Genomic DNA, 72,089 nt, shown 5'->3' on the forward strand with positions numbered 1-72,089 from the left:
TAGCACCATACAAATAATGGTGTCATTTTTTCAAGGTGTAGATAATTGCATAGAGTTCACTTTCATAAGCTGAATAATTCTGCTCAATCTTATCTAGTTTTTGCTTTCAAAAACCACAATTTTGTGTGGATCCACTATAGCTAGGATTGGAGCAGTACCAATAGCTACTTTAAGTTTATCAAAATTGTATTGTTATTCCTCACTCCAAGAGAAAGTGCAACTTGAGCTTTCAACATATTTGTCATAGAACAACAGTCTTAGTATAATATTTGATAAACTTATGATAGAATCCTGCTAAACCAAGGAATGATTTGTGACTCCTCTAGTTTGTAGGATGAGGTCATTGTAAGATAGTTTGACATTTTTTGGATCCATTCTAATATCTTTTTCAGATATGATATGGCCAAGGTAGTAAACTTTTGTCTTAAAAAATTCACATTTAATTTCCTTATTATAAAGTTTATGTTACCTAAGCAACTAAAAGACTAAGTGAAGATGTTCTTTTTATATATTTTTTCAAAACAACTGTAAATGAGAATATCACCAAGGAAAACAATAATAATTGTTTCAAGATATGGATGTAAGAAACTATCCATAAGTATGATGAATGTGGTAGGAGAGTTAGTTAGGCCAAAGGGCATAACCAAAACCTCATAATGGCCAAAACACATTCAAAAGGCAAATTTAGATACATCCTCTAAGTTTATTCATGGTTGATGGTAGCCTAATCTTAAGTCAATCTTTGTAAAGTATCATACTCCTTCAAGTTGATTAAATAACTCATTCACACAAGGAAACATATACTTATTTTTTAAATGTGGTTGTCTTTTGACCATGATAATCTATGTAGATATGCATGAACCCATTCTTTTTCTTCACCAACAATATTGGAAAAGCCCATGGAGAAAAACTAGGTTGAATAAATTCTTGGAGATAATAAATCAGTTGCTCCTCCACTTTGCTAGCTTCATTAGCACTAATTTGATAAGGTGGTTTACTAATGGTTTATTTTCCTAGTGAAACATCAATACTATGCATTATATTACATTCAGAGGTGAAATCTACAGGTAAATAAGGAGGAAATATGCCATTGTATTTGTTAAAGTAGTTGGCACATCTTATTATGTACATATGGTAGAGAATGAGAAGAAAAGTTTATAATAGAATGCTATGCTGATAGTTTTGAGAGAGAGAGAGAGAGAGAGAGAGAGAGAGAGAGAGAGAGAGAGAGAGAGAGAGAGAGAGAGAGAGAGAGAGAGAGAGAGAGAGAGAGAGAGAGAGAGAGAGAGAGAGAGAGAGAGAGAGAGAGAGAGAGAGAGAGAGAGAGAGAGAGAGAGAGAGAGCATGTACTTAATTATCATTAGATTTTAGTAAATAAATATCCACATCATTAATAGAAGACAAAGACTTGTGCAAAGAAATAAAGAAAGACAATACATAATGAAACTAAATAGCTTCTATTTCATTATGTTTGGCCAAATAATGAAGTTCAACTATACATATAAGAGGGGATATAAGAACATTCTCCTCACTTCCAATACAACATCAAGGACTTTGAAAATGATGCAAGTGGATAGGTAGACTCTCTTTATCCTACACATACTAGACAGTTGGGAAATATCGAGGCACCATCAATACTAATATTCGTATTTAAGCTTGATTTATCTAAATTTCCTAGGGAGTTAGGTCTTGAAACAAATCCTTTTTCAGTTACACAGACTTCAAGGATTGGAAATGAGGTTTGTGGGTCCACATCTAAGTCCTCCAGATGCTCTAGCATAGTAATACAATTCTTTTTTTCTTTGAGCTCTTCTTGTTGCTCACTAATATATTAGTAAGGGCCATAGACATTGATATCTTTTCTCATTTTCCTATTGTTATAATGTTTACAAGATCTTTTCTTTGTCTTTGATCATTTCTACTCGAAATTAACTCAATGGAGCATCAAATAATGAAGTTCAGCTATACATATAAGAGGGGATGAAGTTCATTTGTACATTATGTTTGGCCAAATAATGAAGTTTAGCTGTACATATAAGAGGGGATATCATAACATGAAAATTTATTTTCATAGTATGCCCTTGCAATTCCAATGCAACATCAAGGACTTTGACATCCCACATATCCTTGTTATCCCCATTTATGAGAGAGATGACATAAGCATGAGTACTAGGTAGTTGGGGCAAATGTAGCTTCTTAACCAACGTATAGTTAATGAAGTTGTGAGTCAACACATCATCCACGAGAGTACAAACTTGTTGTCCATTGACCATACCATATATTTGAACCAAGTTGTGGGGGCCAAATGTGGGTTGCCATGGTGCAACAATCAAGTAACACTCATTCTCATTAGTTTGATGGCTAACTTGTACAATTGAATACTTAGTAAAAGCTTCCAAAGGAAGCATATGCACCATGTGCACTCCTTTTTCTTTGTTCTTTCTCTTATCAAGCTTGCTACCTTTGAGTTTTGGAAAATCCTTTTTTTTATGAATGCCTAAGCAATTGAAGCACAACTTCTCCTTAAGCACTCTTGCAATCTCTTAGCTTGAGAGTGGCCCTCTAGTCCCTTTGGGCTTAGTATTCTCCTCCTTGGATGTAGCATCAAACTTTCTCTTCCCTACTAATATTGATGCAATTTTTGAATGTGCAGATACATATGTAGGTGTTTTCCTATCTAACATATCATAAAAAATATGTGCACTCTTGACGGCTTCTAGTGTTTTAGGATATTGAGTTTTTACCTTGGCCTTGTACTCGTTATCCAAGCCTCGAATGAATCCTCTAATATTTTGAAAATAATCTAAGACATCAAGTTTGAGAATGATTTCTCTATGTTTAGAGATGTACTAGGTTAATATCAGACCCTCCATTTAACACTTATTCTAGGTAGTCCAATTGCGATCCTTTTCATTCTCAGAAAGAAATTGTTTTCGAAACATTTCTTAAACTTGGCCTATGTTATAGGATGGGTAGTAGCATCAAGACTCATCCACCACCTGTAAGCCTTGCCCTCAAGTGTGAGGCTTGCTTCAAGTGCTCTAATACAATTTGGTGTACAACGTAACTGATGCAAGTCACTCTAATTTTGTAAAAAAGTGTTGACTGCATCCTTGTTACGATCTTGTTCCTCTCCTTGAAACACACGCGGCTTCATGTTCCTTAACATATTATTAATCTCATGTGTAGCGAGAGAGCGAAAGGTCTTGGTGCCTTAAGGTACCCTTGTTGTAATAGAGTAGTGCCAAGAACAACCCCATCTTCAAGAGGCATACTTGAGATACCCGAAGCTTGTTTTTGTACCAATTTCTTTAAAATCTCTCAGATTTGTGTAACATTTTTATTAAGAGCAGTTTTTTTTTGTCTCATGCCACTATGTGAGCCACTAAAGCACCAAATTTTCCCTTATCCATTATTTTAAATGCATCTAAATTATCTAAATAATTCATGGTTTTCTCCTGATACTACATGTTTATAGACTCATCATGATGTGAATGCAATGGTGAGGACATGTTGTAATGCTTGAAACAAAGAGAGAAAAACTACCGCTTACCCTTAATGTCTTCACAATGAAACAATTCACAAAATTACAACATCAATATGGTAGAACTCTAGAGGTGTATGCTAAGAGGTAGTTGAAAGGTCCTTGAAAATATATTTATCTCCTCCCAATCAAGCTTTTGAAAACTCTCTTTGGTATTTGGAGCAACTCCAAGGCTTAACTTGATGGTTAGTTACCTTGTAATTAAGCAAGCTTAGGTGTAGACAATATTGGGATGGGTGACCTCTTGGGAAGTTTTGTCTTCAAGTGAACATTTCCACTTCACACATAGCCAACAAAGCCAACAAAGCCTCGTTGCCAAGTATACCAACATCTATGCCTTAGTCGTAAGTTGCATGATAGTTGTGTGGTTATGGGGTTAGCGTGGCCTACTATTGAATGGTGTCGCACATTGCTTGGTCTTTTGTTGTAGCCTCACACTGATACCAATGTGATGCATGTGTTGGTACATTGCCTTTAGCAAACATAGAAGGTAGAAAAAGATTAGCAAACATAAAAGGTAGGAAAAGCTCAGTTAACCTCCTAAGCACTCAAGTTAATAGCCTCTTTTAGCACTACACTAGTATCTTTAGGTAGATCCATGCACTATTTTTAGATCAAATTTTCTTAAGCCCATTCACATTGATTGCCTATCCTTTGACCCTTTGGTCCATATACCATTGTGCCCTAATGTAGACTATCTCTTGACCCCTTAATCCCATCAATGCCTTAGCATAGTGGTATATTACTTGCTATTAGTGCTACCCTCAAACTATCCTATGGAATGTATCTGCTCAAGACCCTTGTCTTGATACCCTCCATTGGGGAGCTTGTTCCTTTGATATAGTTGTGTGTCCTCTTCAATATGGAGTTAGATATCAAAAGTCTTTTGAATGAGATCTTTGATAGATGAACCAACTTGTAGACCACAAGGAATCAACTTACGATTGTGTTTCAATGTGGGGATATGGGTGCCTCTAGCCTAATTGTTTAGGCCTTTGGAATGGTGCGAAATGGGGAGCATGATGATTTTTAATGGAGGGCACCTTGGAAATACAGATATTGGAATACTCCAAGCTACATTGGAATTGGGATAGAAATTAGACGAGGTGTCACATGGACATATGTAATATCATTACCAAACATAGAATTTTTGGCTCATTTGTGACATGAAGTGATACTCCTCCATGGGGTTGCTATGTTGTGAGTCCATTGATAGAATGATGGGAGTTGACATTAAAATGATCCTAGATTGTGTGCAATACACAATATAAATGTTTATAATTAATACAACAAATATATTTGATAGAGGATTATATATTGTAGGATATTTGATTATGTGCAAGAAATTGTTGATATAGAGCATGAAAGGAGCTTACAAAAGATTTAACATTAATATGTTGCCCATTCCATGAAGGATGATTAGCAAATATCATTACATGTAAGAAGTCATTGATATGAACCATGAAAGAGAGGCCATTAAAGTAGCATAAAAGAATGCTTCCAATTAGTTGCTCATTATTCAGTTTAGATTGATATGAAGGATGATTAATAGCATACCATAATTATCCTTGAGGAAGCCTTTCTTGGAGACTTTGCCAATTGTTGGTTTCCCCATTGTTTCTTGTAGTGCTAATCAACTTGATCCTCGGGGTTCACACCTCCAATGTAAGTATACTACATGCAACCAATAGAAGGGTTATTTTATTTAAATATTTTTGGATAAATTCGCATGACTATAATTATAGGGGATTTTTAATTGCAATTTTGGAAAAAATATTCAAGTTTCTTTAGAAAATAGGTATCATTTTATTACATTATAGCATGTAAGAGCATGTTATTTTTAAATATTCTTTGTACATACGTGATATTGATTGATTCCTCCTATAGGTCCATCCATTGACAGTTGATCTATATCAAGATCCCTACGCTAAGTGATGACCTAGGTACTTGAAAATTATACATGGGCCCATCAACTTGCCCTATGCAATTTGCTATGGAGGGTTATCTAGCCCTAGGTGGTAGACAATCTTTATCTTTTGTGTGCTTATTAGGGAATCCAAGCCCTTGGTAAATTTCCCATAGACAAGTAGTAGTTTCTAGGCTGATAGCTCATTGTAGCAACTATATTTGAATTATCGCCATTAAACATTGTGAAACAAACTAAGTCTATTTCAAAAGTTGAAAATCCTTTTGTTGTACTCTATGAACTCAACATTGGGATCATTGGACACACCCTTATTCTTTCAAGGGTTCAACAAACAAAGCCATATTTATTTCTCACCTAGCCTACACACACTTCTCTAATGTTGCAATAACTTTATTAGGAGTTTGAGGTAATATGATTGAATTATGACACTAGGTCTACAAGTTAAAATATATAGGTTTTCCTTATATTCAAAATCCTAGGAAAATTATACTTACCATGTTTTCTTTCTTTATACGTTTTGCCATGTCTTTGTGGACATGGGCAATAAAGTGGATCCACCTCTCATTTTCACGTGAGTAGTAAAAAGCTTTCCATGACTTTTTGTTGTTTTCTAGGACGGGATACTTGGTTTTTGATATTGCCCCAAATTCCCTGTGCATGACAAGACCTACAATAGGCTATGAGATCTAACAAGTCAAGCCACTTACTTGCTATACTCTCAACTACCCATATGAGCAACCATACTATATGTATGAGTAATGATATTTTGAACTTGCCTTCCTCACTCACCTTGAAGTCATAGACTACTTAGGTACCCAATCTATGTGTTTCTTGGTAACATTGCATAGTTTTTTTTTGGATTTTCCTCTTCTTCTTATGGTAGAAACTCAAGGAAAAGAGCATATTAGATCACCTTTTGAGATTGTGCTCTCAGTGTCTACACCATGGTGGCATATACCTCTTTCTACTCTTGACCCTCTTCTCCTATTGTTTTCTCTTCAGATTCACTTACATCAAACTCTAGTGGTTTTGGTAGATCAGTGGAGGGCATCATAATTTTTGGTGGCTCTATGGCAATGGGAGATTCTAGGTGCAATGTTTCTATTTGCAATAGACCAATGCCTTTAGTTCTTGATTCTCATAACCCTTCCTTAGATGTTGGTTTGAGACCCATATATAGGGTTCTTCTATTTCTCTGTACAAGAGTTTTTTTTGGCTTACACAACTAAGAAGAGGAAAATTGTTTTCAACCTCCACCTTTTTAGCCCTTGGTTGCCTTGTTTTTTTGATTCGAGGCCATTTCGGGGCCCGTTTTGGAGGCGGAAGTTCTTCGCACGCACTCAGGAAAAGGCCCTGTTTTTTGCTGTGCGACCACTATTCTACAGTTCGGTGAAAAGTCACCGTAGAAATTGCATCGTATGCTTGTGCTAGAGACGTTGGGAGTTACAGAATCATCCTTATTTCCTGTTGATGCAAAATTGTCACTAGAAAGTGACTGTGTGGTCAAATACCACTTTTATCAGTTTTGCAGATTTGCCCTTGTGAGGTTGAAGCTGTGTTTTTTGCAGTGACAGAATTTTTTGCAGTGTTTTGTAATGGTGTCTGATTCTCTTTCACAGATTGTCACTGAAAAGCTTGACAAGAACAACTTCCAAGCATGGAAGTTTAGAATGATGAATTTCCTTATGGGAAAAGGATATTGGGAATTCGTTGCAGGAAATGAAGAAGAACTAGTTTTTCCTGATGTTCCCAATCAACAACAAATGCAGGCATTTAAAGGATGGCATGAGAGAGGCAGAAACGTTATGTACTGGCTGTCTATCAGTATTTCAGACTCTATGATTGTGCATATTCAGGATGCAAGTACACCAAAGGAGGCATGGGATACTTTGTCAAAAATGTATAGCACAAATACGCAAGCTAGGAAAATGCAGCTCAAGCAAGAGTTGCACAATGTGCAAAGAGAAAGTATGAGCATCAATCACTACCACATGAAGGTGAAGAAGATTGCAGATGCACTTGCTTCCATTGGGTCGCTAGTGGAAGATGATGATTTAGTTTCTCTGACCTTGAATGGTCTAGGAAAGGATTATGCACAGTTCTGAACATCCATTTCCATCCATGAAAGATTTCCTGATTTTGAGGAGTTGATTGCTCTTCTAATTTTTGAGGAGCAAAGAAATGGTGGTGCATCTTCTTCCGGAGGAACTTCAAAAGAAGCTGTCTTCTACTCAAATGCTGGAAGAGGTAGAGGCAGAGGCAGAGGAGGCCGATCTGGAGGCCGTGGTAGAAATCAGAATATGCAACAAACTCAAGAAAACCAGTTCTATGGAGGAGGACGTGGTAACTCTAGAGGCATGGGGAGCCAAAGAGGTCGTGGTGGATGGCAAAGAGGCCAACATGCAAACAGCAATGTTGGCTCATATGGCTAAAGACTGCTATAAAAAGTAGAATGACATCATGAATGGAAAACTACAACAAGGGAATTATGCATCTTCTAGTAGACAGGGTGATGACAAAAATGAGCATTTGTTTATGGTGCAGCACATGACCAATTCTGTGACAAGTGCAGAAGAAAGCAACTACGTGTGGTATGTTGACTCAGGTGCATCAAACCACATGAAAGGTCATGCAGAATGGATGCAGGATGCAAGGAAAATGGAAAAACCAGGATTTGTGGAGACTGGTGATGATACTGCACATCGTATTGTGTAGATTGAAAAAATTCCTTTGTCTATGCAGGATGGAAAAAAGAAATACATGTCGGATGTATTCCATGTCTCGAATATCACCAAGAACCTCGTTTCTGTTGGTCAAATGGTTGAGCAGGGCTTGTAGGTCAGATTTAATTCTCATGGATGCTTTGTTAAGGATATGAAAAATAAAGGTTGCCTGATAGCAAAAGGAAAGAAGAAGGGCAGAATGTTTACGTTGGATGCAGACATGCCTGAATTGAGGGCAACAATGTTTGCACATGGGACCGGTGTAGTTGCAGATATTGATATCTGGCATAAACGCATTGGTCATGTTAATGTACAGCGACTTAAATCAATGCAAGCCCAAAATATTGTTGTAGGATTGCCTAAATTCAAGGTTGCAGAAATGCGTAAGGTATGTGAAGCCTGTCAATTTGGAAAATAGGAAAGCAAACCATTTCCTAGACATGTTCAAGAGAGTAAGAAGCCATTGGAATTAATCCACTCTGATGTGTGGACTACTAAAGCTGCATCTATTGGAGACTGTCATTATTTTGTCACTTTTATTGATGATTATAGCAGAAAAGTTTGGGTGTATTTTATGAAAAAGAAAAGTAAAGTGTTTGGGCATTTCAAAACTCTTAAAGCTATGGTTGAAAAAGAAACAGGCCTGTAAATAAAATGCCTAAGGTCATATGGAGGGGGAGAGTACCTCTCAAATGAGTCCAATTCTGAAGTCCGAGTGTCTGATTTTGAGACTGGGTCCGATTCTTGCAATGGTCCGATTTTGGGAATCGGATCAGACAGGGTGGTCCGATTCTAGCAGTCGGACAGTCCGACCCCAAAATGGACTGGTTCGACGGCGCGGACGATGGCCCGCGGGTTGCGCGCGATGCCTCAAGGTCAACGCCTACTCCACGGAATCATCCAGGCCTTCCAGATAGGTACAAAACACTACAAGGAAATGCCAGACTTACCTGGAATCACAGTGGCGCTCGAATCGATCGGCACTTCAGAGGTCTCCTCGCCGCTCTCTCTCTCTCTCTCTCGCGCTCTCTCTCTGGCTCTCAAGCTCACTGTGGTCTTTCCTGGTTCCTTGGGCCTCTTATTGCCCCATCCCAACCTACTCTAACCTCAGAAATTAATGCCTCATACTCTTCCAGCCAAAAATCTGAATCTGTGCCCCTATTTCCCTGTTTCAGCCTCTTATACAGCAACAAAAACCCTATTGTTTGCTCCAATGTTTTGCTCCTATCCTTCCTAAATGCAAGAAAAAATTATAAGAAAAATACATACACTACTCCATCATGCTTTCCCAAGTACAAAACAACAAAAACCTACTTGCTAAGGAGATCGAATACCTCTTCAAACTCCCTCGCTTCCTACCTATCTACCTCAAGCACCGGTTCGGGGAAAACCCTACTTCAATGCTCAATTCGAAGCGCGCAAGTGCTCAAGGCTTGAATCCATTGGTCCCGACAACGGAACCAAAATGTGGGAGCTTCGCTCAACCACCAAGACCCACGGACCGCTTATTGTTTCAAGCGTTCCAAGCCGAGCACTAATGGCTACCTCTCACATAGCCGATGCACCATCCATATCTACGGGTGTAGTGACCTTACCTCCATGCCGATCAAGTTACCTCCTCTCCCGCCCACTCCGGTAGCTCCAAAATTCAAGTGCAAGCTTCAAGCAAGCTCCATCCTCAAGCTCCACGCTCCAAGCTCCATCACCGCGAGTAAGACAAGAGAAGAGAAGGGAAGAGAAGAGAAGAGAAGAAGAGAGGAGAAGATGGAGAGCTTCTCCTCCCCGGTCCCTCACCCTCACACACTCACTCCCTCACACTCTCACACTCCCTCTCTCAAGCACAAGCTCAAGCAAGCAAGAAGAAGAAGAAGAAGAAGAAGAAGAGGAGAGCCACTTTTGGCCACACACAAGAATGAGCTTCTCATTCACTTTTCAACTTTATATACAAAACCCTAAATCCCTTTTGGGCGGTCATCCCCTTATCCCCTTTTTTTACATGGCCGGCCATGGTCTAGGCCCTTTTTTCCATTGTCCTTCTATCTTCCTAGCTTCCTTTCCACTGCCCGTTTACATTTACAAATTACACGGGTGAGAGCTTGGCACTCTTAAAATAAATCATGGTGCCCTTGCGCTTTTTTACAAAAGTATTGACTTGCGCCTTTTCTCATGCGCCTTTTTCCTTTATTTAGGACTTTTCTGCACTTCTTGCATTTCCATATTTTTTCTTGGCGCACCTTCGTCTTCTGTTTTACTTTTGCCTTGGCCTTATCTTCTGCTTCAGCTTTTTCGGATTTTCCACCTTTGTTCGTTTGAGGGTTAATAACTCTAAATCCTCATAACCTGCTGGCTGCTCCATATACACTTCTTCTTGCAATTCACCATGAAAGAAGGCATTCTTAACATCCATTTGTTGCAAACTCCAACCTTTGGTTCCTTTCAAGGCAATTACACATCTAACATTTGCCATCCTAACAACTAGACAGAATGTCTCTTCATAATCTATGCCATATGTTTGAGCATAGCCTTTTGCAACCAGCCTAGATTTATACCTGCTAATTGAACCATTTTCATTATGCTTGACTTTGTAAACCCACTTATAGCCAATAGCTTTCTTACCCTTAGGTAAGGATACCAAATCCCAAGTCCTATTGGATTCTAATGCAGTCATCTCCTCATCCATTGCTGCATCCCAATGAGCATGACCAATAACATCCTCAAGACAAGTGGTCTCAACATCCTCAACTAGTTTCACCATATAAGCATAATGGTGAGCTGCATAACCTTCAAAACCAAATCTTTTAACATGTTATCTGACCCTGCTAGATCTGCGTACCACCAGATCACTCAATGGAGCCTTTACATTACTATGGGCTCTCTGTACACCTGGTGTCTTGGCTGAAGGAATACCAAACTCATCATTCAAACTCTTTGAACCACTAGAATCTTCATCAAATCCCAAATGACTGGTAGATGTATCATTACCATCCAGCACTTTTTTCTTTCCTTTGTCCTTCCCTGCAACACTTATAGATCCACCTAAAGATGTAGGGCTACTCAGTCTCCTAGACCAAGGGCCCACTGTAGGTATAGTACTAGATGATGTTTTTGGTCCACTAAGACTCCGTGATTCTTGTTTTTCTTTATGCACATAACTGTCCTGATCATTATCATCATCTAATACATCACCAGCACAGCTGCCCATCTCATTGAAGATAACATCCCTGCTCATTCTGAACTCACCTGCGATAGGGTTGTAACATTGATATCCTTTCTACTCTAAATAGTACCCAATAAAAATACATTCTTTAGCATTTGGATCAAGCTCCTTCTATAGCTCATCTGGCACATGAACATATGTAACACATCCAAATACCTTCCAGTGCGATACATCGGGCTTCTTGTAGCAAAGCACTCTTCAGGAGTCATCCCATGAACTGCAACTGTGGTAGTTATATTCATAATGTAGACAGTAGTATGGACAACCTGAGACCAAAGATGTTTGGGCATATTCTTTTCAGCCATTAATGCCCGTGAAACTTCTGCAATATGTCTATTTTTTCTTTATACAATCCCATTTTGCTGTGGGGTATACCTATAAGCAAATTGCCTCTTTATCCCATGAGTCCTCAAGAAGCCAGTAAACTCATTAGAGAGGTACTCTCCCCCTCTATCTGATCTCAAGCACTTCACTTTTAAGCCTATTTCTATTTCAATAGTTGCCTTAAAAGATTTGAAGTACTCAAATACATCACTCTTAATCTTCATGAAGTATACCCATAACTTCCTTGAACAGTCATTAATAAATGTGATAAAGTATTTGCTGCCATCAAGAGATACATTCTATGCAGGCCCCCAAACATTTATATGCACTACACCAAGTATTTTTCTACTCACTTCTCTGTCATGCGAGAAGGGCTGTCTTGCTTGCTTACCAAACTGGCATGCTTCACAGACTTTATGCAATTCTGCAACTCTAAAAGAAGGCAACCCTGAAACCAATCCTCTAGACTGCATTAATTCTAGTCTTTGCACATTTGTATGCCCAATACATTTATGACATATTTCAATATCTGTAACTACTCCTTTTCCTTTAGCATACATAGCATCATCCATTGTAGGAATTCCAACATCTAAAGTGAACATTCGGCCAACTCTACTTCATTTTGCGACCAACTTGCACTTATCATTAAAGTCTTCTATAAAACAACCTTTTGCATTGAATCGGACCTACAACCCCTGCTCTACCATTTGGCCAATAGACACTAGATTCTTTGTAATTGATGGCACATGTAATACATCTGTCAGACTCTTTGTCTGGCCATCATACAAGGACAAGGGAACCTTTCCAATGTGTGATATTGGGTGGCATGAATCATCACCTGTCTGTACATAACCTGGATTTTGTAAGTCATGCATCTCTCCAAACCATTTAACATGACTAGTCATATGATTAGATGCACCTGAATCGACATACCATACATCATCATGTGCCCCCTTTCCTGTAACTGCATTTATCATATGCTACATAACAAAAAGACACTCATTTTTGTCTTCATTCTGTCGTGAAGACGATGCATAGTTTCCTTGCTGCAATTTACCACTGTGAACATTATCCTTCTTTGCATAGCAATGGGTTGCAATATGGTCTATTTTATCACAATAATGGCAAAAAATAGCAGAATTTCCATAACCTCTATTCTGCCATCGATCTCTTCCTCTAGAGCTCCCCCTGTCTCTAAAGTTTCCTCAGCCTCCTGAAACATGCATTTCACCAAATTGCTGATTGAACCTGTTTTATTGGTTATCGCTAGCATGTCTCATACCACGGCCTCTCGAAGAGGATCTACCACGTCCCCTTCTTGAGCTTGAGTAAAATGCTTGAACATGTTCACCAATTTTTTTAGATGACTCACCCTGCATATTGATCTCTTCGGTAATCATGAGAGAGATCAACTCATCAATATCAGGAAATGGCTTCTGTACATATACTAAAGTAACAAATGATTTCCATGCCTTCTCATTATTAAGACCACTCAAAGTGGATGAAACCAAATCATCATCATCAGGTATTGCATCAATCGCTGCTAAAGCATCTTCAATGCTCCTCACCTTCAACACATATTCATTGACAGACATTTCCCCTTTCTTCAAGGCATTCTTGAGTTGAATCTTTTGTGCCCTTGTATTTACTAAAAATATGTTCTCAAAAATTATCCAAGCTGCATGTGAAGTTTCTGCATTCTTGATATGTCCCAACATCGTATTATCAATGACTGCAAATAACCAGTACATCACCTTGTTGTCTTTCGCATTCCATTCTTTCCATGCTTTTAATTCATTTGTAGTTGGAGGGATACCCAGCTCTGGCTCCTTTTCTTCACCTGAAACAAACTTATAAAGGCCCTTTCCAATGAAGAAGTTTGTCACATGGAACTTCCATGAAGGGTAGTTGTTCTTATCGAGCTTCTCAATAATGGGATTTCCACATATACTATTGAACAGTCAGTGAAAAAGGTTGCTTGGTGTAGTACTGTGCACATGTTGTGAAAGAGTACAGAAGACTAGCTTGCTGTCTTGTATCCTTGTTTGTGATTATGACAGTCAAGAATTGCATGGTGGGGGGACTTGCTTGAGGTGCTGCTCCAAACACACACACTATATACACAAGAGGAAGCTCACTCAAGAACACAAGAAGAGAGATGGAGGCCAAAACATTTTCTTGCTGATTTTTCTTCTTCTTTCACACACTATACAATGTACACAAAGTATAGAGAAGATACCACGTAAAGGAAAGTGGCCTTCTAAGTCAAACAGTGCATAACCGACTACACTAATCGATTGGTGTTATACCTTTGCCAGCTGTAGGTAGGTATAACAAACTAAATATAATAAGTGATAAGTCAGTGGCCATGTGAGTATCATAATGACCACCAACGTGCTAAGTGTAGATGTGCAGACTCATCTAGCTAGGCGGTCCATCATCAATGTCCACACGTGTTGAACTTGCCATCTCAACATAGCCAAGGAAAACACATTTGACACTTTTATGATCCAGCTTACTATGCTTGTCCTTGGGCACATGGTAGAATGCCTCACATCCAAAGACACGTAAATGTGCATAAGACAGAGGTTTCTTAGTCCATACCTCCTCAGCAACTTGGAATTCCAAACTACTAGAAGGTGATCTATTTATGATATGCATAGCTGTACTAACGCCTCAGCCCAAAAACTTTGTGGTAGGCTTGCATGGCTAAGCATACTATGTACACGATCCTAGATGGTTCTATTTATTTGCTTAGCCAAACCATTCTAGGTCGGGGTATAGGGAGCGGTCAACTAATGGTTAATACCCCTCTCATCACATAATTGCTCAAAGGAACGTGACATGTATTCTCCTCCATTATCAGTCCTAAGGCATTTAAGCCTATGCCTAGTCTGGTTCTCAACAAATGCAAGCCATCTCTGAAACATAGCCAAGTCATCTGACTTAAGGTTAATGGGATAAGCCCAGACTTTATGCAAAAATCGTCAATAAATGTCACAAAATACTTTGCACCACCCATAGACTAGCAGGGCATGGGTCCACAGACATCTAAATGTATCAATGCCAAGGGCTCACTCATGCGTGTCCTACCAGATTTCTTATGAGTATTCCTAGTCTGTCTACCATAAAGACAACGCTCACATGAATCAAAATATGCATAGTCAAGGCGCGATAAGTACTGCAAGCCAGAAAGCATTTTCATTCCCTTCAAGGACATATGGCCCAAATGGGCATGCCAAAGAGATACATATGGGATGGAACCCACAGAAAAAACATGATCAACAGAGGATCCATCAACTACAAGAGGATAGAGGCTGCCAGCCTTGGCACCTCTAGCGAGCACAAGCCTACCACATGTGATCTTCCAGGTAGAATCCCCAAAAGAGACATGAAACTCAACATCATCAAGCTGCCTCGCAGACATAAGATTGCGTGTAAGCATAGGTACATGACATACATCCTGTAATAGAAAAGTACTGCCAGTAGAGAATTGTAGCCGTACATCCCCAATACCAACAATAGCAAGTGACCGGTCATCAACCAAGTTAATTGAACCAAAGATAGTGCAGTAGGAGTGAAATCACTCACAACATGGTATAACATGAAATGAAGCACAAGAATCCAAAAGCCAACATTGCGTATACATAGAGTGAACCTTGGTCAATGGCGTAGCATCACAGGAACTAGCTGCTAGTATGTACTTTCCATTGGAGTCATCAGTTTGCATGACATTTATTTCCTTGATTTTTACATTGGATTTCGGAGGTACCATGCTGCGATCAGAGGACTTTTCTTATACTTTGTCTTTTCCCTTCTCTTTGCGCTTCTCATTGCACAACTCATGGCACTGTGGGAGTATATGACACTTCTTGCCGCAATGATGACATGTCACATTAGCATTTCTCCCAGGAGACTTGCTACACGACTTAGATCTAGACTTTTGTGAGTCTCTACCATGTCCATTGCCACAGTCATTCTTTCCATTACCATCTCTGCCTCTAACAATCAAAGTATGCAACACACGAGAGGCATCCAAGTTCTTACGGTTGATCTCTATTTGCAGAAGAGCACTCTCTTTATCAAGCAAGTTCAAAATAGTAGCAAGAGCACATAAGGCAGTGCGGAATACATCCCATGACTCACTCAGAGTCCCAAGAAAAAACAATGGAGTAACCTCATCATTGAAGGTAATGCATTGCAAAGTCAAGTTCTTGAGAATAGCATGGAATTGGCTCAAATGAGCATATATCGTCATATTCTCCTTCATGCGTAGGTCCATAAGTTGCTTCAACCAATACGTCTAACTTGCTAGACTTTTCTTGTCATAGAGGTTCTTGATCTTATTCCAAAGTTGCCAAGCACTTTGTGCTTCCTCAACCACATTGTAATGAATCTGTTCAGTGAGAGACAAGATGAGGGTAAACTTGTATAACTCATCATGCTCCATCCATTCGTCATCAATCATAGTTTCAGGCTGCTCTCCATGCAACCTTAATGGTTTTGTTTGTGATTTTTGCACCAATACCTGCCAAACTTGGCTCTTCCAATAGGTATAATTCATACCATCAAGCTTAGTGATGTTGAAGATAGCATTATCAGTGGAAGAAGGTACCATACTGCAGTCCAAAATGATGCAGACAACTCAAAACTGCTTGCTATTTTCTATTGTAAACATCCAAAATACAACCAAAACCAAGGCAGAATGACCACAAACTGATAGCGAATGATGCTACCCACCAAGCACCATAAAAAATACATAAAATTAAGATGATTCAACATGAAAAATACATCACAGTCTATGCATAATTGCTTGCTGTAATAAATTACAACCAAGTAAAATGAGAGCAAACTATAGGCAAAATGAATGCACCAAGTCAACCACTAACTGTCAAAGCATAACCAACATCAAGTGGGCATAAATAAGCAAGTGACAGTCATACGGACATCGAGCAAACACCCAAGCATGTCAAATGAATCCGTCAATAAGCCAACACACCCTCTGTGTAATAAGGCAAAGTGTACACAACACTAGCAAGATTTGACACAAATAGGTGTGTGCTTAGGGAGTGCAGGGGTGACAAGTGTCCTAGTTCAAGAATTAATGAGACATCCCGAGCATATAGGCTCCGTAGCATCCACACATCAAGTACATCCAAACTATAACTGTGGAAAGCCAAGAAATAGCCAAAGTAAGCTCCAGGAAATCAAATGTCAAGCCCAAGTAAGCAGCAGTAGCAATCGGCTCCAAGACAATGCAACTAGCATGTATAAGTGGCATAAGCTAAGCATGTCAAGACCGGTCAAACATAAGCAAACTATATACCATAAGTACATCAAAGATAGAGATCCAAATGCTATGCAAAGTGAGCTCAAGCTTAACCAATGATTCGAGAGCAAATCCAAGCTCTATGTTGATCCTCGAGAGTCACTACATCAATGTATACATCCAAGACATAGCTTGAATCCAATAGGCATATCTAAACATAAGAAATTGAGCTTCAACCCTGAATATTCCAGCAACAAATAAATGTCCAAAACTGACCAAACAATGGCTCAATCCAAGCTCAAAATCAAAGGCAAACCATAGGCATACTTTCCCATATGTATAGGCATCAACTGGGGCATCAATGACCATGTAGCATAAGCACAAAATGTAATGACAAGGGGCTGCCCTATTTTGGGCTGCCTATGGACTATGTAAAGTAGTCAATGACTGAGCAAATTCATCCCCAAAAGCATCTCACATCATAGGCATACATTCCCCTAGCACTCGGGGAGCATTCGGGACGACCAATTGGGCAACCAATGTTAATGCCAAAATGGTACATACATAAAATGCTAATGTAGCACTACTGTGGACCGCTTGTAAATTGTGTATAATAGTCCCACACCTAAAGTAAATCACATCAATGCTCAATGCTAAGGCTAGGGATCAAATGTGAAGCATAAACCAAGTGTATAGTGCCCAAATGAGACTGCCAATGATTGGGACGAGCTGTCCAAGGGCTGCCATAAATTGGCACAAATTCGTGCTGATTGTCTAGGGTTATTGCTCATGTTTTTTTGGTGGTCAGGGTGGTGGGAAGATCAAGGGGTGCCAAAGAAGGCACACAATAAGCGTAAGGTGCCCCACAAAGGCCTATGCTAAGATATGGAGCCAACAAGATACAATGGTGTTGCCCCCTTCTTCTTCTCAGACCTATCGACCTATGACCAACATAAAACCCTCAAGAAAATGGAGAAATACCTCTGATGAAATGCCTGAGGGTGCCCAAAGGGGCTGGGTAGGTGCTCGGGAAGGCGGGGAGTGACGGGAGCTCAAGAGAGTCGACTATGGCTGATGGGAAGGAGACCCAATGAGTGTAGATAATCAATAGGAAGCTAAAGAGGTCACAAACTAAGCTTGAGTAGTCATAAATCCATGCTCTAATACTAATTGAAAGGTGAGAAGGATTGAAGCTTGCTTGGAAGAGCTATGACGGGAGAGCAAGAGCAAGAAAGAGAGAGACACAAAATGGGAACTCCAACAGTCACAATGTGTGATCGGGCCTTCCTTTATTCAAATAGTCACTAAAAGAATAAATAATAAAATGATGGTGATGAGTGCCTTCCATCTACAGTGTACAGTGGCGGGTAGTGTTAGTGTAGTAATACATGGGTGGCTAGGTGGAGGTGCCTTTACCCCCAACAAATACAACTCAAATTTTTGGATTCTTTTGGTTCCCTTGGCTATATCATTGGTGCAAATGATGGACATTACGATTTTCTTTTTTGTATCGGGTGCTTGTGCTTTCTAAATTTTCAGTCTTAGTTGTCTCCTCTTGATTCTTCTTCTCTCATACTTTGGCTCCACTTTGCCTCTAGCTTTGGTTCCATTCTTGGTCTCCTTCATTTTCCTTGTCTCTTAGAAGTTCATTACATGAGTCATCCTTACATGGTCCTTGGGCATGGATTTTATGCATTAAGAATATGGAGAGGTCTTATTGGTGATTGGCGTAGCTCTTCACTTTGCCTCTAGCTTTGGTTCCATTCTTGCTCTCCTTCATTTTCCTTGTCTCCTAGGAGTTCATTACACGAGTCATCCTTATATGGTCCTTGGGCATGGATTTTATGCATTAAAAATATGGAGAGGTCTTAATGGTGACTCATGTAGCAGTGACTATCTCCCTACAATAAGTGCTTAAATACATATTTTAGAAAATTGTATTTTTGTTGGCATGAAGAAGTACTCAAAAGTTTGCATAGAAACAACCTTTATGTGCTTTTAAAATAATAAATTCTAGCTCTATCCAAGTGTAAATATAGCCTTTTTGATAGGTGGATTTTACATGTTGTAGTCTGAAATAAATTTTTACAATCGAGCTCCATAGTAACTAGTAGCCTTAAAAAGAAGATGTGGGAGCTTTCACTCAACTGCCAAGACCCATGGACCGCTTATTGTTTCAAGCATTCCAAGCGAGCTCTAATGGCTATCTCTCACCTAGCCGATGCACCGTCGATCCTACAAGTGTAGTGAGCTTACCTTAGTGCCGATATGAGTTGCCTCCTCTCTTCCACACACCGGTAGCTCCATGATCCTAGATGCTAGCTCAAGCATCCTCAAGCCTCCTCCACCTCCAAGCTCCATCCTCCATAGCCGCGCACGCAAGAAGAGAGAAGGGAAGAGAAGAAGAAGAAGAGGAGATGGTGAAGAGCTTCACCCTCTTGATCCCTCACTCTCACACACACTCACTCCCTCACACTCTCACACTCCCTCTCTCAAGAGCACACACAAGCAAGAAGGTGAGAAGGAGAGAAGAAGAAGAAGACGACTCCTTTTGCCACACACCAAAGAATGATCTCTTATTCACTTTTTGAACTTTATATATACAAACCCTAAAATCCCATGGGCACCCATCCCTTTTTTACATGACCGGCCATTGTGGCAAGGTTCTTTTTCCGTTTTCCTCTTTTAGCCCCGTGCCTCTAGCCTACACCCATCTAATATTTTACAATGGGCACAGGAGGGAGCCTGGCGCTCTTTTACAAGGATTTTTCGAGTTTTTTGAGGCGCCTTTTCTTTTAAGGTTGCGCTTTTTACCCTGGTTCATTTTTAGAGGCCGCTTGCGTGTCTTTTGTCTTTCTCCATCTTCCTTTGCTTTCCCTCCATTTTTTGCCATCTTGACTTGGGGTTAACATTACCCCCCTCCTAAATGGGTGCCAATCCCATGGCACGTTGGCGTGGGTGTAAGGGTGAGGGCCACATGTAGACTCAGGTGCTTGTGGAAGCTCAAGAACGAGGTTTGTCGGGGCAACTCAGTGGATTGCATGGGTAGACGAGGGCCTCTGAAGTTGGTGGTGTTGAGATATCGAGCTCCACTCGTGATACGCCAGGGTGACCGTTGTGTATTTATGTCATCGACTTGTTAGTTGCAAACGCAGTTGATACACCGCCCATGAATAATAGCTACATGATAGCTATCCTTATCTACTCTAGTTCGTGGCTCAGTTAGTATGCCACCTTAGTTACTTGAGTTTGGTTTGAGACCCATATATAGGGTTCTTCTATTTCTTTGTATGAGAGTTCTTTTGGCTTACACAACTAAGAAGAGGAAAACTGTTTTCAGCCTCCACCCTTGTGTGTCTTCCCCCATTGTGTAAGCAAGAAAGCTACAAGTGAGACTCCTTCCTTCTCTCCCACAATCTTGACAGGTGGTTGGGCGTTTGTGGTGTACCTGAAGAAGAAGGTGCAGTGCTCTACCTAGGGGGGGTGCTATCCTCAGCATGTTGGTGCAATGTGGTCGTGCTAGTGAAATGGGAAAGTGGGTCTAGAACTCGGGTGATGTCCCACACTTGAGGACCCCATTTGTGCCAAGGGGGTGTGGTGCCAGTGGCTTAGGGTGACAGGTCAAACCATAGGTGAGTGTTACCTCCCTAGGTGTGTCCTACTGTTGATGTGCCCTAAGCGTGATGTGGGGGATAAAAAAGGGCTAGGGGGTTAGGAGCGGAGTCAGTCGACCAAGGTCACTGGACACGCCTAACTTAAGGACCCCTAGGTGCAGTGATCGTGCCTCTTTTTTTTTGTGAATACATTTCGGGATAGTATTACATGAGGAGCAGGACAGCCAAGTCTAGTTCTCGTTGTCAGAATGAGGGGAGGAGGGCGGGCGGATGGATTTGCCTAAAAATTGGTGGCTCTGCATGTACCCTTTCAGGTTCATGCGGACATGGAGAGAGGTGGTGGATAGGAAGGGGTGATTGCACCTAGTGAATTGGCTGTCGCTCATATCCTCTAGGAGCGCTAGGCAAAATGAAGGTAGTAGGCGAGTCCTCATCATTAAGCGGGTCATAGCGCAACTATCAATAGCGTTAGGATCAAAAAAGAGGGGAGGCAAGCCATTTTCTTGCGGTGTCGGATCTTGCTTAAGTAGGAGTTTAAGGAGCCTAAGGTAATTACAGGTGGTTATGAATGCGGGATCTGGGCAGGAGGATAACTCAGCGAGGAAGCGCGTCATGGAGGCGGGTAGGCTTCCTAGATAAAAAAGTAGAGCGTCCTCAAAGGAAGTGGCATTGGCATTGTAGATGACGGGAAAGTCATGCCTCCCATGGAGGGTGGTGACAAAATCCACGCCTACCCTACGAGGATACGCCATAAACATGGGGTCGTTCCGCTTGTAGAGTAGGGTGTTACAAAATGCCATCCAGGTGAGCATGTTGGTATTACATATTCACCTCCTCCAGAGGGGTTGGCAGTCATAGCCCCTTACCGTGTGTGGCACTTCATATATTTTGTCTTGCCAAAATTCGGCCTCCTCCATGCCCCACAAGGTGGGGGTCTTTGCCCTGTCCTCCAACCATCTTTGGCCTAGTCAGCTGCCTGCTAGCCGCGATCACCTTCTCTATCGCTTTGATTGGCAGGACCCTTCTCAGGCTATCAGGCATAATGAAACTGAAGGAGAAAGGGTCCTTTTCCATTTCTTGCTGTTCCCAAACCACTAGTTCTGCGTGGAATTGCATTGGGAGGTATTCGGGGCATGGTGGGAGGGGAGCGGATGGCTGCATGACTGGCTTGGCCTGCAGCCTTTTTCTAGCCTCTTCCACCATCTTTTTCCACCGCTCCTTGAGGATGGCCTGTTTGTCCAGGGGCGGGTCGGGTTGTTGCTAGATCTTGTTCGTGCGGCGAGGGGGGCTGCGAGATTACATCTTCTCTGAATCTGTTCATGTCGATTTGGAATTCGACTTCCTCTCCCTGCCGGTTTTCTTGTAGTGCTCTTTCTTCAAAGCCGAGGGCATCTGCCTCGTGGGGGGTTAGGCCGGCTAGTAGTAGTAACCTTACCTTTGCAGGTTGGGGTGGCATTTGTAGCCCCGCATGCAGGGCTCTGCGTGCGATGCTTAATTTCTTCTTCACCACTTCCAACGGCTCCGTTCCCTCTGGTTGAGTTGTCTCCAGCAGCGTATTGAGGAAGGCTTGTTGTTGGGCAGTGAAGGCTGTCTGGGCGGTGTCCGCTTTGCTTGTTGCCAAGAAATTTTCCTTCTCCACCAAGGCGAGGCGCCGTGCTAGTGCCTTGACCCATGCCTCGTTCTTCGTAGCCCATTCCTCGGCCCTTTTTCTCATTCCTTCCATGCTCTCCCCCTGCTTTTGAGCTAGGGTTATGAGCTTCCGCTCTTGGGCCCTGAGCTCTTTGCTCATGTTGTCTTGTTCTTTCTTCCCGAGACATAGCTGATCGGTCATAGACTCGATCTCCTTTCATTGTTGCTCCCTCTCTTGGCTCCTCTCCTCTTCCTTGGCGTTCAGCTCCTCCATCATTTGCTCAATGGTGGTGGTCTTTGACTCCAGTTCCTTATACTTTGACTCCAGTTCCTTATATTGCATCAGGAGGAGCTTGTACTCCCGCTGCATTTGCACGAGTTCTTGATTCTCATCCTCCAGCCTGCTGCTTGTAACTTTCTTCCCTGTCCTCTTTGGCTTTCAACTCTTTCTTGAGTTCAAATATTTGGCGTTGTTGCATGGCGATGATGCGGGTTTTTCCAATTGGAAAGCCGCCAATGACTCTTTTTCTGTCATCAACTTATCCCCACAGCCATCCTTTTTTCCTCCTTTGCTCTCTCCAGTTGGGAGAGCAGCTCAGCGACGTATTCATCATAACTGGCTGGTGGCATCATTGTTGTGTGGGTGGGGGTAGTTGAGGCCTCCATGTGCGGACGCTTTTGATCCTACCTTGATTCAGCATCTGCAGAGCTGGCCTTTTTGGTCCCGTGGTCATAGCTTCTGTGCTTTTCCCTTGGGCCATTTCCTTGCTGATGAAGTATTGCATCCATGCCACCAGGTTGGACACTTTCAAGCTAGTGGGGATGCTAGGGGTGGGCGTAGTGGGTTCAGTGGGGGGTGCCATGAGGGTGGGGATGGGATGCAGGGGTGCTTTGCCTTTTCCTTCTGGAACTGCGGGGGGCGCGGGTTCTGGGGCCTGCATGCTAAAGCAAGGCCTCTCTTCCTTGGGCTGATTCCAGGCTTCTGGGTCATCTGCCCTGCACTACTGCTCGATGGACTGGCGTGTAGCTTCAGCCAAGTCCTCCTTCTCTTTTCTTCTTAACTCCTCGTCCTCCTCCGTGACTCTTCTTTTTCTTTCCTCCTCGGCCTTTTTGCATTCTTCCTCTAGTTTTTCTTTTTCCTCCTGCTCTTCTTTCCTTCTCCTTTCAACCTCTTGCTTGGATGCCTTTTTAGCCTGCCTGACTTGCTCCGTTGTCTCTTCTTCTTCCTGCTTCCTCTTCCTTTCTCTCTCCTATGCCTCCCTGAGGGATTGTCGTTTCGCTTTCTCCAAGTCCTCCCTCTCCTTTCTACGGCCTTCGTCCTGTTTCTTTTTCTTATCGTTGCTTTTTTCTTAGTCTCCTTAACCTGCTTTTTGCTCTTCTGCTGTTCCCCTTCTTCCTCCATTTCCGTCCTATCGCTAGACCTCTCCTGGTGTTGATGGGGAGGTGATCGGTGGGGTGTTTTTCCCTTCCCCTCTTTGCTTTCTTCATGGCCTCCTGGATAAGTGCCGTTAAGATGCCCCCATATGTGATGAATGAGGCTTTGGAGGAGGCCCTTTTTCTTTCTGCGGTCTTTGACATCGGGGATTCTCCGCCTGCTGGCATGCTTCCTAAGGCTAATGCTCAGGCTGCCTGGTCTATAGTCTTGCACACGTAGCCGTTCCAGTCGGCTTCGTGCAGGGTATGGGCCTCTACGTTTTCCAGTATTGGTACGCTGATCCGGTGCATCAACGCATTGTAGCGCTGGCCGGAAAAGAGCGCATGTATGAGCTTCGCCTATAGCCTGGTCTCTGCATTGGGGATGTCCTCCTTTCTCATCGCCTATAGCCATCGTTTGTTAGCACGTCCTCCTTTCTCATCCCCAGCATGGCGTATACATCCCTCTTTTGCTCTTCGGTTCCAGTCCCAGTGCCTTCTCCACCAAGGCCGGGGTTAGACGAACCAATATCTGCTTAGCATTTTGTCCTCTTCCCACTGTGGCAATGCCGGATTTGCTGTCGGGATTATAGAACCTGAGAAATTCCACACAGCTCGTGTGCTCAGGTTCTCGTGCAAAACTTTCCAGGTACTTCTTGAGGTTGCAGCTTTCCACGATGCTCCTGGCCGCCTCTTCCTTGGCCACTAATTCTTCCAAATTGTGAATAGTTTGGAATTTCAACTGATTATAGGCGCGTCTCTCCAGGTTGATGCTGTACTGCGTTCTCTCTTCCTCCATGAAGGGGAGTCGGTGGGCTTGGTCTTGCTGCGACATTTTTTGTTCCTGTCATAACTGTAATTTTCATTAGTGCTTACGACATAATAATCATTGAAAAAGAAAAAACTCTATGCTTTTGAATGAATTCATTAAGGTCTAGTGTAGATTCCCTTTTCAGACTTTGACTTTTTGCATTTTAATTCAAAGTTTTTGTGCCCTTTTCCTACCCCATTTGTTTTTCACAATGTATGTCTACGTACTTCACTAACTTTGATTTGATTTATTGCTTCTGATCTAATTCACCTTACCCCTCCCCTTCCAGTTTGAGAAGAATCCTTTCTAGGATGAGGGTTAGAAGGTGAAGGGCTTTCGGCATGGAGGTGTAGGGGCTACTTGTGAAGGAGCCAAATATAGAAATCAGGGTTGTATTCCAAATGGGCTTCGTGGACCAGGTTGGAGGGTTTAATCCCCACTTGGGTGATGTATGTGAGAACGTCAATTAGAAAGTTGCCCGAATGTGTTCTTCTATAGGACGGCCCCGCAGCGTGGTTAATACTCGATATGATGTTGGCATGACGTATGTGGGGTCGTACTCTGTCGTTTTGATAGTGTGTCGCTGCTCAGCGTTGGTCATTACTCAGCATCCTTCAACTTTCCATTGTAGTCTAAGAGCGTACCAATGCCTTAAGAACTGGGATTTCGTCTCAGCAAGTTTTGATAGTTCTGCCACTTCTTGGTCAGTGATGGCAGAGGTGGTTCGCTGATCATATGACGTGATGAGGCATTGTTTGATTGCTTGCTCTTTTGAGATCTCATCGCTGAGCAACTTAGCAGCAGAGGTAGTGGCTTTTGCAAATGCAAATTCAAACGTTTCCCAAGAACAAGGCATTGTTTGAACTTCAGCTGCGTAGGATTCATCCAATAGGCCTAAGTCGAGGTGATCGTAGCTCAGCAATGCTAGCAACACAAAAGTGGCGTCGAGTTGCTTAATGAAATCCACCACATCATCCCCTATTTCCTTAGCTAAATCAGCTGCTAGTGAGAGAAAGTATTTCCTCTCGTAAGAGGGCCTGAGGCTTGCGGGTGGTTGCGGTTTGATAAGACTTGAGCCTTTGATGACGGAGAGTTGCTGTGGTAGGACTTCAGGAGCTTGTGATTGGGTCACTGGGACGGAGGCTAGGTTAGCAGCGGCCTCGAGTGATGGCTTATTGCTTTCAGGATGGATTTGGAAAGTCGGATTGTTTCCTGCTTGTGATGATGCTCGAGCTGGTGGGTGTTGATTGGTCTGACATGCTTGGGCGATTCGCGTAGGTGTGCGCGTGGATGAACTCGATGGTTGCGGGTCGGGGAAGCTCTGCGGCTTGTGGTTTTGAGGTCCTACGGTTTTTGGGATGATTGAGTTTGAGGTTGGCGTACGAGTGGTGCCTCTGGCCGTGTGGGCCTTAGGTATCCATAGCTAAGCATTGCCCTCATAGTAGCCTTGTGCACGTAAGAGAGCCTTGGGGACCCATCTTTGACTGATTACATGTCTATTCTTGTGACTGCGTTTGGGCCTCCTAGGTTTAGAGTTTCTGGTCTTATGAGGGTGGGAGCTTCGACTTCTAGGTGGCTGTTGCGGTTGTTTAGGCACCCATTGAAGGTGGGGTTGTGGGGCCTTAGCTTTGTCTGGTATGGGTTGTGGTTGATGAGACTCGGGGAGTGGCGGCCACACAGTACCCCCTCCTTAGAATTGCCTATAGGTGTTTCTATCGGTGGCTGGGTGGCCCGTGATGAGGTTGCACAGCCCTTGCTGAAAGCTATAACAATGCAAACGTTGCCCATTGCTAGGTGGATGCGCTGCGACGCGTAGTCAACATTGTAGTGGGTCTGCTTTTTGAAGGTGCACCCCAGCAGTGACTCTATGCTTGTGTTTTTAGCATTTGGCAACACATAAAAAATCATTGGGATAGTCTCAGACTTGATAGAAACGACTGCCTTGCACTTGCCGAGTAGTGCATAGGAATGAGCCCCGTATAGGCTTAATTTTGTAGTGGTGGGTTGAAGTTGTGGCAGGCCAAGTTGAGTCCAATGATCGTAGGTTAGGACGTTGAAGTTTGCTCCCTCATTGATCAAGGTGGTGAGAGCACATGTTTGTTTTGCCATGACCGTGATACGAAGGTATGCGGGTTCGACGACTTCCTCGTCCTCCTCGTCGATTTCAGTGATTGTGGCTACTCGTACCTTGACAGGCGGTTCTAACATCGGTGGTTCGTGCAAAGGATGTGTAGGAGGGTAGTACTTCTTAACACAACTGCCATTGAAGAAGCCTATTTCTTCATCGTTTAGGGTCTCGAGTTCAACGTTGCCTATTTGGCTAATTGCACGAACTTTGAAGGGTCTTGGACCTCTAAATTTCATCTTTGCTCATGCCTTTTAACTGAGTAGAGGAGCACTAAGTCACCCTGTTTGAACTCGCGCTGCTTGACGTGCTTGTCAAACCAGCTCTTGCGTCGGGCTTTCTCACAGATCAGTGCATGGGTGGCAAGAAGATGAGTCTCTGAGAGACATTCGAGCTCAACTAGTCATTGCGTCCATGCCTCCTTCCCTTCCCATCGCTCTTGAAGCGCTATTCTCAGGCTAGGAACGAAGAACTCTAATGATAGAATCGCTTTTGTCCCATACGTTAGCCCAAAGGGGGTTTGACCAACAGTCGTCTTATAAGCGGTTCGGTAAGCCCACAGAGCTGCCATCAACTTGTTGTCCCAATCACTACGTGAAGCAGAGATGACCTTGGTTAGGACATTGATAAGAATCTTATTCGTTGATTTGGCCTGGCTTTTTGCCTGAGGGTAGTATGGCGAGGATTTGCGATGGATGATGAGGAAGGTGGACAGGATATGCACGATCACTTCATTGATGAAGTGCGTGCCTTGGTCACTGACCAATTCGATGGGGCAACCGAATCATGAGATTACTTGCTCCCATAAGAACTTAGCCGTCGTTCTAGTGTCATTTTTTCATGTGGCTCGCGCTTTTGCCCACTTAGCGAGGTAATCCGTGGCCACAATGATGTACTTAGCTTGCGAATACTGTGCCGCAGGATTGATGGGCCCAATGAAATCGATTCTCCATTTTTCGAAGGGTTGTCGAGAAATAATCGGGGTTAATTCCATTAGATCTTTACGAATTGGGACTTTCGTCTGTTGGCACTTGTCACAGTGCTTGACGAATCATACTGCGTCATGGAAAAACGTGGGCCACCACAGTTGAGACTGCAACACTTGTCGTGCTATCGTGTCTCCGCTAAAGTGCCCTCCGGCAATGCCGCCGTGCGCTTCTGAGAGCACATCGTGCATCTCATATTCTCACACGCTTCTGCACAACAATCCGTCTTGCCCTAGCCTATAGAGTTGTCCTGCAATCAACTGATAGGGCTGGATCTTAAGGATTAATAACCTAAGCTGGGTTTTTTCTATTGGTCGGTCAGGCAGTCCATGCTCAAGCACTTGGACTACGTCATCTGCCCAATACAGCGTTAGATTAGCCTTAAATAGGTCTCTCTCGTTGGAGAGGTTAAACAGATGGGCGTCGAGCAGTTCATCAATAACACCTTGTCCAGTGGCTTCTCCGATGGGAATGTGCGACATGTGATTAGCCATGTAATGCTGTTTTCTCTTTTGTACCACTACAAAGAAGTCAAACTCTAAAAGCAGAAGGAGCCATCGAGCTATGCATCCTGTAGCACAAGGTTTGTTTACTAGATATAGCAAGGCTCGATGGTCCACAAAGAAGGTGAAGGGCGTGGCCAAAAGGTAATGTCAGAACTTCTTCATTGTGAATGCCATGGCTAATCCCTCTCTTTCCTTCGTCGAGTAATTCATTTCTGTCTCTGTGAGTTGTCTGCTAGCAAAGCTCACAGGATAGTCTAGATTGTGTTCGCCAGGCTGGCACAACACTGCTGCCACGGCAAACTTAGAAGCATCGATATACATGTGGAAGGTGATGGTCCAATCTGGGGATCGTAGGATTGGTGCTTGTGGTTACAGCCTTCTTCAACTCTTCATATTCCCGTTGGCATGCTTCAGTCCATTTGAAGACTATAAGTAGCTTGTACAATGGTTTGGCGATCAACACATAATTGAGCACAAACTGTCGATAGCACCCGGTATGGCCTAGGAAGCATCGAACTCCTTTGTAGTTGCTTGGGGGTGGAAGGTCAACAATGACCCTGACCTTCCAGAAGTCAGTGGCAATGCCATTCTTCGACACCACGTGCCCCAGAATGCATCCATGCTTCACCCAAAACTGGTACTTTAAGGGGTTCAAGGAGAGACGGTATAAACGACATCGCTTAAAGATTGCTCAAAGTTTGTCTAAGTGTTCGATCCAGGTCGAGTGGACACAGAGGTCGTCGACAAAGACTTATAACTCCTTGCAAAGCATGTCCTTAAAGATGGTGCACATGAGGCGTTGCAAAGTTGCACGGGCATTAGTCAACCCGAAGGGCATGACTATGTAAGCAAAGATGCCCCACTCAGTGGTGAAGGCAGTCTTATGCCTATCCACAGGATGCACTTGCACCTGGTTGTACCCTAAGAAGCTGTCTAAGAAATTGTAGGCTTCCTTGCTTGCCACTCTCTCAAGCATGTGCTCGGTGTACAGCAATGGATAGTTGTCCCTCTTGGTGGCAGCGTTTACCTTCTTGTAATTGACACACACTCGGATTTTTCCATTCTTCTTCATCACGATGACTATGGACGATACCCAGTCTGTGTGCTCAATTTCATAAATGAATCCTGCTCTCAACAGCTTATCAATCTCCTCCTTGATAGCATGAGCATGTTTTGGATTCATAGGGTATGGTCACTGCTTGACCGCTGGCGTCATGGTTATGTTGTGGGTCACGACACTAGGATCTACCCCCTTAAGCTCTCCTAAGGACCAGGCGAGTAGGTCTATGTACTCTCGCAAGAGAGCGACAAGACTCGTTTCTTCTTCATTAGTCAAGTCTTTAGCAATGAAGACTGGTCGGGGTGGTTCCCCCTCTTAGGCTAGGTCCACCTCTTTGACCTTGGCTGGTCCCTCGATTGGTTCGTTTGTCTGTGCTTGACGTTTGGCACCTAGCAGAACTACCACCCTATCCCCCTTTTTGAATTTCGTAAATCGTTTAAGGAGGTCCTGCGGTTTTCGTTGTTCTTTCATTCAAGTATCCCTGGGTTGTTTTGCCTTTTCCTGTCTCAATCGTTTGTGCCTCAGGTGGACCGATAGGTCCCCCTTGGTGCGTCTGGTTGTGGGAGGCCTACGGATCTCTCTATCACTATGTGAGCTAACCTCTGATTCAGAGAGTCGAATCCCCCTCCTTCGCTAGAAGAGGTGGTCTCCCCCGGTGGGTGCAGTTCAGATGGTGATTAAGTTCTAAACACTAATGTCATTCCTGGCTGGGCTAGTTCCGCTTGCTCGAGGTCTATGGCTCCTACATGTTCCAACCAGGCGTGGTCACATTCCATGCTCATGACTCCTCACTCCATCTGGGAGATACTCTTTCTTTGTGGCTTGGAGTTTGCTCGTATTTGCTCTATTTCTTGTCCTTCAGTGTCGTATTCCATGATATCTACCTCACCCTCACTTTCATCACTGAAGGATTGGTAGTCTTCGTATTCGTCGTTCGAATTCCCTTCATCAGACTGCTCGTCATCTCCTAAGATTCGGTCTATCCCTGGTTGTTGGTCAGGCACCAGGGCCCAGTTATACATGAGGTTTAAGTCATGCACTCTATCTATTACCACTTGGATTCATCTAAGAGATCTTGGAGTGGTTTGAGATTTGTAGCTAGATTGCCAGCTAGCTTGTCCGATAGATATTCCAGTATCTTCTGGAGTTCCCTTTTGTTGGTTGGGATGTGGGAGTCAACAGGCTTCGGCTCCCCTTGAAGGCTTCCTACCATCATGTAGACTGGCACAGAGGGTGTGTCGTTAGCCTTGCCAATTGTTTTGATGGCTTGCTCATATGCTTCGTGATCAGAGAATGACAGGTCGATTGTAGCAAGGACATGCATCCAATCGTGCTCGTCCTCTGGGCATGGAATATACCTGGTCAAGGGCCCGTAGGACTTCTTGACCTGAGCATTACCCTTGAGCACAGCAGAGATGGCATCTAAGTCGACGGATGAGGTCTTCCAGGTGTCCATCTCTACTCTCATGGTGTTCGTCCTATTGCCAAGAAAGATTAAGCCGTTACCCCAATCTTCGATGACCCTAGCATTGCGCATCCAGGGGCAGCCTAATAGGATGTCGTAGTCCACTTCCTTCATGACTATAAAGTCAATGGAGAACTGGACACCTGCGCTTTTCATTGGCCAATTCTTAAGCACCCCGAATGGCTTAACTCTCATACCACAAGTCCAACAGGTGATTGGATCTTGCGTCTGCCCTCCTAGGCCCTTACCCCGTCCTCTTCCTAACGCCATCACCGGGACATGGCGATAGCCCATGAGGACAGCATTGCCCTCATCGTCATGCACATAGTAAGCCTCCTCCTCGTTTGGTTCTTCCACATAGTGGACAAGAGCGTCACTCGGTGGGTGGGTTACGTAAGAACCAGGTGGCCTAGGAATGCATGTAGGATTTATTTCCATCCTAGGAACGACTGGCTTAATGTCGTTAGGCGCAGGGAGGGCCAATGGGGCTCCCCTTCTGAAAAATGGCTGCGACCTATTCACTAGATAAGGCTGGCCATATGGTTGTGAGTATGGAAGTATCCTTGGCAATCTACAATGCGCGACGTCATGACCAAACCTACCGCAGTTAGCGCAAGGTCGTGACCTAGGTTCTTGACACTCGGTTGGCAAGTGGTTTTCGCCACAGTACACACATTGGATGTGTGGGCGCGTTGGTCGTCTCAACATATCTTGCAACTTGGCTAGTTCCATTCTAACATCAGCTAAGTCTTGATTCGTTTCGGTGGTTTTCCCCTTATCCTGGGATGATGGGGTTGATCGCTCACTCAAGGATGACGCTCTCTCTGAGCTTCGCGAGTTGGTCTCCTCTAGGTTTGCGCTTTTGGAGCCCCGCTCCTTCAGCTCATCGTCAACTCGGATAGCCTCCTCAAAGACCCTAGCTAGCGCATCTCACTACAAGCTCAAGTTGCTTGCCAAAGTCTTGTATAGTTTCTCGTTCTGAATCTCGTTGATGAATACAGTTGACACTACTCTTTCAGTCGGTCGCTCTCCAGTAGGGATTCTCTTGAAGAGACTCCGTACATGGGTCACATAATCGCGAATGTCCTCCTCTTTCTGCTTGACGTTCATCAAGTGTACTAATAGATTATCGGAGTATTTGAGCTCGGCAAATCTCTTAATGAAGAGATCCTTGAGGCCATTGAAGTTGGCTCACTCTGCGTTATCTAAGCTCGTATACCACGTCCTACTCTTGTCGCCCAAGCAAAGCCCAAACACTTGAGAGCATTGAGTCAGGTCGTTGAGGCCGTTGGCTTCGTAGACTTGCTCGAACTGCTCAACAAAGCTGTAGGGATCGTCATGGGGCTGGTACTTATTAAGTTGCTTGGCAACAATAGGGATTTTAACCTGGCTCTTTGAGCCCTGGTTTGCTCCTAATCCTGCGAGCAGCGATGTCGCTAAAGCCGTGGCACTTTGCTCTGCAGCCGTGTTATCAAGCAGTCACTTCATAAGAAGCTCACTCAGCATTAAGTCTCCTTCTAGTGCCCTCTCATGGTCCGTTCGATTCCTGCCAGCCAAGTTCAGTACCCGCTGCACCTCTCACAACTCCATGCCTTGCCTTTGGTTCCTAGCCTGCTGATCCCTATTGTACTCAACCATGCTTTGCAATGCTTTGCGTGCTAGCTTTCTCTCCTTTTCTAGATCTGCGATGATAGCATCCGCCGTCCTACCGCGGTGCTCGATATTACTGACCAGCTCTACTGAACTGAATCTGGAAAGGCTCCTAAGTCGAATTTCTCGCTATATTTGCGGTCTGGACTTTCTTCTGCCATTGTCAAGTTGTCATGCTCTACCAAGCTATCGATCAGGTTTAGTAGGCTCGTCAGATCCACTTCGTCGGCGCCCCTTGCTTGGTCCTACTCCTGTGAGTTGATGGTTTGTCTCTGTATTGGGTTCTCTCCTATTGGTGGGTTCCTTGAGTGGTTAATCTGGGTGAGTTCCTTTAGTTATTTAACACAATCCTCAATTTATGGCCACTCAATGTGTCTTTCCTCGTGCACTTGTGCTCAATCAGGCTTTCAGTTTCCTTAAGTGTACTTCAAGTGTAAAAATTCAGGGTGAGTGCAGCAACCACTTCGTAGTCATCTTACACACTCTCGCATTGTTTTGGGCAGAATAGGCTTGTTGGTCAACTTCTTGGCCGTCTTGTCAGAATTTAGGATTTCCCTAAGATGTTGCCTCGTTTGTTTTTGGTCTGATCAGGCCTTACAGCTCAGTGGGTCGCGTCTAAGCCTCCGGGTCTCGCGACTGCCCACTTCTAGCTGCTAAGCAGCATCGCCCTACGATTTTGCCTATTCTGCATGCCAGAATCAAGTTCTGAGTGCCCTATGGGCTTTCGAGATAGTTTGAGCTACTGAGTCCTAGCCGGGTCAAGTCAATTTTCTGAAAATTTGGTAAAAATCTACACTCGGCCCAACTGGTCCGAATTGCAGGGTTCGAGTGGGTTACTCGGATGGGTCGAGGCGCATGGGCTGAGGGTCGAATCCGGGACTTGGACAAGGTGGACTCGGACGGAGTCACTTGGATGGAGTCGTTCAAATGGGCCGAGTGGTTGACTCGGACAAGGTTGCTCGGACAGGCCGAGGCAAGTGCGTTGAGGGCCGAAATTGACATGTGGCTGAGGGCTGAGTTTGTCCACGGTTCGAAATTATAGATTCAGACGAGCTGATTAGGGTTTTGATCGGATGGGCCGAATGGCGAGGGGCCGAGGGACGATTCTAGGACTCGGCCTAGGAGTGGCCACTTGGACAGGCCGAGTGCGGCGCACGTAAACAACGCAAACTCGATTTCGATCATTTCTCGTGCTTCACTCAATCATACCGGGCATAACCCTCCAGATTCTACCTAAGGGACTAAGAGAAGGGATTCATATACGTGGATGGAGTGACGGACTCGTCGTTGGTGCGATCGAATCGAATCGGTCAGTAGCTCTCTCTCTCTCTCTTTCACACTGAACTATTGCAAATGAGTGCTTCCTTGGCCTTTTGGCTCTCATACCCCTTCCCGGGTATGGTGTTGACGCCCCCAATCACTCACTTACCAATCTTAAGCATCATAAGTGAGTTTTTTGCCATTTTTGCATGATTTTTTTGCCCTGTTTTGCCCTGTTTTGCAACAGTAAACCCTACCCTTATCCGGTGCGATTTCCTAATCTTATCCTACTCTAAATGCAACCCAAATCGAAAGCAAAATACTGAACTAATTTCTCCATGTTTCCTAATCATCAAACAAACAAAATAACCCAAAATACTTACTTGTTTTGAAGATAAAAAACACCCAACTTCCTACCTATCTCAAGCTCCGGTTCGGGGATGAATCCCTTACTTCGATGCTCGATATGAGGTGTGCAAGTGCTCAAGCTTGAATCCATTGGTCCCGGCAATGGAACCAAAATGTGGGAGCTTTCGCTCAACCGCCAAGACCCACGGACCGCTTATTGTTTCAAGCATTCCAAGAGAGCTCTAATGGCTATCTCTCACCTAGGCGACGTGCCGTCGATCCTACGAGTGTAGTGAGCTTACCTTAGTGCCGATATGAGTTGCCTCCTCTCTTCCACACACCGGTAGCTCCACGATCCTAGATGCTAGCTCAAGAATCCTCAAGCCTCCTCCACCGCCAAGCTCCATCCTCCATAGCCGCACGTGCAAGAAGAGAGAAGGGAAGAGAATAAGAAGAAGAGGAGATGGTGAAGAGCTTCACCCTCTTGATCCCTCACTCTCACACACACTCACTCCCTCACACTCTCACACTCCCTCTCTCAAGAGCACACACAAGCAAGAAGGTGAGAAGGAGAGAAGAAGAAGAAGAAGACTCATTTTGCCACACACCAAAGAATGATATCTTATTCACTTTTTGAACTTTATATATACAAACCCTAAAATCCCATGGGCACCCATCCCTTTTTTACATGATCGGCCATTGTGGCAAGGTCATTTTTCCATTTTCCTCTTTTAGCCCCGTGCCTCTAGCGTACACTCGTCTAATATTTTACAATGGGCACAGGAGGGAGCATGGCACTCTTTTACAAGGATTTTTTGAGTTTTTTGAGGCGCCTTTTCTTTTAAGGTTGCGCTTTTTGCCCCGATTCATCTTTAGAGGCTGCTTGCGTGTCTTTGCTCTTTCTCCATCTTCCTTTGCTTTCCCTCCATTTTTTGCCATCTTGACTTGGGGTTAACAGAAGACTCTTAAAAGAAGGCATGATTTAGCGCTAGCTTCTACACATCTCACAAGCTAAAATCCATCCTTGCTTGAGGAAGAAACTAACTTTGCATCTTTTCACTTGCCTCTCCTTCCTGCATCAACAATACTTCCATTGGCATCTCTTCCACTGCAAACAACTTAGTCTTGCATCATAATGCCCAAGTTAGGCACAATTGATTTGTTGGCAAGAAGGGGTCACAAACTCTATCTTCTTTTGTTGCTTCTTCTTCTTCTTCTTCACAACTCATAGCGGGGCAAGCATTTGTGTTGATGTTTTTCTCAACAATGGTGACAATAGTTTTATTTTGACTCTGGTGGGCTGCTTCTTTATTAATGATTCGGCAGGGCTACCCTTGGGTGTCTACTGCATATAGATCTTAAATTCGTTGAATTTCCTCCTCAAAACAACAATGTTTTTATATTGTAGGATAAGATATTTGCTATAAAGAAATAATGATAAGCAACATGTGGACAAAAGGATCCCATAATGATCCTCATTTAAATATATTAGATAATAGGAAAATGAGCTCACTTCCCCATCCAATATACCATGTACATATACAATTGCAAGTAATGAAACAAGCAAGTACATTTCACTCTACTTTTTGTACTCTCTATGTCTTCCTCCATACATTGTACACAATGCCTTCTTATTATCCTCTAGCCTATCATTTTCAGTTCATGACATCAAAGCACTAGTTCTAATTGTTTGGCCCATCACATTTTCTCTAATATTTTCAAAATCACAAATTACTTATATCCTTTTATTCTCATTACCATAATCCAATGGCTCTCATCAATACCACTACTTCTCACAACCCGTGCATCAAGATTGACAAACTCAATGGCAATAACTATCAAGTTTCAAAGTTGAGGATGGAGTTGTACCTATCTCAAGTCAACCTCTAGAATATCATTAGTGGCAAAGAAGAATGCATTGAAAAAGAGGTATTGGACCAAGAAGATTGGATGCAAAGATATGCAATTGCAAAGGATAGAGATTCTAATCCATTGTGAAGATCAACAATTGCAATTAGTAAGAGTAATACTTACTGTAAAAGGTATTTTGGATTTCTTCAAAAATACCTATGAATACATAGATATTGTATATCAAATGATCATGTTTAGAGAGTTAGTTAGAGCCACTACGCACGCATGGAGGTCAATGTGCCGCTAAGTTCTTAGAGCAGTGGTATTCCTTCTTGGATGAAACTATAATATTTGATTTAGTCATTTTTTAAGAACTACAAGCTATGTTTCTTCTCTTCTCTTTGCCTCTATCCTAGAAAGCCTTCATCACCACTCAAACCTCCACTGATAAACTCAAACTTCAGCCTCTCACCAATAGAATCAAATAAGAACAATTCATGAGGGATACTCTTTCCACCTTTTCTACCCAAGAAACCAAAGCTCTAGTTGTAACTGTTGATAATCCAAAGCATCTTCACAAAATATCTCACATCTTTTATCAAAAGCTCAAAATCTATCCTTGGTCTAACTTTAAAGGAATCCTTGGAAATCCTCATCATAAACCCAATTTTTATTAGTCATCTTGATCCTTGTTCATTCCTAGAAATCCTCACTACCACCTGATATGAAATGTTTGTAAAAGACAAGGCCATATAGAGAAAGATTATCGGCAAAGAGATAGATATAATAAGAATCACTCAAGAGGATAAGCTCACTTTGTTAGTACTGGAAACTATGACATAGAAGATCAATTAGATACCATTATTAGCCTAGCTATAAGTGTTTGGTTACCTCATCAAGTCTCCAAAGAAGAATACACATGGCCATTACTTCTCTAAGCATAATAATGCATCCCCACAAGCTAAAACCTCTTCAATATATCCATCTTAGCTCCTGAACAGCCCATAGATGGCGCCTTATATAGTAGGCCCAACATGACAGGTAGCAACTAGACCTCTATATGCTAATACAAGCATCTTATGTTCAACTCTTGAGTAGCCATATTCACTATCTTTAGCTCCTAGGTGGATATATTCACCATCTTCAGCTCTTGGAGCACCCATTTTAGGACTAGCAAGAGGTTAGAGAAGCAAGGAGTCATCATCATTTGTAGAGTTCTTCAGAGATTAGCTTGCATGGATGCAATATCTTCCATCAATAGTATCACACCTCTTGCTACTCTCATTCTCACAAGCATCCATCCTCCTTCACCTATTTCTTCATCTAAACCCATTACCATGTTTAGCTTATATGATTCTGATGAAGAAGAAGTGATGTCCATCTCTACTCCATGCTTCAAGAGCTTGGATAATTTGTTAGTCCAAGCAAACATTGCAATTGGTCAAGCAATAGATTCACTCCATGCTAGCATACTCAAGCTAGCAATATGCCCTTGTGTCACTCAAGCTCTTCAAAACAATGAATACTATCATTAGCAAGTTGCCATGCCTGAAGAATACAAGGCTCTACTCCAAAATCACACTTGGACCTTGGTTCCTCTCCCTCTTGGAGGGCTAGCAATTAGTTGCAAATGGATTCTCTCCAATTAGTACAAATTCCAACTAGTAGCTCAAGGTTTTGAAGAAATAGAGGGCTTGCATTATGGGAGTATCTTCTCTCCAATGCTATCCATAACATCTTTATGGATACTTGTTTCTATGGCTACTCATCTCCATTTGCTTTTGCATCATGTATCTCCATGGTCATTAGAAGAGGAAATCTACATGTCCTAGCCTCCACATTTTGTAGATTCAAAATATCCTAACTATATATGTCTTCTTAAAACAAATCTCTCTATAGTTTAAAACAAGCACTCAAACAATGGTATGCCCGAATGTATGCCCATTTAGTATACTTTGGTTGTCGAAGGCTCAACACATATCATAACATTTGTGTTTTCATGCAAGGCAATACAATTATCATCCTCAAACTTTACATCGATGATATTCCCATCTTAGCAAACTCATCTAATGCAATGTCAAAGGATAAATATATCATATTCTTATAGTTTGCAATTACTAACCAAGACCCTATGCATTATTGTCTTGGAATTGAAATAGATCAATCCCTTACATTCACGAGAATGCATCGATATATATGCATCCAAAATATTCTCTCTCCACTACTCTATGACTAGTTGTAACCCAATGGTAACCCCTCTTGCATAAAATCTCCAGCCAAACCCCTCTACATCTCATTCTCTCTTCACTGAGTAAGCCAAAGAAATGGAAACCATACCCTATATGGAAGCAGTTAGATAATTAAGATATTTGATCACGTGTACATGACTAGATTTGTGTTCTACAAGACATATTCCTTCAAAAGGCATGAACCAACCAATATATGAGCACTACAAGCAACTCAAAATAATCTTGAGGTATCTTAAGGCCACATCTCATGTGGCTTTATGCTTTACCAAAGCAAACAACTAATTTACCCTAAATACTTATCAAGTTGCAGATTGGGGAGGAGACCTTGATACTATCATCACCCTCGTAGGCAACCCACTAAGATCCACGGACCGCTTATTGCTTCAAGCATTTCAATCCAAGAGCTATGGCTACCTCTCATATAGCCATGCACACTCTTCTACACACCAATGTAGTGAGCTTACCTTCGAATCCGATTGAGTACTTCCTCCCACGAATCTGTTGATGGCTCCACGATTCAAGATGTGACCTCAAGAAAGCTCTATCTCCAAGCTTCGAGCTTCGGCCTCCATAGCCATGCACATAAGAAGGAGAAAGAGAAGAAGATGAAGATGAAGAGAGGAGAAGAAGAGCTTCTCCACGGTCCATCACTCCCTCACACACACTCTCTCCCTCTCTCATGAATAAGAAGTAAGTAAGAGAAATAAGTAAGAAGAGAGCCAATTTGGCTATACATAAGAATGAGCTTCTTTCTTCATTTCTTGAATTTTATACATGCCCTTATCCCTTCCTTGTGCAGCCATCCCCCTTTTTGGTTGGCCTTTGTCCCTCCCTCTACTCTCTTTTCTTCTCCTTCCTATTCACATAGGTCTCAACCCCGCCTTTCATTCTTTACAATTTGCATGGGGGAGAGCTCGTCACTCTTTTACAAAATGAATTGCAATGTGCCTAGGGCTTTTCTCGCTAGTATATCACAATGCCTTACAATTGCATGCTTCCTTTTATGTTTCAGGCTTTTTCTACACTTCAAACCTTCAGATTTATCTAGGTGTGCCTTTCTCCTCTGTCTTCCTCTTGGCTTGGGACTATCTTCCATTTTTTATTTTTTGGCTTTTTTTTTTCTTGGTCTTACGAAGGTGTAACATTACCCCCTCCTAGATGGGTGCTAGTCCCATGGCACTTGAGGAGGGTACGGGCTTGAGTTTGCATAGGGTTGATGAGAACTGATGCTTGGGGCTATTAGAGGGAGGTTGCTGATGGCAAAGGTGATGATTGGTTGATGAAGCCCTTTGTAGGTGTTGGTTTTCCACACTACCTTACAATGTTTGTGAAAGAAAAAGCATGCAATTCCTAGGGTATCCTATCTACCTTACCATGTAGTGCACTATGCGAGTGATGGTGGAACTGGGAGATGGGTCAAGCCTAAGGTGTTGTCCCGCACTTGAGGACCCAGTTTGTATAAATGGAGGTGTTGTGAGTGACTTAGGGAGACAAGTCTATCAAACATGTCCTGCCTTGATATACCCTAAGTTGTGATGTGGGGGAGGGGCTAGGGTGGTCCCTAGGTATAGTGATTGTGACACTTGTAGAGTACAGATGGGCTAATTTCATTGTTGTGTTTCTTTTCTCCCACTTATTACCTTCTTGTCCTTTTCTTTTTATTTTTCTTTTCTTTTCTCTTCTTTTTCTTTTCTTTTCTCTTGTTTTCTTTTCTTTTTTTTTTCTTTTTTTCTTACAAAGAGAATACACTAAGAAGCATCTTGTTCATGAGCAGGGGCCAGGTTGCATGGTGGCTTGAGGGCTTTTCTTAGAAAGGCCCTCCTCTGCAAATACCCCTTCAATTTAGCTCTTACATTGAGTGGAGCAGATGACAAAAATGGGTGGTTACACCTAGTGAATCTACTGTTACTCATGTCTTCTGTAATGTCCCTATTACTTAGTTTATTTTAAGGTGCATATACGTGGTGTTGCACACCCATACATGGAAAAACTGTAGAATCTCTACAGGATTTATAGGAAGCAAGATTGGTTTACTAGAATGGTTTGAAATCTCTAATATCATGTTTAGATGACTTAATTCTAACTTTAGATGGATCAAAATATGTAATGTGACTTATTTTGAAGGGAATAAGTCATCCAAGACAAAAGAGGGATAAAAATAATGTGATTTACAAAAATCATTATTTTTGCTTAATTTTGATGGATCTTTGCAATTTTTCTTGCACAAGCTTGTCGATCAGATGTGTTCCAATCTTTTTGAGTACTTGGATGACTATATTTGGAGTTCATATGACGAAGTTATGATCCAAACAAGTTGCACGGCAGAAAAAAATGAAAATAGTGAAAAAAAAGCATAAGCTTAAAGCTAAGCGCTAAAAGAAAGCGTTCTTTCTTTGTCATTGCTTATGTAATTGAAAAACACAAAAAAGCAAGCATACTCTCTTCTATCCCCCCCCTCCCCCCTTGCAAAACTATAAATTGAGGGCTTAGGGATGACTAGAAGGAGCGATAAGAGAAATCTTGACGGGACGAGAGGCTGATTGAGAAGGAGGATACTCTATTCCACGAGACAAAGAGACATCATTCCATTCAACCCAAGGAAGGGGATATGCTGAAGATCTCTCATCCTCTTCCACTCTGATTTGAGAAGAGAAGGGACTGAAGAACTCTACCCTATTATATCATACCTCTACTCTCATCTCTATTCCATCTACTAGAGAGTGAATGTGTTCTCTCCTTGAGGCAAGAAGAATCATCCGCGAGACCTACATCATTGAATCCTGCAATATCCATCATCATCGAGAGAGTCTTACACCCTTGCCAACCGGTATTACCACCGTGTTCTTCTTCTTCTTCTTCTTTTTCTACGAATCATATTTCCGTCATGGCCCCGAAGAAAAAGAATTCAAAAGCGAAAATCACGAATGACCCTACTAAAGTGGAAGCAATAGTTGGAGTTGCAAGCACGGGAGTCACTAACGGAGTCACAGGCGCAGATGACAACCCTTTTACCAATGGGGATACCACAAGTTTTTCTAAAAAAGTTCTTTCCAAATAAGATAAGTCTTTTGAGAAATATTGACTTAAGGCCAAGAAAATTGGTTACAAGAATTGGGAAGTTAGAGACCCCAAAATCTAGATACCCCTAGTTAAATTTCAAGGGAAAGATTTCATTATGTGAAACTCAAGTATTGATTGCTACTAGAATTAAGCATTACTTGAAAGTTACATGATTGATTGAAGTCATAACTGCTCGTATGTTGGAAGAGAGGGAGAGAGAGAGAGTGGAGCGGAAGATAAGCCTCAGCTCATTGTTCTTCTTCCGTTATTCTTCCATCATACTAATTAAAAGAGACTTACACACATAGGTATGACTAACCAAGACTAACTGTGGTTAAGTCATTGACTACACTGACTTATTGAATGTCACACATGTGTACAGCTATATCCAGCTAATGTCGATCACACACATAAAGATAGACTGACTGAAGAGTAAGGGGAGCTTGATATTCTAACACTCCCCCTCAAGCTTAAACCATTTGATAAACTCCAAGTAGTTGTCTAAAGTATATGAACTTTTCTTTACCAAGAGACTTGGTAAAACTATCATGTAAGAACCATTTCTTTGATTAAATGGTAGTGAACCTCAATGTGTTTGGGCCTAGCATGGTAGATAGGATTGCTAGCCAACACAATAGTGTTGAGGTTATCACAATGCAATCTCACTAGCTGTATTCCCAAGTCTTTTAGCAGTTTCATTAACCAAACTTCTTTGCAAGCCGCTAAGGCAGCTCCTCTGTACTCAACTTTTGTACTAGACAATGTAACAGTAGGCTGTTTCTTACTCTGCTACAACTGATCATATTGTTGCCCAATACAAATGCGTAACTACTTGTTGACCTCCTATCATAGGCATAACCAGCCCAATCAGCATCAATAAACCCTGTTAAGTCAAGGGATTTTCCATATGCATAAAACAACCCATAATATGTAGTATCCTTTACATATCTCATGATCCATCTTCTTCGTGAACAGATTGTGATCTACATCACCCAATCTAAATCCATGTTGCTGTAAATAATTGCTGATCCTAGCATTCCATGCTCTAGGTGCCTATTTTAGTCCATATAAAGCTTTTTTCAGCTTAGATACATGTGTAGGAAAGTCCGGGTGAACATAGCCTTCAGGCTGCTCCATATATAGTTCCTCAACCAAATCACCATTCAAGAAAGCATTCTTGACGTCCATTTGCCATAATTTCTAGCCTTTGCATGCTGCCAAAGCAATGACAATTCTGACTATTGCCATTTTAGCCACCGAACTGAAAGTCTCCTCATAGTCAAGGCCATATTACTATGCATACCCTTTTGCAACCAGCCTAGCCTTATAGCATTCTAACAAACCATCTGACTTGCACTTAAACTTATACACCAATTTGTAGCCAATGGGGACTTTGCCTTCAGGAAACTCAACCAATTCCCATATCTCATTTTTAGCCAGGGTTGCATACTCCTCATCCATGGCACCATACTAATTATCATCTGTAACTGCATCATCAAACTTTGTAGGTTCTTTGTAACTTGTCACACTAGCCATATATGCATAATGGCGAGCTAAATAACCACTGTATGTAAACCTATCAACTGGTTTTCGGACTCTCTTAGATCTCCGTAATTGTGGTTCACTCTGAGCTTGCCTCTCATGAGGCGGTACATAACTACTCTGCCTTGCTTGAGGCGTCATAATAGACGGAATGTCCAACTCACTATCCAAACTGTCACTGTTAGATCATAATCTGATGTAAGTGGATCTGTAACTATATTTTCTTTTCCCTTATCCAATTCCCCCCCCACTGAAATATCCGTGTTAGTGGACATAGGAGTACGACTCTGCAAGCGTCCTGACCAAGGACTTATTATAGATGACCCATCACTTGTAGGACCACTCATAGATGTACTCACTATAGGTGTATTTTCAGCATTATTAGTGCTAGCTGATCCATTAGTAGCCACTGCAATAGGATTATCATACCACGATGCTAGCTCATAAAAAACAATAGCCAATTATATGACAAGTTTAAGTCGTGCACCTTAGTCCATTGCCACTCTTCTCTTTCCATAAGATCCTTGAGGGGCTTTAAATTGGCGACTAGGTTACTCGCGAGCTCATTTGATAGGGTAATTGAGGATTTTGTGGAGTTTCAATTTGTTTGTTGGGATGTGATAGGTGATTGGCATTGGCTGGCTATTGAGACTCCCAGCCATCATCCACAAAGGCATTTGGGTAGGTTAGATGTGATGGTGATGTTAGGACAACTAGTTAAGTCTATAGCTTGCCTGTACTCATCCTAATCCTTTGAGAATGGAAGGTCAATGGTTGTCAATACATGCATCTAGTCTTGCTCATCCTCATGGTAAGGAATGTACCTCGTTAGAGTTCCATAATCGCTCTTAGGCCTTGAGTCACCCTTGAGCAGGGAAAATATGGTATCTAGATCCACTCGTGAGGTTTTCCATGTGTTTATCTCTACTAGGACTGCTTTTGATCTATTGCCCAAGAATATCAGGCCATTACCCCAATCCTCTATCACTCTGGCATTCCTCATCCAAGGCTTGCCTAGCAGGATATCATAATCCACTCCCTTCATAACTATGAAGTTCATAAAGAATTGGATTCTTGCTACTTTTAGAGGCCAATTTTTTAGGACTACAAAAGGTCTAACCTTCATCCCATTCACTAGAGTGACATTGAACCTTGTGGTTTCCATCAATGGGTTTTTCAAGCTTGCAGGACTGCATGACTAAGTAGACTAACCCTTGCCCTTGTGTTCAGTATCCCCTTTCATGTATTATCTCCTAAGGCATCGATAGGGAAGACTGTGTGCATCTCAGTGCCCTCCCAAAAGGCATTCAGTTGTGGAGACTTAGACACTAGATTCAGGGTTAGGCTTGGTATGTGTGTCAAAACATCGTGGTTTGGGAAGTCTTGTAGTTTATGTCATTAGTGCATTCTACCCATCGCTTTAATTCTTGCCAAAGTGCGGAGTTTTGCCTAAGAAATTCTCCCAATGACAATGTCATAGGAGTTGCTATTAGTGTGGTTAGCTTTCCTTCTCAACTTCATGGGCCCCTTACCAACAATGTCTTGATCTCTTTGCATAGTCGCAGACCCCTCATCCTACCCATGCAGTTGCTCACGTGGTGATGTTGTCTCTCCTGCTCTCAGATATGTGGGGGAAACTAATGGGCTCATGGTTGAGAGTTTGTGAATCTCGTCTCCTCAATGATAGGTTCGGTACCTTGAAAGTGCGTTTGCACTTCTCTTAGCCATCCTTGACTTTATCCATATCCTCTAGGTGTTGGTTGGGGTTAGACTACTCTCCAACCTTTGCACTTCTCTTCTCTCTTGTCTTAGGAGCAGATGTTTCTGCTTCAGCACTAGTGACTTATTTCCCCTTGGTTAACGTGGTCTCACTCTCATTCTTGAGCGTTATTTTTGCCTTAATCCTCTTTTTCCTCCATCATCCACTCTTCTTTCCTATAGAGGATGCATCCATGTTACTAGATCTAGGTAATGAGAGACTGACTTGGTTTGTTTGAGCTCATATCATGACATTTATGGGGATAGGTGTGGCATTGTTGTCTGATGGCTTGATACAAATGAGTTCGAGTGGCACGTATGGTACGATTGTTGAGCTAATGGAGGGTTTTTGCTTAGGGTAATTGGCAAATAGGTGTGTGACTCCACATATTCGGGGCATCTCAAGTCAGTTTTCTCTCTATTTACTTGCTCCTTTCAAGGGTAACAGGATGAGATATGCCCTGGATGACCACACATCCAACATGATATGGATTCCTAGTTCTGAGCTCCTCTGCCTAAGGCCATGATCGGCACATGTCTATAGTCCATCAAAATGGGATTACCCTTTGCATCATAAGACATGTGGGTTCAAGTAAGAATCTTCCTCTAGTGGTTCCTCCACAAAGCGCACTGGAGCATCGCTCGGTGGATGGGTCACGATAGATCTTGGTAGTCTAGGGATTTCCATCATGTTGATATCTATCCTCTACTAGCTTTGAATCATTAGGTGCAGGGAGAGCCAAAGAGGTTCCCCTTCTGAAATATGGTTGCCTAACTCCTAGATAGGCTGAATGTAAGGTTGCTGGTAAGGCAACTGTCTTGGCAATCGGTAGTGCATGGTGTCAAACTCCAATCTTTTGCAATTGGCACAAGGCCTTGATCTAGGATTAGAACATTCAGAAGGGAAGTGGTTTCCTCCACAGTGCACACACTGCATGTTAGGTCATATTGGCCTTTGTATCGACTCTTACAGTTTGGCTAGCTTTGCTTTTAGGTCAGTTATAGCTTGGGTCTAGTCAATACTCTTTTGTTTTTCTTATTCACTAGGAGATGCCTGCTTGCCGATTGCTATAGCTCTCTTGGCATTCCTAAATGCATTGCTACCTTCTTGCGTAGCCTGTGAACTTCTCTCCCTGAGCAAGTCATCTACCCATATGGTCTCCTCAAAGACTTTTGCAAGCATATCCCTTTGCATGTTTGAGTTTCTTGCAAGGGCCTTATAGAGTTCTTTGTTGCAGATCCCGCTAATGAACATAGTAGAGACCGCTCTCTCATTGGGTTGCTTTGCCTAGATATCCTCTTGTAGAGGCTTCTCACATGCATGATGTAGTCTCATATGCACTCTTTGTCTTTTTGGCTAATATTCATTAGCTTTACAATGACGTTATGGGAGTATCCTGCCTATGAGAATCTCTTGATGAAGAGATCCTTCAATTGAGTGAAGTTATTATATTCAACACTATCTAGACTAGTGAACCAAGTCCCCATCCATTGTCTCCCAAGTAAAGATTGAATGCTTTGCTCGTTGAATGGGGTCCATGTGAGGTTGTTAGCCTCTCACACCTACTCCAACTGATTGATGAAGCTATAGGGTCATTCCCTACTTGGTATTTATTGAGTTGGTTTGCAACTATGGGTATTTTCTTTTAGCTCCTATGTTTGGGGTGATTCTTGGCTAAGCAATGATGCTGCCAAGGTTTCCCCACTTTGATCAATGCTGGTATTGTCTAGCAATATTTTTGTGAGTAGCTCTCTCACTATAAGGTCGGATTTTAGGGCTCTCTCCTTATCGGCATTGCCTTGCATTCTGTTCCTACTTGAGATAACTAGGATCTTATGAACCTTGCTAAGCTCTCTCTTATGACACAACCTTTGAGCCCTTTGATCTTGGGTATAAATTGCAATGCATTGAAATGCTATCCTTGCCAATCTCCTCTCCTCTTGAAGGCTAGCTAGGACATCGACTACTGATCTTCCATGGTGTGCTATCCTCATTTGTTGGTCGTACTATGTAACAAGTCATCGGATGTCATCTAGATACTCTACCATGTTAAGGTCAAGGTCAAGATTGAGATTATTCTCATTCGAGCTAGTGTCTACCATAGTAGTTGCCTCCTGACCCACTAGCATGTCTATGAGGTCAACTAAGCTAGATAAAGTTGTATTCCTAATCTTGGCAAGCCTTTCCTTCCCTCATCAGTAGTTTGATGGATGTGTCTCCTCTAGGTCCTTGTTCCTAGTGTCTTGGGTCACTCGTTTGACTCTTAGGGTTATACTCCTTTGTTTTTAGCTTAATTTTCCTTGGTGCGTTCCTTGTTAATCCTATAGTTTTTAAATGTGCAATACTTATAGACTAGCAATGCGACTCGATGTGCGCTATGCAAAATGAGGCTTTCTATCTTTCACATGTGTTTAAATACCTACAATGTTGAGTGTGACCTTGGAATGAAGCCAACAATATCTACTTAGTTTCTTATTCTTGCTACTTTTGGAGGGGTTTTGATTACTCCTAACAGTTGAAATTGGGTCCTCTATGGGTTGTGATATGTGGTTTGATGGCCATTCAACTGAGTGGGTCATATGGGGTCTCTATCCATGGTAGTAGCAACCAATGGTTAGTTTTTTCAATTCCCCCTCGAATTGCTAGGTCAAGGTTTTCGAGTGTAAACAGTTCAATGGTTTCACCCACTAGTTCGGACTCACCTTGGTTGTTGGTCTTTTGGCAATAGGCTCTAACAGGTCCCAAAATGGTCAAAAATCAGTGAAAAGGGTTCTGGAGACCTCATCCGAGTCCAAGACTCAACCGTCCCAGTCATAGATTTGGCCATCCGAGTGGACTCCTCAAGGTATTTGGTTGTTCGAGTGACCAGACAAGGGTTGCCTGTCCGAGCATTCGAGCGGCCATTCGAGGCTTATTGGACTCAGATGAGGATCGTAGATGCTACTACCTGTAGACTTGTCACTCCCTGTCTCTTTCTCACTAACACTCTCTCAATATCACAGAATGTAAATGAGCTCTCTCTTCCCTTTTTTTCACTATTTGTGTTATCTCTTTCTCCCCTCACTCTATTTTCCTTCTTGAACATTAAAACTATCATTCATTTCTTCCCTTGTTTTCTTATTTCTTGGTTATCCAGAGAGTTAACTTTTCCTAGTTTTTCCTTATTTCCCACACCTTAATGCCAAAATCCAATCAAAATACACAACTCTTATTCTAATCAATGCAGATAAAGCTTCCTAAACCTAAACTAATCCATAAAAGAGATCAAATAGCCTCCAACTCCCTTGCTTCCTACCTAAAACCAAGTGTTGTTTCGGAGATGAACTCTTACTTTGTCACTCAATTTAGAGCACACAAGCACTCAAGCTAGAATCCGTTGGTCCCGGTAAACGGAACCAAAATGTTGTCACCCTCACGGGGAACCTACTAAGACCCATTGATTGCTTATTGCTTCAAGTGTTTCAAGCCAAGAGCTATCGCTACCTCTCACATAGCCATGCACACTCTTCCACACACCAATGTAGTGAGCTTACATTCAAATTTGATTGAGTATCTCCTCCCATGAATTCGTTGATGGATTCACGATTCAAGATGTGACCTCAAGCAAGCTCGATCTCCAAGCTCTAGGCTTCGATCTCCACCATAGCCATGCATGCAAGAAGGAGAAAAAGAAGAAGATGATGAGGACGAGAGGAGAAGAAGATCTTCTACATAGCCCCTCACTCCCTCACACACACTCTCTCCCTCTCTCACACTCCGTCTCTCCCTCTTATGCACAAGAAGGAAGTAAGAGCAAGAAGCAAGAAGAGAGCCAATTTAGCCACACATAAGAATGAGCTTTTTCCTTCATTTCTTGACTTTAATACATGCCCTTATCCCTTCCTTGGGCCGGCCCCCCCTTTTTGGTTTGGCCTTTGTCCCTTCCTCTACTCTCTTTTCTTCTCCTTCCTATTAGTGTAGGTCTCAACCCGTGCGTTTCATTCTTTACAATTTGCATGGGAGAGAGCCCAATACTCTTTTACAAAATAAATTGCAATGCATCTGTCACTTTTCTTGCCAACATATGATGGTGCACTCTTTTTTCTGCACTTCATATCTTCAGATTTATCTGGGTGTGCCTTTCTCCTCCGTCTTCCTTTGTCCTTGGGATTGCCTTTTATTTCCAATTTTTTGGCTTTTTTGTCTTGGTCATCCGAGGGCATAACAAATACTAAGGGGTCTCTTACATGATTTATTGTCACTCTAGCAGGTGGATCTATCTCTTGGAGTACCAATCATCAAGAATTAGTAGCCCTTTATACTACCAAACCAAAATATGTAACATGCAGTATCACAACATGAGGCAATCTACATTAAGAAACTCCTAGAAGACATCAAATTTGGCTACCACACTCAACCAATTTCTATCTTCACTAACAAGGCATGTATTTTTGTGGCTTGAGGGCCAAAATTAAGTCTTAAGCTCCAATAGCTAGTGGAAAACTCTCATATTACACTTGATTATGTTCCCTCTTGTGACAATGTTGCTGAATTTTTTACCAAATTAGTTCCTCACACCTAAAACATAAAATTGCAATGCAAACCTTTTGCATGCTCTAGGGAGGGGTAGATAGTATGGATGGATTCATGTATGAATGCATGAACATTATGTAATCTTCATTGTTGTTCTTTCCTTTAGTTGTACTTTTATTTCACAATCATCATGGAATCCTATTGAGGGGCCATGTTAGGATAGAAGTATTGTAGGATAAGATATTTGTTGTAAAGAGATAAGGATATACAACATGTGGACAAAAGGATTCCATAATGGTACTCATTGTAAATATCTTAGACATTAAGAAAATGAGCTCACCGACCCTATTCAACATGCCATCTATATATACAACTGCAAAAGTAATGAAATGAGCAATTGTAGTTCACTCTACTTTTCATACTCTCTATGTCTTCCTTCATTCATTGTGCATTGTGTCTTCTTATTATATTCTTATCCTCTAGCATCTCATTTTTAGCTCGTGCATAGTTTGATTATGTAGATCTTATAGCATCAGAGACAACAAATGGTAATAATGTGATATGAAAATGCTTGATTTTGCTCTTCCTTCTTTCTAATTGCTTTCATAGCTCCCTTTTACTTGCTGATCTTGCCAACAATCTCCTAGTAGCTAATCGTACTATAATTGGCTCAAGGAGTATTGATTGTGACACTTGCCTTGAGAATATTATAGTTGATGAATCTTCCAATTTATTCTCACAAGTGAGAGTTTGATTAGCTTGTTGCAAATGGCTATAGCTCAACATTTCTAGAAGGTATTGATGACAAAGTGGATGTGCAACGTCTCGCCCCCCCCTCCCCCCCCCCCCCCCCCCCCCATTATCAAAATAATAATAATATAGTCAATTTTTTTTCTCTTTCTCCCCTTGTCATCACTAACAGGTGGCAGGGGGGGGGGGGAGAAAGAGGGAGGGCATGAGAAATAATGACAGCAGGAGGAGTAAAGCAAGGATAACGAGGAGGAGGATGACGTCGATACCGAGGTGGGAGGAAGGGGAGCTGGCACTGATGATGATAACGAACAGGATGAGCCGCAACAATTGGGTTGACGTGGAGGGGGAGGCCACGGGCCTACTCCTGCCACCATGCACCCATGAGAGGTGGGTGGAGGAAGACACCAGTGATTCCACCTCCTCCCCACACCCCCCAACAATAACTTTCCCCCTTACTGTCCATTTCCCCCACCCCCCAACTATCTATTTTCCCCTCATAAATAACCTTCCCCCCCTCCCCCATTCGTAATAAAAGAAGGAGGGGCCTTGGAGGCTGCATGAAAAATAAGAGAGAAGGGGAGAGGAAGGGAGAGGAAGAGTGAGGGAAAGGAAGGGAGAGGTGAGAAGAGAGAAAAGAAGAAGAGGAAGAGAGGAAGAGAAGAAGAAGAAGAGAGAGAGAGAGAAAGGAGGAGAAGAGAAGAAGAAGAAGAGGAAGAAGAGGGAGAGATAGGGAGAGGAAGAGAGAGGGAGAGGGAGAAGAAGAGAAGGAGAAGAAGGAGACGAGGGAGCCCTTCCCCTCTTTAGAGGGTGACCACACTTCGTCTCTTCCCCACGTTTTATTCCCTTTTTGTGCAAGTTTAATCCTTGTCTCCCCACGAGTCTAATCCTTCCAAGAAGAATCACCCCGACACACCATCTCTTTGTCATCGAGAGAAAAAGAGTGATTTATAGGCCGAAAGTATGGCCCCAAAACGGAGGGAGACACGCATTAGCAGTAATCCCGCATCCAACAATGGAGCCACCGGCCAAGGCATTTTTGAGAATACGAATACAATGTCGGGTATGGATAATTCATATCCGAATGCCCATGTACTAATTGCCATCTCCGTTATTCGTTGAGACAAAGGGTATATCACTTTGGCATGCACGTGAGTTCATTTCAAGAAGTATCTTGAATTTATTTTTTGTTAGTTAACTAACTCATAAGGGATGATAGGTAAATTCCTTCTACAACCATAGATGACCTTACATAGATCTATGTTTATGGCGCATTGAGGTTCGCACAAACCCATGTACTCAAATACTTTGCATCCCAGTGCTACGCGATAAAGTCATATGTGGCACAAAAGAACATATAAGGTTACTTCAGAGTTATGCACATAGACAATGCATGCATGGGGAAGACACTATGAAACATGCATCGATGGTACACAAATTGATCTTGCATTAAAATCTTGCTAATATTATGAAATATTAGTTCAGTATGATCTTGAAACATGCATAGCTAGTACAAACAACATTAATTATGGATAAAACTATGATGCCTCATGATCCGTTCGATAGCTACGGTGTTATCAATCCTATTCAGGGATTGGAATGGATACAAACTACTCTAGGCCTCAAAGGCAAATGAAGAGCTCAAGGTTTAGGAAACCCTAAATCAAAGGAAAAAATGGATGCTTTTGTACTCAAAGTTTGGTCAGCAATCAAAGTAAGGGATTATTAGAACTCATGTCTTGAACAATGTCGAAATTTCGACATATATCCTAGCCGAATGGAGGAAGTGTTAAATAAATTTTGCATGGAATTGCTTAAATCCCAAGGGGGAGAGAAAATACATGATGGAAAGGTTATTGTGACTATTCTTGCAATGTTTGGAAAAGGATACCATTGTTTTTGTTGATTGATCAAATAACGTCCTAAATGCTTTTGCACTAAACTAATTGTGGGATGTGAATTGGATGATTATTCCAAGTGCTTGCGTTGATGGTAAATGCATGGCAAGGGTATGTGATGACAAATTGCGATTGAAAATAAAGGAATGTTTCCTTGGAAGATGATATTAAGGTAATTTCTTTGATTGTGCTTGATTCTTAATTGGGTTAATTAAGGAAGGATATTTTGCATGGGTGGATCATCTCCAGGATCGCACTGCGGATTACCTCGAGAGGGCATTGCTCAATTCACAGGCCAAAGGTCAAGTGGTGAAAAGGCCAACCACGAAAAGTGTATCTCACTCCTAGCTTGGGATCAGTGGAGCTCTGGACACCCCTTGCTGAGTTCGGAACAGAGCTGTAGACTGTCGTGAACCCAACGTTTAGGACGTTGGAAGATCCTATTCTAGATACTGGATGGAAATTATGGTGCCATGTGATTTGGATTGGGTACTTCTGTTTGACAGAAGGAATACATAATTCTCATGTATGGGTGGGAGACAAAGATTAACTTGAAGATAAGTTAATGAATTTATTTGTCAAAAGGATTGCTTGTTTTATTTTTGTGTTTGTGTTGTAAATTACGCAAACGAACCCTGTTCCCTAAAAGGCTTAATTAATGAAGCTAATTTTAAATGTCACGGATAAATGTGGTAGGACCTAATTAGAAAACTAAAGCTATCAAGGGAAGCGGTTGGCAGAATCCTCGATGGGTCCGTTCTATTGCAAGGTGGTCCCAGAGAATTGGGAGGCTTCTCACAAGGATTTATTGCCCTTTGACTTTAGGTATTGTTAAGTTAGAACCCGATTCATGCCATTTAAGGGGACCAGAATGGGACTATGCCCTACGAGCAGAGAGGTTGAGTGGCGCATCCCTCTCATTTCCCATTCTCTTTGAACCAAGTGCGGTATGGATCTGCTTTGGATTGGGTATCTCTACGTAAAGTAGGATGTCCAAAAGCCGACGCTAGAATGCTGTTTGGAGACCTTGGCCCTAGGAACCTAGATTTTAGGTTGATCCTACTAGGTTCGTCTGTGAACGTTCGGTTGCGTTGTGGACTCGGGAAACCCTAGGCAATAAACCTTGGAACATTCCCTGGGAGTGCCGAGCGGTGACGTTTAGACTCGTTTCTTGATGGACCGCTAACATGTGCTTGGATGAGCATGTTAGAGGATGCCAACTGAAGTTTAAGGAGGGTTCAATCCCCTCACCTACTTATAGATAATTAAGAGTATATAGAAGATAAGAGATTATCATATAATGGAACAATGGAGAGGACAAGAAACATCTAATTTATCCTAGGATTAATTAGCTAAGTAGCTCAACCAACTCTAATACCATGGTATATTGCTAGGTAGGGTAGAAATAAATCAAATGGAGACATTTCAATCAAGTAAAGAAAGAAAATGAATAGAACAAACTAATGGGACATGGACTTACAAGACAATGCTCAAAGATCTTCTTTTATTGCTTGCTTGCAATGAGAGCCAAGTACATTTTTTAATAGCATTCTAGAGACACACACCTCACACTTTACTTATGGGATTCAATTACATGTGCCTCTAGCACCTATGTCTCTAGCACCATACGTACATTTTAAGAAGGATTAAGTCACATTATGATTGCTTTCAATCAAGCCCAAATTAAGTCACATTATGATTGTCCAAATCACAACTTCATCCACCCTTGGAGCTGTATGGACTGTGTACAATTTGGTTGGTTGGGTTGTAAATGTTACAATAGCATTATGGAGCCCAAAACTCCTCACAGCACTGCCATTGTTACCACACCATCCAACCAAACTTTTGCACCTGTTAGATAACATGAGCATTCATGAAACAAAAATGCATAGAGCTAAAGGTGTAGACTTTGGAGGAACTAGTGACTCCACTAGCAGCCAAGAACAAGCTTCAAAATTTTGCCCAACCAAACATCGTGGTGTCCCCTAATGAGGATTTGCCACATCATGTAACATTTACCCCAACAACCTTAAAGATACATATCCATCTAATTGCTTGATGTGGGCCTAATGCATTCGGTGGAACAATACTAGTCCAAAGCTCTATTTGGCTTGTACCATGACTTGAGATCCCCAACTAAGATTCTTAGATCATGGGTGAAAGAAAACTAGAGTCTTGTAGGGGTATCTCCCCAACAACCATTTCATTTCTAGTTTGAAACACTTGATATAATGTCTTAAAATATGGATTATGGATGCTCTATAACTCACCACTCATTGTTTAGATAGTCAAAGTATTTGTATCACCTAGGTCTCAAACCTAGCAAAGTTCTAGTGTGGGTTGAATTTGTCAACTAGCCAAATCATTACTATCCCTTCTGAATGTAACGTGCTCGTATCTTGGCTATGAAAGCATGCTTTAGTGGTCCATCGGGAAACGAATATAAGCGTCACCGCCTGGCACTCCCATAGAATGTTTCGGGATTTGTCGCTTAGGGTTTCCCGAGTCCGCCTTGCAACGGAGCGTTCAAGGCCAAGAACCCACTAGGATTGACCTAAAATCTGGGTTCCTAGGGGTTAAGGTCTCTTGACTGCATTCTACTATCAGGTCTTAGACATCCTACTTTATGCAAGGATACCCAAGCCAAAGCAGATCCATACCATACTTGGTTCAAAGAGAATGGGAAATGAGAGGGACGCACCGCTCAACCTCTCTGCCCATAAGGCATAGTCCCATTCTGGTCCCCTAAAACAGTATGAATCGGGTTCTAATCTACGGGTTCTAATCTAATATTACCTAAAGGTCGTTTGTCTATAGAACCTTGTGAGAAGCCTCCCAACTCTCTGGGACCACCCTTCCGTAGGACGGACCCGTCAGGAATTCCGCCCACATGCTTTCCTCAATGAGCATTATTTAGTTACCTAATTAGGTCCTATCACATTTATGTGGGACATTTAAAAACAACTTCCTTAAATAAGCCTTTTAAGAAATAGGGTTTGTTTGCGTAACTTATGGCATTGACACAAAAATAGTTCAGACAAGATATTTGGAAGTAAACTTTATATTATCATCTTAATTAGAAATACAAGTCTTGTCCAAAAAGGACGGATTCCGCATTCTGTGAGGATGCATCTTATTTCCTCCAAGTATCTGCCCTTGCACTAGTAATAGGGCCTCGAGAATCTATCTTGAGTCACGTAGATTGTTTGAGTAGGACCCAAAGGTAAGGAATTTACAGCTAGAGTCCCCCTTGGCATCCAAAGAGCCTCTTCTCCCTCTCTCTCTTACTCTCTCACACACTCTCTCTTAATTCCTTCACTACCTCTCCCTCTCCTTCTCTCTCTCTCTCTCTCCCTCCCTCTCTCTCTCTCTCTCTCTCTCTCTCAAGCTTAGCAGTTGGGGGGTAAAGAAGAATGGCAGTTTTGCTGCTCAAGGATGGGGGGAAAATAAAGAAGAGAATTATCATACCCTCACCAAGGGGGGGATTTATAAAGGGTAAGGTGGTAATGAATGGGGGGGGGGGGGGGGGTTCATCGTCTCCCTATCTTTTCCTAGTATTGACCTCAAGTTCTAGTCCCCTCCTGTCATCATCATCTCCACCTACATCTGCACCTTGTTAAATTTGCAATCTCCTCCTCCATCCCCAGTCATCGTTTCCCTCACCACTGATTTCACCAAGTTCAACTTCCCCTTCTCCTCTCACAGTTCAACTCCCCCTTCCTCCGACAATCGACGGCGTTTACAGGGGGGAATGCAATAATAGAATGATATAATTTCATTATTTTGATTCGTAAGGAAAAAAAGGAAATTTTGATGGCGGCGACGAGGGCGGAACAAAAAAGGGGGGGTCATTATTATGGTGGCGGGGAACGACGGCCTATTACACCGAAGCTTCATAGCCTCATCAATTTGGCAAAGTAGTAGGACACAACCCTTATACAAATATATAACTTCTTCAATATCCAAAAACTCTAGTTGAGGTAGCTTTAAGAAAGAGGTTAAAGGATTTCATCCTAATTAGGAATGTACATGGTGAAGTCATGGGAAAAAAAGAGGTTGTTTATAAAGCCTAGTGAAACACTTATTATAGGAGTCACAAACATGACCACTATATCAAGGATTATCCCAAATGGAAGAAGAAAAAAGAGACACATGAAACATGTTTTCTTTCTATCAAATACCAAATGGACCCAATGCCATATATAACTACCCAAACTTGCATAAAGGACTATATCTTTTTTCATGCTCAAGAAAGAGTCTCAAGCCTAAAAAAACAATGTAATAATTCTTTTTCTCTTTTGTTGCAATAAAACTTAATGCACTCCTCCCCCCAAAAAAACAAAAAATTGAAGCCATCATTAAAGCAAGGGGCCAACAAAACTAAAGCAAGAGAAGAAAACTAATGTTGCACCCCATGCATGTCATACTATGCATCAAATCAATCATGTCTATCATTCTCACTTAACTTTGGGGTGTTCCTATAGTCTTACCTCCCTTGCAAGTTAGGGGAGAGCCTATGTAGCCATCTTCCCCAATCTCTATTTTCATGGCCAAAGCAATAGTGGAAGCTCAAATTGGTACTATCCCTTCACAAATTGGAACTTCTTTTTAGCCTCCTTGCATGGAGGTATTAATGATATTGATGCTAATGGCCCAACTCTATAACGATGAATCCATTTTATCAAGGCAAGTTTGCTATTTCTATCCATGTTTCTTCTAAATACTTTTCTAGTCACAATGATATGGTAAGTTTTGATAGCAAAGGCAAGTTGTCGACTATTTTTGTTACATGAAGAACAATCTAAAGACATGGTCGCATTAACCCTCAAAATTTTGGAGAGGATATCAACAACCTATTACCTTATACTATTAGTGAAGGGGAACTGAGTCCTAAAGTGGAAGCAAAGAGTGAAAGCAAGAGCTATGGTGGAAGGAGCAAGAGGAAGAGAGAGAGAGACATGAAAGATACGGGAACTCCAATTGTCACAATGTGTGGCATGACCTTCCCTTTCTTCAGATGTAATTGAAAGAATGAAGTGATAGTGTGATGGGTGCTTGCCACCTGTAGTATATAGGTGTGTGGGTAACCAATATATGATGTAAGTACTATCAATGTAAGTAATATGCGAACATCTCAGGGCATAGGCACATTTACCCCCAACAACCTCCTACTTAAAGGTGAATGTGCCCCTAGTGTGGAGAGAACAAGAAAGAAGTTGACAAAGTACATTGAGGAAAGATGTCATCTCATCCAATGCCCATTAACTTCCTAAGGAAGGAAAAACACTTCGCTAAAAGACTTTTAGTGAGTAGATGACCTCCTTGCAATGTAGGAACCTCATCAGTAATATCAAGGTTTGCCACTACCAGATGACCTCCTTACAAGCATTAGTGGCTACAACATACTCTGCCTTTGTAGTAGATAAGGCCATGCATTTTTGCATCCTCGACATCTAAGAAAGAGCATATCTAGCAAAGGTAAAGACATAGCCAGAGGTGGACTTCCTATTGTTTACATGTCCTGCATAATCAGCGTTAGTGTACTCTACAACTCTTATATCCTGGCCGCCATAATAGATGTGCATAACTGCTATGTTCTTCAAGCGCCTCTCATGATACCCTTGACATCATCCCAATATCATCGGCCAGGTGTAGCCATATAGCGTGCCGCAACTCCCATTACAAATGCTATGTCAAGGTGAGTGGCTATCATGGCATATATCAAATTTCCCACTACAGATGCATAAGGGATCTTGGTCATCTTAGCCTCCAAATCATTAGACTATGGACAATAAGCTTGACAAACCTTCATATGAGAAAGTAAAGGACATCTAATAGGCTTAACATCTTGTAGATGAAACTACTCAAGGACCTTCCAGATGCCTTAGAGCAATCACATGTAATGCACATCCCAAGAAAATGTGAGGCATGTCCTATGTACTTCATCTCAAAGCTATTCTTGAGCTGACCTTTCAAGACATCTAGCTCATCATGAGTACTCCTAGTAATCAACATATCATCCACATAGAGTATTAAAATCATAAAGCTGTCATCACGAGCCTTCTTCTTGTATAAACATAGATCCATATCACTGTGGAATATCCATATGGATGCATAAAAGTATCAAATTTGTAGTACCACTCCCTATGTACCTACTTAAGGCGATAAAGGCTCTTTCTCAATCTTCACACAAGGTGGTCCCAGCCAGGTTCCGCAAAACCCTTAGGTTACTCCATGTATATCTCATCATGTAAGTCCCCATGAAGAAAAGCCATTTGACATCCATGTGATAAAGATCTAAGTCAACCTAAGCAAGCAAAGCCACTATCAAGCATAGGATGGTCATCTTTACAACAAGAGAAAAGACTTTATCAAAGTCCACACCATTCTCCTTCTTGAAACTCTTAGCAACCAATCTAGCCTTGTATGCCACCTTAGGTTGTCCCCATCAGTACTTTTCAACTTGTACACTCACTTGCATGGCAAAGCACGCTTGCCACTATAGGCAAATGAATCAAATCCCACATATGATTTTTCTACAGTGAGTCATACTCTAACTACATGGCCCTCTTCCAAGAGCGACTATTACCTTTGTGCATAGCCTTATCATAGATAAGAGGTTCACCAAGATTTTCCACCATAACATAATCCATAGAGGTCGCAAACTGCTCATACTATCATCAATCTCTGTAGTATACCACCTCAAAATAGACTATGGGGCTTGTACATCCTATAGAGCATTAGGGACTTGGGCCACTTGAGCATCATTTGTAGCTATGGGCCATCAAGGTGGCTATACAGTAATAGGAGGATCCTCCTGAAATATCACCTTGCATACCTCAATGACATGCTTAGGTTGCTTATGCAATTTCTCGTCATGGAAAACAACATCATGGTTGCAGATAACCTTTTGAGCCTGTGAATCCCATAGGTGGTAGCCCATCTCATTTACATCTCCATAACCAAGAAAAATGAATTTCCTATTCTTAAGATCCAACTTATCGTGCTTATCCTTGGGAGCATGGCAGAAAGCTTCACAACCACAGACATGCAAATGTGCATATGATGGAGATTTGCTAGACCATACCTCCTCTCTCTGCAACTTGATAGTCAAGACCAATACATGGGATTGATTAATCAAGTGTATGGCAGTAGTAACTCCCTCGGCCTAAAAATGCTATGGTAAGTCTGTTTGGCTAAGCATACTATGGAATCACTATTGAATTATCCTATTCATGCACTCAGCCTGCCATACCATTCTAGGGTGGGGTGTATGGGGCGGTCAATTGACACTTAATACCCTTCTCATCACAAAACTACTCAAAGGATTCAGAGACATACTCACCCCTATTCTTTGACCTTAGGCAATTTAGCCTATACCATGATTGGTTCTCAACCAAAGCAAGCCAACACTTCTGATTTTTGTTTAATACGGTATGCCTAGACGTTATGTGTATAGTTATCAATGAATGTAATGGAATACTTCATGCCACCTAATGACTTGTAGGCCATGGGATTGCATACATTCGAATGACTCAAAATACTTATAGTCAAGGGGAGAAAGATACTACAAATGGTTAAGAACTTTATTTTCTTCCAAGGACATGTGCCCAAGGCAATGTTGGCAAAGAGATACATGTGGAACTATAGCCACTACCAAAACATGGTCAAGTGACCTAGATACAAGGAAGGGGTAGAGAGTATTGGACTTAACACCATGTGCAATGACAAGATTTCCAAGGGTAATCTTCCATGAGGAATCACCAAAAGAAAATACATAACTTACATAATCCAAAGTGCTAGTAGAGGCAAGGCTATTTGTGAGAGCTAGTACATGACGTACATCATGAAGAGTAAACATGCTACCTCACCAAATTGTAGCTAGAAATCACTAATACCGATGATCTCTAATGCTAGGTCATTACCCAAACAACCAGATCCAATCAAACTGCAATAGGAGTGGAACCACTCTCTATGAGGGGTCACATGAAAGAAGCCCTTGTATCTATTAGCCAACACTAAGTATACCCTGACAAAGCATTAGTCAGTTGTGAAGTATTAAGAGAAGAAGTTGCAAGTGTGAAATCATGATCATAATCAATCAATATGATATTAATCTCTTCAATATTAATGCTAGACCTACTAGGAACAATGCTGCAACCATCATTTTTGTTTATGTACTTTATCCTTGTAGTCCTAGTGAGAAGTAATATCCAATCACCAAATTTTAAAAATTCAATGTCTCTCATAGAATCAATATTGCTAAAAAAAATATCCCTTGCCAATCCAAATCATTGTATCTAATTGAGATATTGCCTAGTTTATTTGTGATGCCATGTTCATCTTACCCTTCAGTATTAAAAGCACTCTTAGTTTATTTGTGATGCCATAGTTCATCATGCCCTTCAATATCAAAATCACTCTTAGTAAACTCCAATGCATTCCAAGAATGCAAGAAAAGAATAACAATCTCCAAGGGTATAGTAGACTCACCAAAATTTACCTCTCTTCCATTGTAGCTTGGTCCCCTAAGAGGGGATGGTTTCTCAACTCAACTATGGCTCCTCCTCATGTATTTAGCTTTTCCTTCCTCAATTTGTCCACCATCCCCACCAAAAGCAAAGAGGAGGAAGTGGAAGGAGAAGAATAGAGGAAAAAGTAGAAGGGAAGCTTTTCCCAAGTTCACACACACACACACACACATGCGCGCGCGCACGGATACACATAAAATCTCTCTCTCTCTCTCTCTCTCTCTCTCTCTCTCTCTCTCTCTCTCTCTCTCTCTCTCTCTCAACTTCATAGCTAATCTCTCACTCAATGAGTATGTCTTCAATCTCTCTACAAAAGTGAGAATAGAAAATGTTGAAATTTATGCAATCACACTCTTAAGATAGCCTCTTTGTATGGATTAGTAGAAGGGACATGCAACTACTTAGGAGAAGTTGCCTTTATCCCATAGGTGTAGTGAGAAAAATGGTACCATATTGCAACTATAAAGAAATGTATATGATAATCATTTGAATAGAATGATATTACACTTTGTACTTTCAGTCTTGTCTCTCTCTACTCAAGATTGTGTTTATGAGTCCAAGCTAATCTATTTTGGAACATAATTGACTTGAGTAACAACCAGTGTGTAGAGTCTCAATCATCATGTGATGCCAGGAGGCATATCTCACGGTGGATTTTGTGAGGTTTTATGGTGGATTCCGTAAACTTTGTTGACCGGGGCTCATACACAAAGTGGATTCTTTGTGCGAGAAGTTGATGGGGACGCCTATCCTTTTCGAGCGTTTCATTTATTTAGTGTGTACATGGGTGATTCCATAGCGGGTGATTCCATAAAATGCATATTAAATTAATAAACGTTTATGAGTTTAGAGTGCGCACTCATAATAAATTAAGGTTAGGATTGATTTCTAACCAGTTAATTTATTTATGTAGCTGAAGACTGCTAGGTATTCACTTTTGTTGGTTTAATTATATTATTTTACTAACGATTGTGAATGCTTCAGTTGATGTGTAGAGATAGCAGTAGTGGCGGAGGAAAGCATTGGAGGATAGCATGTGTTCGAGTTATCACTTATATTTTGTGGGTGCACGATTATGATATTTGTATTTGGACATTGTATTGGGTACGCCTAACTCTTTGGGCGCCCGCCCATTAGCTTTATTTCTATTTTGTGCTAAAGCAAACTAAAAAACCAAAAACGTGCTGTTTTGTAATTTGGGCTATTATTTGAGCTTGAAGATGATTAATACATAAAATACATGGTTTGTGGAGCGCTCACACAAGGCATGGGGGGAGATTGCACCCAATTGGTCTCTTGTTCATGTTGTGCATGCTTTTTACCTTGAGTTTTGTGCAAAAAGTAGAGTTCTTTTGTTATTGGGGACCTTCCGACATTCACTACGCAAGCATACGGCATCCGATCTGTGCACCAGTGGTATCAGAGTGAAGCTGAGATCGAGAGCTTCCAATCGCTACCCATCTTGTGCGAAGGTGGAGCTCCTGGAACGATCGAGCTCTACGGTCAATCTCATCACGAACGGTCGATATGGGTGGATTCCTGGCGGTCAAGAACCTCTGTTTCTAGCCTCTGATCGCACGAAGGACCGGCCTGCAACGACGGAGGACCACTCCTACATCCTCTTCTACAAGTTGTGGAGATACAGAGATAAGTTTCAAAAAAATTCATAAGCTTAAAAGCTTAATATAAAGCTTATTAAGTTTAAAGAAGCTTAAAAGCTTCAAAATCTCAGTCGACGGCATCAGAGGAGATCAGCGTGATTTTCGCGGCGTGAAAAAACGCTCCCCCCTAAAATTCGACGTCGTTTGCTGCTTAAGTTTCAAGCCTACTACACTAAGTCAAGTCACACAAAATTTACAAAGTCTACAAGTCTAAATTCTGCAAGTCAAAAATTACTTACTCTACAAGTCTGGCAAGTAACTTGAAGTCAGAACTGACTTCTGTTCAAAACTCCTAGAAGCACTGTTCCTGCCGCGCAGAAGCTCCGAACTGCAAAGTTGTTCTCTGGAAGGTACTATTCGCATATGCAGACTTGTTGAACCAGTTTCAGCACACGCAGAAGGATAAAACACAGATTTTTCAAAGATTACAAATCCCTCAATAGCCAAAGATGAAGATTGTGAAAGCCACATACAAAAATATATAAGCCTTGTACACCCGATCTTGAGCTACGCTCATCCCGCTAATTGGATTTTGAGAGTGTGAGGTCTTTTGAAGTTTTGTAGGATGACGGAACCACATATGGATGATTTAATGGTTGAAGGCGATCTTCCTGAACCTACGATGGAGTAAAAGCTGGATTTAATTATGATTCAGTTGGACGAAGAACGACGAGCCCGGCGAGCATTACAAGTTCAATTGGCCAATTTACAAATATCGACTACCGACAAAGAGGAACCACAATCTGAAGATCTTATCCGACGTACCATCAATGCGACTCTCGAAGCTCAATCCATCCGCAAAGAAACAAAGATAAGTAAAAGAAATTTCAAATTCTGTACTTTCAATGGCACTCGAGATGGAAAAACTGTTCTTGCATTCATAAGTCAGTTTGATGATTACTTTCATGAGGAAACATACGCAGAAAAAGATAAAATCAAGTGTGTCACTAATCATTTAGTGGATAGAGCATCTCTTTGGTGGACCGTGGTTCGTAAGAGCATAGATTGTCCCACTACCTGGGAGAATTTCAAGAAGAAGTTTATGCAGAATTTCCTTCCTTCACAATTCCATGAAAAAGCCATAAAGCAATGGGACCTTCTTCAGCAAAGAGATCGTGAGCCTATTCCTCAGTATACCAAACGCTTTTGGAATGCATTACTCCAGTTACGCATGCTTGAAGACATACCTGAAGCGACACACAAGCGCAAGTATATGTCTGGATTACTTGGACATTACTGCGCTGAAGTCAATATGTTCAAGCTTGCAACTCTTGAAGATGCAATTTCTTTAGCTCATGACACTGAAGACAAGCTTTGAGGAAGAGACAAGCATCCACAGCAATTTCAAGCCAATGGTAACTATGGATCTAAGCAATTCAACTCAAATTTTAGAAGATTTAATCAAGGTCGTTTTCCTTCATCATCTTTTCGTAAGACTTGGGCAAAACCACCTGCTTTACCATCCAATACCAATCAAAATCCCAAGCCAATTTCACAACCAAATCCTAATATTCCTAGACTTTCTGCCATTGCAAACAATGTATCTAAAGCCAAACCTATAGTGTGTTACAAATGTCACCAACTTGGACATCTAGCAGCCAATTGCCAATCGAAGAAGCCACCTATCCATATCAACTATCTTGGAGTAATGAAAGATGAAGAACATGAAGAAATGCCTGATTTCATGGAAGATGAAGACAACATTGCTACTCCTTCGGATACTTTACCAGGTATGCGAACTCCACATTCTTTATTGACAATGAAATGTTTAGTGCATGGAAAATAAAAGATTATTTTGCATAATGATAGTAGTACTCATGATTTTATTTCTGCAAAGTTAGTGAAAGAATTGAAATTACAAACTGTTCCTATGCATTATCGCATTAAAGCAGCATTCTTAGGCACAAGGTATAATGGAACACAAGAGGTGCATGATTTGGAAATTCAAATTGGTGAATACACTGAAAGAAGGAATTTTCTAGTTGTACCATTACAGCCCAATGATATTATTTTAGGTATGCCTTGGTGTCATCAGCATAACCCTGATATAGATTATTCCACATATTCAATTAATATTCAATTTCAAGGAAAACATATTACATTGTATGGTATGCATGCATCTAATGCTTTTCCACTGCTTTCTCATACTCAAGCTAAACGTGCATTACACAAAAGTAGTAAATCTTATTTAATTTGGGTGAATGAACTGCAAGTTAAAGAAAAACATATGCACCCTAGGCATAAAGAATTTCTTGCACAATTTAAAGACTGTTTTGTAGAAGATCTACCACCTGGTTTACCTCCTTCACGTCCTGAAGACCACAAAATAGATTTGATTCCTGGTACACAACCACCTTGTAAAGCACCATATAGGCATAACCAGATAGAGCAAAAAGAAATTCAAAATCAAGTTGAAGAATTACTAAATAGAGAATTGATTAGACCTAGTAGTTCTCCATTTGGTGCACCTATTTTGTTGGTAAAGAAGAAGAATAATACTTATCGTATGTGCATTGACTATCGTGCTTTAAATAAGATCACTGTAAAGAATAGATATCCAATTCCTAGAGTCGATGACCTTATGGATAAACTGCAAGGTTCTGCCATATTTAGTAAAATAGACCTTAAATCTGGTTATCATCAGGTGAGATTAGATAAGTCTGACATATTCAAGACTGCATTTAGAACACAATTTGGTCATTATGAATTTTTAGTGATGCCTTTTGGATTGACTAATGCACCTGCAACATTTAGTAGAATGATGAATCGTATATTTTTGAAATATCAGTATTGTGTTATTGTGTTCTTTGATGATATCTTGGTGTTTAGTCAAAGTGAGAAAGATCATTATGAACATCTGTCCTTGGTTTTCAAGTTGTTGAAAGATAATCAACTGTATGCTAATCCGGAAAAGAGTGAGTTCTTTAAAACAAAAATTGAATATTTAGGTCATATCGTATCATCAGATGGTATTAAGGTTGACCCTAAGAAAATAGAAGCAATATTGAACTGGCCTATACCTAAAATGTGCATGAGTTACGTTCTTTTCTAGGTCTTGCTAGTTTTTACAGGAAATTTGTGCGAAATTTTTCATTACTTGCTTTGCCTTTGACTAAACTTTTAAAGAAAGGTATTGTTTATCATTGGTTTGACAATCACCAGAAATCTTTTGACTTATTGAAACATGCATTAACCCATGCTCATGTATTACAACTGCCTGATTTTAATAGACCATTCTTTTTAGTAGTTACTGATGCTAGCGGATCTGGAATAGGAGCCATACTTATGCAAGATAATCATCCCATAGCCTATTCTAGTTGTAAACTGAAACCCTTTGAACTTAAATATTCCACATATGATAAATAATTATTAGTTGTGGTACAAGCTTTAAGACAATGGAAACACTACTTAATGGGTTCTGAGTTTATGATTAAGACTGATCAACAAAGTATTAGACATTTACTTAGCCAACCCCAAATATCTGACCGACATATGAAATGGGCAGCCTTTATTCGGAGTTTTCATCCGATTATTCAATATCAACCAGGTAAAGAAAATGTAGTGGCTGATGCATTAAGTAGAAGACCTACCATTCATAATATTTCTATTATATCATTTGATTCTTTAACTCTTATGAAAGATACTTATCATCAAGACATTACTTTTCATGCTGATTGGAATAAATTAGTTGGAAATAACTGGATTCCTATTGATTCACTGTCTTATAATGATGGATTCATGTTTTATGAAAACCGATTATGTGTTACAGTTCCATTTAGATCTTTTGTTTTACATGAGATTCATTGTCCTCCATATCAAGGTCATAGAGGTATCATATCTACTTTACGTACATTAACTGAAGATTTTTATTGGCCACATATGGACACTGACGTATCTAACTTTGTTTCTGAATGTTTGATTTGTCAAAGAGTTAAGAGACATCATGGTAAATAGTATGGATTACTTATGCCTTTATCTATTCCATCAAGACCATGGAAACAAATTTCTATGGATTTTATTACTGGTTTACCTAATACTAAAGCTAACCATGACATGATTTGGACTGTAGTAGATAGGTTTAGTAAACAAGCATATAACAGCATCTCAGGCATCACAATTGTTTTTGAAAACTGTTTTCACTAATCATGGATTACCAAAAGTTATTATTTCTGATCGTGATTCTAGATTTTGCAACAACTTTTGGATTACTTTGTTTGCTAACCTAGGAACAAAGATTAATTTCTCATCTGCATTTCATCCTGAAACTAATGGAGAAACAGAAGCTACTAACAGTACTATTCTAGATCTTTTACATGCTTACACTATTTCTAAACCACAGACATGGGATACACATTTGCATTTACTGCAGTTTGCATATAACAATACACCACACACATCTACAAAGAAAGCACCGTTTGAAGTGATTTATGGTTATAGATTGTCTACACCTGTTGCATCTTTATCAAATAGAATTCAGAGTGCTGATGATATTGCTACTATGCACACTACTATTTTTGATGAGGTTAAAGACATGATTGCCAAGGCCCAGCAATCATATACCAAACAAGCCAATAAGAAAAGACAAGCAATGAATTTCAAAGTTGATGACTATGTTTGGTTGAGAATAGAAAAAAGTAGATTACAAAGTGTAGATAAACATCTAGTTGTGAAATTAGCACCTAGATTCTATGGACCATTTAAGATTATTCACAAAATTAATGACAATGCATTCAAGTTAGAATTACCACCTCACTGGAAAATTCACAACACATTTCACATTAGTTTATTACGACCCTTTAGAGGCCAATTATCTGTACACCCTGTTTATGAAAACCCACCTTTGTTAGATGAACAGACTGAGATACTTGAACCTGAAGCTATTCTAGATACTGACTTTATGACCACTAGAATTGGCCGAAGATATTCTAGATATTTAGTCAAGTTTAAGAACCATCTTGTAGAGGAAGCCCAATGGATGCATGCTAGAGACTTAAATGCTTTCCCCACTCTGTTAGCTCCACATTGAGCTAATAGCAATTGAGGTCAATTGCTATCCCACCCCGGGGGTATGATGCCAGGAGGCATATCTCACGGTGGATTTCGTGCCACGGTGGATTCCGTGAGGTTTTACGGTGGATTCTGTAAACTTTGTTGATCGGGGCTCATACACAAAGTGGATTCTTTGTGCGAGAAGTTGATGCGGACGCCTATCCTTTTCGGGCGTTTCATTAATTTAGTGTGTACATGGGTGATTCCATAGCGGGCAATTCCGCAAAATGCATATTAAATTAATAAACGTTTATGAGTTTAGAGTGCGCACTCGTAATAAATTAAGGTTAGGATTGATTTCTAACCAGTTAATTTATTTATGTAGCTGAAAACTGCTAGGTATTCACTTTTGTCGGTTTAATTGTATTATTTTACTAACGATTGTGAATGCTTCAGTTGATGTGTAGAGATAACAGCAGTGGCGGAGGAAATCATTGGAGGATAGCGTGTATTCGAGTTATCACTTATATTTTGATGGGCGCATACCTTAGGCATGGCGCCTATATTTTGTCTTGCCTATTTATTGAGGTGTTGGATATTTGTTTATTATTTTGTATGCGCATGGGCGCACGATTATGATATTTGTATTTGGACATTGTATTGGGTACGCCTGACTCTTTGGGCGCTCGCCCATTAGCTTTATTTCTATTTTGTGCTAAAGCAAACTAAAAAACCAAAAACGTGCTATTTTGTAATTTGGGCTATTATTTGAGCTTGAAGATGATTAATACATAAAATACATGGTTTGTGGAGCGCTCACACAAGGCATGGGGGGAGATTGCACCCAATTGGTCTCTTGTTTCTATTGTGCATGCTTTTTACCTTGAGTTTTGTGCAAAAAGTAGAGTTCTTTTGTTCTTGGGGACCTTCTGGCATTCACTACGCAAGCATATGGCATCCGATCTGCGCACCATCATGCATCTTGTCATTGACTTTCATCCTCCATAGCTAAACATTACTCAAGGATCCATGTTTCTCAACATGGTATCGGAGCCAAGATGAGATTGATTTAGCTTAGCTCAGTCTTCCTCGAACTTCCCACAACCTTTGGTTAGCTTAGCTTCAACAGATGACCTCATCTCTCACTCTAATTGCACTTTACCTCCTTTGTTTGCATAGCTAGCAGCGCCCACCTATATTGCAGCTCCTAAATCTCCTAAATTAGGCCATATCTCATTGAGATTTATCGTAGAGAAATCCTCTTATGCTCTAGAAGCTTCTCCCTATTATATCACAGTAGAACATTGACCTCCCTCTTGCCCATCATTGCATGGTATTTAGCTCACTACCCAAACATATGTTGTTTCTTCATACTGTTGGCACTATTATCATGCTCTACAATGTCAATACTTTTCTTGGGTCTTTTAAAGACCATGACCTAGGCTACTCCCCACTCAAACATTGTGCCAAATGGTTCATTGTGGTGGCTACACAGAGTACAAAACTAGGCATGTGTCTTAAAATCCTAACTGGTAGCCATAGCCACTTTCATTGAAGCTCATAAAACTATACACTTTCTCACTCCTCTCAACTCACTCAAGTGTCTATCACTCTGATCCACTATACAATTGAAGTTCTAGCAAGATTACCACATCAAATCAGCAAGGAGGGGAAGATTCAACCATCAAAGTTCAACATTAAGCTAAAAAAGCATAGCATTTTTTGGTACTTATTAGTGCTTCTTGGCACTTGTGTCTCTTGACACATCCAAGCAACTTAGTTGTTGGTTATTGGAAAAGATTCACCGTCATGCCAATTCAAAGGAACATGCTTCCACACTTGGTAGACAAGGATCAAGTTGATCCTTATGAAGAAGGGCCTCTAGTCAATAATTAGTGGCCAAGAGAAGATTCCCAAAGATGTTACTCTTGAACTAGTATGGAAAAAGAATGATAACAAAGCCCAAGCCATCATCAAGTTTGAGCTTGATGACAGTTATATCCACCATGTAGACACATGTCATACATCTCATGCCACTTGGGAATAGTTGGATACACTATTTGGTGCCCCATCTAAATCCTCAAAATATGGATTGTTGATTGGGGTTTTTAGGTTGGATATGAAAGATAATATATCCCTTGCTACTCACCTTAATTATATGGAAATTCTGCTAACTCAACTTGCAAGAATTAACTTAAAAGTGGAAGAAGACATATGCATTGGAGTCTTGCTCAAGAGTCTTCCTCCAAAATTTGGTAATGTCTCCACCACAATAATTAATATGCCAAATCCAAAGTTGGTAGACATCAAAACATCAGCCTTGAAGAAGAGAAAAAGCTCAAAGAAAAAGAAGAAGCAAGCACTTCAAAGAAAAAGAAGGAAGCACTTCAAAGGAAGAATAGGTTCTCTGTGTCAATAACAAGTACAAAGGGAAGATAGACATTGTCTGTGACTTTTGCAAAAGAATGGGACACATTGAAAAAAAAATTTATGCCAAGAAAAGATCACAAAAGGCCTTCCTAGCAAGTACCAAAGAAGAAGAAGACCATGAAGAAAAAGAAGAAGAAGACACTCAAGAGTAGTTGGACAAGCCTCACCAGTCCTTCTATTCCCACTATTCAAACCAACTCTTTTAAGCATTTTATGTACTTGCATTAATGTTCCAATCATAAGATTTGTAACCCTCATATAGCCTGTGCACTACAATCTCTACAAACTTAGTGAGGCCTTGTGAGAGCCTCTAGCTTTATATGGTTGATTTTTCCATGTCTACACTTAGCAAGGTTCTACTCATGATAGCCTTTGCATACCCAATGCCTTTGATCATTGTGATTGAGGAGGGGTGTTGAGATTTATGCAATCACACTCTTAAGAAAACCTCTTTGTATAGAGTAGTAGGGCAAGGGATATGCAATAGCTTAGGAGAAGCTACCTTTATCTCATAGGCATAGTGAGAAAAGTGGTACCATCCTCCAACTATAAAGCAATGTACTTGACAATCATTTGAATATAATGCTATTGTACTTCATGATTTTAGTCTTGTCTCTCTCTACTCAAGATTGTGTTTATGAGTCCAAGCTAATATATCTTGAAACCTAATTCACTTGAGTAAGAGTCAGTGTGTCTAGTCTCAATCATCATGCATCTTGTCATTGACTTCCATCCTCCATAGCTAAACCTTGCTTAAGGATATGTATTTCTCATCAGAAAAAGAGGAGGAGAATAAATACAAGTGGATGGAGATGGGCCTCTATTAGGATCTCACACTCCCTCTCAAGGTATGGTGAAAGGAAGGTGGAAGAAAGAAGGTGGAGGAGAAAATACAGAAGCAAGGGATTGTAAAGTTGACATAGTAGAATGAAATATTATGTTAACATTGAACTTTAAATACATGGCTTCATGGGTGGGCATCCTCATATCTTTTCATGTTTCTAGTTTGACCATCTTGTCAACTACAATGTCCTTGGATTTGGATTACCAATGGTTGATTAGTGCCTTGCATTAAAATTACAAAAATTTACAAGTTTTAATTGGCTTGTGGTTTCATCAGTGTTTTGTGGGACTCTTTTCTACATACATACATTACAATTCTCATTCAGGTTTTATGTAAAATATACATAGGGCTGAGCTCAACTCTTAGATTAACAAAATATCCCATATGCAACAAGATGCAAAGAGTAGAATGAGATGTTCTATCTAAGGGTTTCTAGGACCTAATATTATTTTTAAAAGATCAATCGATAACTTTTCAACACCAAACTAGTTTTCCCTCTTGCTCATCTTCAAGACCACTTCTTTCCCTTAAGGATTGAATCTTGATCTTCATTGGCTCCCATTGACCTAGCTTTGATAATCTCTTTTTTTCTCTCACAAATGTTTTCATTTTTGAAGTAAACATTATCCCCCTTGCTATATCTATGCTAATCCCATGGAATTTGTTGTTGAAGACAATATACAAGAGTAAGAATCAAAGATAAGAAATGCATAAGATGTGTTGATAAAGAACTAATGGGTAGATGGAGTGGCTTCTCTACTAAAGAAGAGTTTTTTGGATTGTTGTAGTCAGTGATGCTTTGCCTATTGAATTGTAGCTATAAATAAAAGAGTGCTCTACCTAGAGATCGTGTCAAACTAAATATACAAGGTGAAGTGTGATTGGGAGGTGGGTCAAAAAACATTAGGAGAGTCAATATTTTCTAGGTGTGTCCCACACTTGAGGACCTAATTAAGTTAAGGGGTGGGTGTGGTCTATTAGAATCTAGAGTGATATGGCTACCAACTGATGATGCATGTACCTTAATTAAATTGGAATTTTTCTCTTGTTTTTTCTCTCTTTATATTTATCTCTTTATTTCTTTTTGATTTGGTCCATAAAGGGTGGAGAAACAATATAGGGAGGAATGCCTCACTCAATAGATGCTCCTTGATTGACAATCACATCTAGATCGTGGATCAGGGAAGAAAGGGATGAGAGTAGTGGAGTACTATGCCGCTCCAAGCAATATGTTAGTAATAATGTTATATGGACAAAGAGCCAAGTCATGGCATTGTAGTCAATTCAATGTTCACATTAAAAGACGGTGGTGGTAGCCTATCCTCATACAAGATTGGCTTTTGGTGGAGTAGGGTAATAGGAGGTTGCAAATAATTGCATGTGATGACTCATGAGGAAGGTTGATCCTAAACATTTGTAAAGTTCTTGATGAAAGCTCCAAAGAACACCACTAAGTCTTGAGCTTGAAGTAAGTAGGTGCTTTCCAAGTCTTTGGTGTTGACATTTTGTATTTTTGAGAAACTATACCTTTCATCCTTTGTCAAGTCATAAGAGTCCTAGGTTACTTTGCATAAAGATATCATGTTAGATCAATCCTCTCTTGTGCCATGGTCTTGTAGATTGCAAACCATACATGGCCACCAATATTTAAAATGTTGTGCCACCATGATAGCTACTCTCGATATGTGTCCTTGGGCTTCAATTTGTATTTGTTATCCATGCCTTTTCCTTAGAAGACTTGTTAATTATTCCTTAGTTGTGAATAGTCATGTGGCAATTAGCCAATGAATTGTGGAGATTGGTACTACCCTCTTGAGGTTGTGAGGGATGATAAAGGCAAAAAACATAGGAATATCGGACTAACTTGTGTTTTTTTGAGCTCCTCAATGGTCCTATGATGGGGCGGGCTCTTTGTTAGTTGATTCTTCAAGGTGCACTAAAATTGCTCCATAGGTGGCTTCTTTAGTGCGTGTAATTCCATATCCTAAGGATCAACAAATATTACTAATGGTGGGGCCACTCTCAAGGGTCCTAGTGTTACTCTCTCTCCCATATTTAAAGTTTGAGGAAAAATACTAGAAGATGATTGTTGGCCCTCTTAACAAGATTGGTGTTGCAAAACCCATGCCCTTGATTGCCCAA

Source organism: Lygodium microphyllum, chromosome 18 (genome assembly GCF_053477565.2).
Source record: "Lygodium microphyllum isolate KBCC chromosome 18, Lygodium_microphyllum_v1.1.10, whole genome shotgun sequence".
Classification (NCBI taxonomy): Eukaryota; Viridiplantae; Streptophyta; class Polypodiopsida; order Schizaeales; family Lygodiaceae; genus Lygodium; species Lygodium microphyllum.